Source organism: Leuresthes tenuis, unplaced genomic scaffold, assembly GCF_036924035.1.
Source record: "Leuresthes tenuis unplaced genomic scaffold, fLeuTen1.0.hap1 SCAF_6, whole genome shotgun sequence".
NCBI lineage: Eukaryota > Metazoa > Chordata > Actinopteri > Atheriniformes > Atherinopsidae > Leuresthes > Leuresthes tenuis.
This window is the reverse complement of record NW_027325360.1, coordinates 32,997,467-33,069,555: the sequence shown is the minus strand read 5'-3', so window position 1 is coordinate 33,069,555 and position 72,089 is coordinate 32,997,467. Positions and strand designations below refer to the sequence as shown.

Below are 72,089 nucleotides of genomic sequence, written 5' to 3'. Positions count from 1 at the left end.
GTCGCGTTTCTTTCAAGCAATTCTCCTGGTTAGCCCACACTCGGCTCGCTCCCATAGCCGTGTTAAAGTCTACTTCGCATTCACTCTCTTTTCTCAGCAGACTCTTGGGATTTTATCTATAAAATTAATTCCTTCACTCAAACTATGTGAAAACTGCTTTGTCCTTAATATTTACCATGTCTAGAAAGATTTAAACAAAAAAAACAACGTTGTACTTTGCAGTAAAAGAAATAGCAAATCTAAAGTTTCAGGAATCCGAGAATAAGCTTACTTTCATGAGTTCTTCACGATTTCGGATTTTGCTATAAAATGAATTCCTTCACTCAAACTAAATTAAAACTGCTAAACCGCTAATCTGTTATACGTAAGGCAGATGTCAAATTCACCGAAATAGGATCAAAGGGTATTCGGCCAATCGAGCTGTAGCAGCTTCGGTAAAAGAGTATAAGTTGAAGAGTTTGTGAATAAAGGTGTGCGCACACATAGTGTGCTGTACGAAAATAGGCAGGGAGCAATGCCGGCTGGGGTATATGTTCTTGTATGTTGTCTGACTGTTTGATTTGAATGTGTTGTGTAAGTGTCCTGTTGAATGTTACATGTTTGGGCTTTGACACGCTTCACTGTGGTTGTTAACTGTGTGGTGTGTCCTGAAATGTTATATGTTTGGGCTGTGTGACATGCTTAATGCTTGTCAGTAGCTACCCACTTATTCATATATAGCAACTGACAACATAAGAAGTCTGGATATACTTTGATAGTAGTTGTAGAAGTATCCTTATTGATAATAGATCACTAATTCATAGTGATAGAACAGTAGATGAACAGGTGCTTGCACATGTCTCACGAAAATAAAATGGGTGTATCATTGCTGATGGCAGAGCAATACTGCCAAACTTATGAGTTCTTGTGGCAAACTTGATTCAGTGTCTTGACGTGTATACGCTGTTTCGCTGACTTGATTGTCACAAGAAACAAAGTGTGTTTGATAAGATCCGACCATTTTATTACGGGAGGATCAGTATGTATGGATTCTGATGTGACTGATAAACCCATTCGTATCTTAAGCATAATCTAATACGTGAGACAACGCCCTGGCACACAATCAAAAAAAAAAAAGAGAGAGAGCGGTTTTGTGTCCCCACAGTCCATAATGTAGAAAAGAGAGAAAAAAGCCTTTCTGATTTGGTGTGTGTGCTCATAGTGCAGAGTGTAGAGAAAAGAAAGCCGTTTTGGTGTCACGGGTGTTGTGACTTACACACACACATTTCTAAATTGAGAAAGGAAATTATTTTAGAGGAAGCACTAGAGTTTAGATCCCACATTTGTTGATAGGCATTCATTTATTTCTTCACTTCTGATGAAGTTTCAACAATAAACAACAAACTTTGTATTATGAGAAAGAACCAGAATCATTCTTCAGGAATCCGAAAATAAGCTCTATTTTATGAGTTATGCACGAATTCGGATTCTCCTATAAAACGAATTCCTTAACTCAAACCAAGTTAAGACTGCTTTGTCCTTCCGATGTTCGAAGCTGGAGTGCAAAGTTGTTGCTTGAATGGTGCTTGCTGGAGCGTGCGGGAGTGCAAAGTTATACCATTTAAAAGGGCTGAAGAGTGCTCAGTGCAGCGGGTGGGCGACACTCTGGCCACCTTGAAAACCGAGGTTACATCCACTACCAGGGGCAGCCCAAGTTCTGCCGCAAGTGTGGTGAGCATGGGCACCTGGTTGAGGCTTGTACCAAGGTGTTATGTGGGAAGAGCAGAGAAATTGGGCAAACTTTTGGAGAGTATCCAAATGGCAGGAAATGTAATCTCTGTGGAAAACTATGGCCTTCTTGCAGCCAAACACCTCTGATCTCGCTTTTGATGATGTAAGGTTGGGCATTCAGACCTTGCTTCACCTGCTTTTCACCAAATATAGTCGGACATTCACACCTTCTTGCAGCCGAACACTTCCGCTTTTAGTGTTCTATGAGGCATTCACATATTTTTTTTCACCGTATTTTATAGATTATGGTTGGAAATTCTCACCCACTCTCATCCGAAGACCTCTCCTCCCGCTTTTGTTAATATATAGTCGGGCATTCGAACCTTTTCTTACCCGCTTTTTACAAATTATAGTCGAACATTCACACCTACTTGCAGCTGAATACTTCCGCTCCACCTTTTAGGTATGTATGGTTGGCATTTGCACCTCTTTTTATACTGATTGCTGAAGATTAAGTTGTTCTTTCTCAAACTACAAATTTTTTTTAATTGTTGAAACTTGATTTGAAGTGGATAAATAAGGAGGACAAACAGTTTTAAGTCAGGCTGATAGAAGGAATTAATTTTATAGCAAAATCTGTATTTCGTCATATGTCGAGAGATGCTTATTGCTGAAGAAGTTCTTTCTCATTCTACAAAGTACAACGTTGTTTATCGTTGAAACTTGATTAGACATGAATAAATATGAAGGACAAAGCAGTCTTAACTTGGTTTGAGTTAATTAATTCGTTTTATAGGAGAATCCGAATTCGTGCTTATTTTCGGATTCCTGAAGAATGAGTCTGGTTCTTTCTCATAATACAAAGTTTGTTGTTTATTGTTGAAACTTCATCAGAAGTGAAGAAATAAATGAATGCCTATCAACAAATGTGGGATCTAAACTCTACTGCTTCCTCTAAAATAATTTATTTTCTCAATTCAGAAATGTGTGTGTGTAAGTCACAACACCCGTGACACCAAAACGGCTTTCTTTTCTCTCTTTTCTCTACACTCTGCACTATGAGCACACACACACCAAATCAGAAAGGCTTTTTTCTCTCTTTTCTACATTATGGACTGTGGGGACACAAAACCGCTCTCTCTTTTTTTTTTTGATTGTGTGCCAGGGCGTTGTCTCACGTATTAGATTATGCTTAAGATACGAATGGGTTTATCAGTCACATCAGAATCCATACATACTTATCCTCCCGTAATAAAATGGTCGGATCTTATCAAACACACTTTGTTTCTTGTGACAATCAAGTCAGCGAAACAGCGTATACACGTCAAGACACTGAATCAAGTTTGCCACAAGAACTCATAAGTTTGGCAGTATTGCTCTGCCGTCAGCAATCATACACCCATTTTATTTTCGTGAGACGTGCAGGCACCTGTTCATCTACTGTTCTATCACTATGAATTAGTTTATCTATTATCAATAAGGATACTTCTACAACTACTATCAAAGTATGTCCAGACTTCTTATGTTGTCAGTTGCTATATATGAATAAGTGGGTAGCTACTGACAAGCATTAAGCATGTCACACAGCCCAAACATATAACATTTCAGGACACACCACACAGTTAACAACCACAGTGAAGTGTCAAAGCCCAAACATTCAACAGGACACTTACACAACACATTCAAATCAAACAGTCAGACAACATACAAGAACATATACCCCAGCCGGCATTGCTCCCTGCCTATTTTCCTACAGCTCACTATGTGTGCGCACACCTTTATTCACAAACTCTTCAACTTATACTCTTTTACCGAAGCTGCTACAGCTCGATTGGCCGAATACCCTTAGATCCTATTTCGGTGAATTTGACATCTGCCTTACATGTAACAGATTAGCGGTTTAGCAGTTTTAATTTAGTTTGAGTGAAGGAATTCATTTTATAGCAAAATCCGAAATCGTGAAGCACTCATGAAAGTAAGCTTATTCTCGGATTCCTGAAACTTTAGATTTGCTCTTTCTTTTACTGCAAAGTACAACGTTGTTTATTTTGTTTAAATCTTTCTAGACATGGTAAATATGAACGACAAAGCAGTTTTAACATAGTTTGAGTGAAGGAATTCATTTTATAGATAAAATCCCAAGAGTCTGCAGAGAAAAGAGAGTGAATGCGAAGTGGACTTTAACACGGCTCTGGGAGCGAGCCGAGTGCGGGCTAACTGGGAGAATTGCTTGAAAGAAACGCGACACCGAATGAGTGGTCAGAACAAAGCCTCAATACGGTGTATTACAGCTGGGGTATATGTTCTTGTATGTTGTCTGACTGTTTGATTTGAATGTGTTGTGTAAGTGTCCTGTTGAATGTTACATGTTTGGGCTTTGACACGCTTCACTGTGGTTGTTAACTATGTGGTGTGTCCTGAAATGTTATATGTTTGGGCTGTGTGACATGCTTAATGCTTGTCAGTAGCTACCCACTTATTCATATATAGCAACTGACAACATAAGAAGTCCGGACATACTTTGATAGTAGTTGTAGAAGTATCCTTATTGATAATAGATCACTAATTCATAGTGATAGAACAGTAGATGAACAGGTGCTTGCACATGTCTCACGAAAATAAAATGGGTGTATGATTGCTGACGGCGGAGCAATACTGCCAAACTTATGAGTTCTTGTGGCAAACTTGATTCAGTGTCTTGACTTGTATACGCTGTTTCGCTGACTTGATTGTCACAAGAAACAAAGTGTGTTTGATAAGATCCGACCATTTTATTACGGGAGGATCAGTATGTATGGATTCTGATGTGACTGATAAACCCATTCGTATCTTAAGCATAATCTAATACGTGAGACAACGCCCTGGCACACGATAAAAGAAAAGAAAGAGAGAGAGCGGTTTTGTGTCCCCACAGTCCATAATGTAGAAAAGAGAGAAAAAAGCCTTTCTGATTTGGTGTGTGTGCTCATAGTGCAGAGTGTAGAGAAAAGAAAGCCGTTTTGGTGTCACGGGTGTTGTGACTTACACACACACATTTCTAAATTGAGAAAGGAAATTATTTTAGAGGAAGCACTAGAGTTTAGATCCCACATTTGTTGATAGGCATTCATTTATTTCTTCACTTCTGATGAAGTTTCAACAATAAACAACAAACTTTGTATTATGAGAAAGAACCAGACTCATTCTTCAGGAATCCGAAAATAAGCTCTATTTTATGAGTTATGCACGAATTCGGATTCTCCTATAAAACGAATTCATTAACTCAAACCAAGTTAAGACTGCTTTGTCCTTCATATTTATTCATGTCTAATCAAGTTTCAACGATAAACAACGTTGTACTTTGTAGAATGAGAAAGAACTTCTTCAGCAATAAGCATCTCTCGACATATGACGAAATACAGATTTTGCTATAAAATTAATTCCTTCTATCAGCCTGACTTAAAACTGTTTGTCCTCCTTATTTATCCACTTCAAATCAAGTTTCAACAATTAAAAAAAAATTGTAGTTTGAGAAAGAACAACTTAATCTTCAGCAATCAGTATAAAAAGAGGTGCAAATGCCAACCATACATACCTAAAAGGTGGAGCGGAAGTATTCAGCTGCAAGTAGGTGTGAATGTTCGACCATAATTTGTAAAAAGCGGGTAAGAAAATGTTCGAATGCCCGACTATATATTAACAAAAGCGGGAGGAGAGGTCTTCGGATGAGAGTGGGTTAGAATTTCCAACCATAATCTATAAAATATGGTGAAAAAAAATATGTGAATGCCTCATAGAACACTAAAAGCGGAAGTGTTCGGCTGCAAGAAGGTGTGAATGTCCGACTATATTTGGTGAAAAGCAGGTGAAGCAAGGTCTGAATGCCCAACCTTACATCATCAAAAGCGAGATCAGAGGTGTTTGGCTGCAAGAAGGCCATAGTTTGCCAAAAGCGGGTAAGGTGCGAATGACCGACTAAATATCAACAAAATTTGGGGCGGAGGTCTTCGAATGCAAGTGGGTGTGAATGTCCGACTATATTTGGTGAAAAGCAGGTGAAGCAAGGTCTGAATGCCCAACCTTACATCATCAAAAGCGAGATCAGAGGTGTTTGGCTGCAAGAAGGCCATAGTTTGCCAAAAGCGGGTAAGGTGCGAATGACCGACTAAATATCAACAAAAGTGGGGGCGGAGGTCTTCGGATGCAAGTGGGTGTGAATATCCCACCATACAAGTATGGTGGAGAGGAAGCTGTGAATGGCCGACCATAGTAAAAGGCGGGTGAGAGAAGGTGCGAATGTCAAACCATACATAATCAAAACAGGGAGCGGAGGTGTTCTGCTGTAAGAAGGTGTGAATGTCCAACCATAGTTGGTAAAAAGCGGGTAAGAAAAGGTTAAAATACCCGACTGTACACAATCAATAGTGGGAGCGAAGTTGTTCGGCTACTAAAAGGTGTGAAAGTCCGACCATGGTTTGTAAAAAGCGGGTAAGAAAAGGTGCGAATGCCCGACAATGTATGATCAAAAGAGGGAGTGGAGGTTTTCGGCTGCAAGGTCTGAATGTCCAACCATAATTTGTAAAAACCGGGGAAGAAAAGGCTCGAAAGCCCGACTATACACCATCAAAAGTGGGAGCGGAGGTGTTCAGCTGCAAGACGGTCTGAATGTCCATCAATAATTGCTAGAAAACATGAAAGAAAATTTTCGAATATCAAACTGCACATGATCATAAGCGGGAGAGGAGGTGTTCAGCTGCAAGAAGGTGTGAATGTCTACCCATAATTACTGAAAAATGGGTAAGAAAAGGTGCGAATGCCTAACCATACATCATCAAAACAGGGAGCGGAGGTGTTCTGCTGTAAGACGGTGTGAATGTCCGACCATAGATGGTAAAAAGCGGGTAAGAAAAGGTTAAATTACCCGACTGTACACAATCAAAAGAGGGAGCGGAGTTGTTCAGCTAAGAGAAGGTATGAAAGTCCGACCTTGGTTTGTAAAAAGCGGGTAAGAAAAGGTTCGTATGCCCGAATATACACCATCAAAAGCGGAATCGGAGGTGTTCGGCTGCAAGATATTGTGAACGTCCGACCAAAGTTTGTAAAAAGCAGTTAAGAAAAGGTTCGAATATCTAACCAAACGTAATCAAAAGCGGGAGCAGAGCTGTTCGACTGGAAGTAGGTGTGAATGTCAGATCATAATTTGCAAAAAGCTGATGAGAAAGGGTGAGAATGCCCGACTATACACTATCAAATGCGGTAGCGGAGTTGTTCGGCTGTGAGTAGGTGTGAATCTCCAACCATAATTGCTGAAAAATGTGTTAGAAAAGGTAAAAATGCCGGTCCATACATCATCAAAATCGGGAGAGGTGGTGTTCAGCTGCAAGAAGGTCTAAATGTCCATCAATAATTGCTAGAAAACATGAAAGAAAATTTTCGAAAATCAAACCACACATGATCATAAGTGGGAGAGGAGGTGTTCAGCTGCAAGAAGGTGTGAATGTCCACCCATAATACCTGAAAAATGGGTAAAAAAAAGGTGCGAATGCCCAACCATACATCATCAAAAGCAGGAGTGCATGTGTTCGGCTACAAGAAGGTGTGAACGTCCAACCAAAGTTTGTAAAAAGCAGTTAAGAAAAGGTTCGAATATCCAACCATACATAATCAAAAGCGGGAGCAGAGCTGTTCGACTGCAAGTAGGTGTGAATGTCAGATCATAATTTGCAAAAAGCTGATGAGAAAGGGTGAGAATGCCCGACTATACACCATCAAATGCGGTAGCGGAGTTGTTCGGCTGTGAGTAGGTGTGAATCTCCAACTATGATTGCTGAAAAATGTGTTAGAAAAGGTAAAAATGCCGGTCCATACATAATCAAAATCGGGAGAGGTGGTGTTCAGCTGCAAGAAGGTCTAAATGTCCATCAATAATTGCTAGAAAACATGAAAGAAAATTTTCGAAAATCAAACCACACATGATCATAAGTGGGAGAGGAGGTGTTCAGCTGCAAGAAGGTGTGAATGTCCACCCATAATACCTGAAAATGGGTAAAAAAAAGGTGCGAACGCCCAACCATACATCATCAAAAGCAGGAGTGCATGTGTTCGGCTACAAGAAGGTGTGAACGTCCAACCAAAGTTTGTAAAAAGCAGTTAAGAAAAGGTTCGAATATCCAACCATACATAATCAAAAACGGGAGAGGTGGTGTTCGGCTGCAAGTAGGTGTGAATGTCCATTAATAATTGCATTAAAACATGAAAGAAAATTTTCGAATATCAAACCTTACATGATCATTAGCGGGAGAGGAGGTGTTCAGCTGCAAGAAGATGTGAATATCCACCCATAATTACTGAAAAATGGGTAGGAAAAGATGCGAATGTCCAACCATGGTTTGTAAAAAGCGGGTAAGAGAAGGTTCGAATACCCGAATATATACCATCAAAAGCGGAAGCGGGGGTGTTCGGCTGCAAGAAGGTGTGAACGTCCGACCATAGTTTGTAAAAAGCAGTTAAGAAAAGGTTTGAATATCCAACCGAACATAATCAAAAGCGGGAGCAGAGCTGTTCGACTGCAAGTAGGTGTGAATGTCAGATCATAATTGCTGAAAAATGTGATAGAAAAGACTAGAATGCCGGACAATACATCATCAAAAGCGGGAGAGGTGGTTTTTCGGCTGCTAGTAGGTGTGAATGTCCAGCCATAATTACTCACAAATGGGGGAAGAAAAGGTAGTATTTCCAGACCACACATTATCAAAACAGGGAATGGAGGTGGTTCAGCTGCAAGATGTGAATGTCTGACTAAAGTTTGTAAAAACCGTGTAAGACAAGGGGCGAATGCCCGACAATGTATGATCAAAAGAGGGAGCGGAGGTTTTCGGCTGCAAGGTCTGAATGTCCAACCATAATTTGTAAAAATCGGGGAAGAAAAGGCTCGAAAGCCCGACTATACACCATCAAAAGTGGGAGCGGAGGTGTTCAGCTTCAAGACGGTGTTCAGCTTCAAGACGGTCTGAAAGTCCATCAAAAATTGCTAGAAAACATGAAAGAAAATTTTCGAATATCAAACTGCACATGATCATAAGCGGGAGAGGATGTGTTCAGCTGCAAGAAGGTGTGAATGTCCGACCAATAATTACTGAAAAATGGGTAAGAAAAGGTGCGAATGCCAAATCATACATCATCAAAAGCAGGAGCGGATGTGTTCGGCTACAACAAGGTTTGAATGTCCAACCATAGTAAGTAATAGGTGGGTAAGAAAAGGCTCGAATGCCCGACTATACACCATCAAAAGCGGAAGCGGAGGTGTTCGGCTGCAAGACGGTGTGAACGTCCGACCAAAGTTTGTAAAAAGCATTAAGAAAATGTTAGAATATCCAACCAAACATAATCAAAAGCGGGAGCAGAGCTGTTCGACTGCAAGTAGGTGTGAATATCAGATCATAATTTGCAAAAAGCTGATGAGAAAGGGTGAGAATGCCCGACTATACACTGTCAAATGTGGGAGCGGAGGTGTTCGTCTGTGAGTAGGTGTGAATGTCTGACCATAATTGCTGAAAAATGTGTTAGAAAAGGTAAGAATGCCGGACCATATATCATCAAAAGCGGGAGAGGTTGTGTTCGGCTGCAAGAAGGTGTGAATGTCCAGCCATAATTACTCACAAACGGGTAAGAAAAGGTACTATTGCCAGACCATATATGATCAAAACAGGGAGCGGAGGTGGTTCAGCTGCAAGAAGGTTTGAATGTCCGACTAAAGTTTGTAAAAAGCGGGTAAGACAAGGTGTGAATGCCGGACAATGTATGATCAAAAGAAGAGCGGAGGTTTTCGGCTGCAAGAAGGTCTGAATGTCCACCCATAATTACTGAAAAATGGGTAAGAAAAGGTGCGAAAGCCCAACCGCACATGATCATAAGTGGATGAGAAGGTGTTCGACTGCAAGTAGGTGTGAATGTAAGATCATAATTTGTAAAAAGCGGGTAAGAAAAGGTAAGAATGCCCAACCATAAATTATCAAAAGCGGCAGCAGAGTTTCGGCTGGTATTTATCAATGTCTAGATAGATTTCAACAAAAAACAACGTTGTACTTTGCAGTAAAAGAAAGTGCAAATCAAAAGTTTTAGGAATCCGAGAATAAGCTTATTTTCATGAGTTCTGCACGATTTCGGATTTTATGTATAAAATTAATTTCTTCACGCAAACTAAGTTAACACTGCTTTGTCCTTCATATGTACCCATTTCTACATATATTTCAAGCATAAACTTCCTCATATTACCCCGAATGAGAAAGAGCCACACTTGTGATTAAGCCATACCTCCCTTTTGAGGAGTTCTGCATGATTTGGGATTTTATCTATAAAATTAATTCCTTCACTCAAACTATGTTAAAACGGCTTTTACCTTCATATTTATCAATGTCTCGATAGATTTAAACAAAAAAACAACGTTGTACTTTGCAATAAAAGAAAGAGCAAATCAAAAGTTTTAGGAATCCGAGAATAAGCTTATTTTCATGAGTTCTGCACGATTTCGGATTTTATGTATAAAATGAATTCATTCACTCAAACCAAGTTAAAACTGCTTTTTCCTTCATATTTATCAATGTCTAGATCGACTTCAACAAAGAACAACATTGTATTTTGCAGTAGAAGAAAGAGCAAAACTGAAGGATCAGGAATCCAAGAATAAGCTTCTTTTCATACGTTCTGCATGATTTGGGATTTTATGTATAAAATGAATTCCTTCACTCAAACTAAGTTAACACTGCTTTGTCCTTCATATGTACCCATTTCTACATATATTTCAAGCATAAACTTCCTCATACTACCCTGAATGAGAAAGAACCACACTTGTGATTAAGCCATACGCCCCTTTTGAGGAGTTCTGCATGATTTGGGATTTTATCTATAAAATCAATTCCTTCACTCAAACTATGTTAAAACGGCTTTTACCTTCATATTTATCAATGTCTCGATAGATTTAAACAAAAAAACAACGTTGTACTTTGCAATAAAAGAAAGAGCAAATCAAAAGTTTTAGGAATCCGAGAATAAGCTTATTTTCATGAGTTCTGCACGATTTCGGATTTTATGTATAAAATGAATTCATTCACTCAAACCAAGTTAAAACTGCTTTTTCCTTCATATTTATCAATGTCTAGATCGACTTCAACAAAGAACAACATTGTATTTTGCAGTAGAAGAAAGAGCAAAACTGAAGGATCAGGAATCCAAGAATAAGCTTCTTTTCATACGTTCTGCGTGATTTGGGATTTTATGTATAAAATGAATTCCTTCACTCAAACTAAGTTAACACTGCTTTGTCCTTCATATGTACCCATTTCTACATATATTTCAAGCATAAACTTCCTCATACTACCCTGAATGAGAAAGAACCACACTTGTGATTAAGCCATACGCCCCTTTTGAGGAGTTCTGCATGATTTGGGATTTTATCTATAAAATCAATTCCTTCACTCAAACTATGTTAAAACGGCTTTTACCTTCATATTTATCAATGTCTCGATAGATTTAAACAAGAAAACAACGTTGTACTTTGCAGTAAAAGAAAGAGCCAATCAAAAGTTTTAGGAATCCGAGAATAAGCTTATTTTCATGAGTTCTGCACGATTTCGGATTTTATGTATAAAATGAATTCATTCACTCAAACCAAGTTAAAACTGCTTTTACCTTCATATTTATCAATGTCTAGATCGACTTCAACAAAGAACAACATTGTATTTTGCAGTAGAAGAAAGAGCAACACTGTAGGATCAGGAATCCGAGAATAAGCTTATTTTCTGATGGGCAAGTGGGAACTGCTTTGTCCTTCATATTTATCAATGTGTAGATGGATTTCAACTTCTTCTACTGCAAAGTCCAATGTTTTTCTTTGTTGAAGTCGATCTAGACATTGATGAATATGGAAGGACAAAGCAGTTTTAACTTGGTTTGAGCAAAGCAATTAATTTTATAGCAAAATCCGAAATCGTGCAGAACTCATGAAAGCAGGCTTATACTCGGATTCCTGAAACTTTAGAATGGCTCTTTCTTTTACTGCAAAGTACAACGTTGTTTTTTTGTTTAAATATTTCTAGACATGGTAAATATGAAGGACAAATCAGTTTTAACATAGTTTGAGTGAAGTAATGCATTTTATAAGCAAAATCCCAAATCATGCAGAACTCACGAAATGCTTTTTCTCGCTTTTCACTGCTTTTTACAAACTTTGGTCGGACGTTCACACCTTCTTGCATTCGAACACCTCCGCTTCCGCTTTTGATGATGTATATTCGGGCATTCGAACCTTTTTTTACCCACTTTTTACAAACCATTGTTGGACTTTCACACCTTCTTGCAGCCGAACACCACCTCTCCCGCTTTTGAAGATGTATGGTCCAGTATTCTTACCTTTTCTAACACATTTTTCAGCAATTATGGTCGGACATTCACACCTACTCACAGCTGGACACCTCCGCTCCCGCTTTTGATCATACAATGTCGGGACATCGCTCCTTGTCTTACCAGCTTTTTACAAACTTTAGTCGAACATTCACACCTTCTTGCAGCTGAACACCTCCGCTCCCGCTTTTGATGATGTATAGTCGGGCTTTCGAGCCTTTTCTTACCCGGTTTTTACAAATTATGGTTGGACATTCAGACCTTGCAGCCAAACACCTCCGCTCTCTCTTTTGATCATACATTGTTGGGCATTCGCACCTTGTCTTACCCGCTTTTTACAAACTATAGTCAGACATTCACACCTTGCAGCTGAACCTCCGCTCCCTGTTTTGATCATGTATGGTATGGCAATACTACCTTTTCTTCCCCCGTTTGTGAGTAATTATGGCTGGACATTCACACCTACTTGCAGTCGAACTGCTCTGCTCCCGCTTTTGATTATGTTTGGTTGGATATTCGAACCTTTTCTTAACTGCTTTTTACAAACCATGGTCGGACTTTCACACCTTCTTGTAGCCGAACAACTCCGCTCCCGCTATTGATTTTGTACAGTCGGGTATTTTAACCTTTTCTTACCCGCTTTTTACCAACTATGGTCGGACATTCACACCGTCTTACAGCGGAACACCTCCGCTCCCGCTTTTTATGGTGTATATTCGGGCATTCGAACCTTTTCTTACCCGCTATTTACAAACTATGGTAGGACATTCAAACCTTCGTGTATCCGAAAACCTCCGCTCTCTCTTTTGATCATACATTGTTGGACATTCGCACCTTTTCCTACCCGCTTTTTACAAACCATGGTCGGACTGTCACACCTTCTTGTAGCCGAACACATCCGCTCCCGCTATTGATTGTGTACAGTCGGGTATTTTAACCTTTTCTTACCCGCTTTTTACCAAGTATGGTCGGACATTCACACCTTCGTACAGCAGAACACCTCCGCTCCCTCTTTTGATGGTGTATGTTCGGGCATTCAAACCTTTTCTTACCCGCTTTTTCCAAACTATGGTCGGCTATTCACACCTTCCTCTCCACCATACTTGTATGATGGGATATTCACACCCACTTGCATCCGAAAACCTCCGCCCCAAATTTTGTTGATATTTAGTCGGACATTCGCACCTTACCCGCATTTGGCAAACTATGGCCTTCTTGCAGCCAAACAACTCTGATCTTGCTTTTTATGATGTAAGGTTGGGCATTCAGACCTTGCTTCACCTGCTTTTCACCAAATATAGTCGGACATTCACACCTTCTTGCAGCCGAACACTTCCGCTCCACCTTTTAGTGTTCTATCACACCTTTTTTTTCACCGCATTTTATACATTATGGTTGGACATTTTCAACCACTTTCATCTGAAGACCTCTCCTCCCGCTTTTGTTAATATATTTGAACTTTAGTTTGACATTCAAACCTTCTTGCAGCTGAACCACCTCCGCTCCCTGTTTTGATCATATATGGTCTGGCAATACTACCTTTTCTTACCCGTTTGAGAGTAATTATGGCTGGACATTCACACCTACTTGCAGCTGAACACCACCTCTCCCACTTTTGATGATGTATGGTCCAGCATTCTTACCTTTTCTAACACATTTTTCAGCAATTATGGTCGGAGATTCACACCTACTCACAGCCGAACAACTCCGCTCCCGCATTTGATGATGTATAGTCGGGCATTCTCACCCTTTCTCATCAGCTTTTTGCAAATTATGATCTGACATTCACACCTACTTGCAGTCGAACAGCTCTGCTCCCGCTTTTGATTATGTTTGGTTGGATATTCGAACCTTTTCTTAACTTCTTTTTACATATTTTGGTTGGACGTTCACACCTTCTTGTAGCCGAACACTTCCACTCCTGCTTTTGATGATGTATGGTTGGGCATTCACACCTTTTTTTTGCCAATTTTTCAGGAATTATGGGTGGACATTCACACCTTGCAGCTGAACACCTTCTATCCCACTTATGATCATGTGCGGTTTGATTTTCGAAAAGTTTCTTTCATGTTTTCTAGCAATTATTGATGGACATGTAGATCTTCTTGCAGCTGAACACCTCCGCTCCCGCTTTTGATCATACATTGTCAGGCATTCGCACCTTGTCTTACCCACTTTTTTACAAACTTTAGTCGAACAGTCACACCTTTTTGCAGCCGAACACCACCTCTCCCACTTTTGATGATGTATGGTCCAGCATTCTTACCTTTTCTAACACATTCTTCAGCAATTATGGTCGGACATTCACACCTACTCAGAGCCGAACACCTCCGCTCCCGCATTTGATGGTGTATAGTCGGGCATTCTCACCCTTTCTCATCAGCTTTTTACAAATTATGATCTGACATTCACACCTGCTTTTGATAATGTATTGTTAGGCATTCGCACCTTCTTTTTACCCATTTTTCATGAATTATGGGTGGACATTCACACCTTCTTGCAGCCAAACACCTCCTCTCCCGCTTATGATCATGTGCGGTTTGATATTCGAAAATTTACTTTCTTGTTTTAAAGCAATTATTGATGGACATTCAAACCTTCTTTTTGATGGTGTATAGTCGGGCATTCGAACCTTTTCTTACCCGCTTTTTACAAACTATGGTGGGACATTCAAACCTTCTTGTATCCGAAAACCTCCGCTCTCTCTTTTGATCATACATTGTCGGACATTCGCACCTTTTCTTACCCGCTTTTTACAAACCATGGTCGGACTTTCACATCTTCTTGTAGCCGAACACATCCGCTCCCGCTATTGATTGTGTACAGTCGGGTATTTTAACCTTTTCTTACCCGCTTTTTACCAACTATGGTCGGACATTCACACCTTCGTACAGCGGAACACCTCCGCTCCCTCTTTTGATGGTGTATGTTCGGGCATTCAAACCTTTTCTTACCCGCTTTTTCCAAACTATGGTCGGCTATTCACAGCTTCCTCTCCACCATACTTGTATGGTGGAATATTCACACCCACTTGCATCCGAAGACCTCCGCCCCAAATTTTGTTGATATTTAGTCGGACATTCGCACCTTACCCGCTTTTGGAAAACTATGGCCTTCTTGCAGCCAAACACCTCTGATCTCGCTTTTGATTATGTAAGGTTGGGCATTCAGACCTTGCTTCACCTGCTTTTCACCAAATATAGTCGGACATTCACACCTTCTTGCAGCCAAATACTTCCGCTTTTAGTGTTCTATGAGGCATTCACATATTTTTTTTCACCGTATTTTATAGATTATGGTTGGAAATTCTCACCCACTCTCATCCGAAGACCTCTCCTCCCGCTTTTGTTAATATATAGTCGGGCATTCAAACCTTCTTACCCGCTTTTTACAAATTATAGTCGAACATTCACACCTACTTGCAGCTGAATACTTCCGCTCCACCTTTTAGGTATGTATGGTTGGCATTTGCACCTCTTTTTATACTGATTGCTGAAGATTAAGTTGTACTTTGTCAAACTACAACATTTTTTTATTTGTTGAAACTTGATTTGAAGTGGATAAATAAGGAGGACAAACAGTTTTAAGTCAGGCTGATAGAAGGAATTAATTTTATAGCAAAATCTGTACTTCGTCATATGTCGAGAGATGCTTATTGCTGAAGAAGTTCTTTCTCATTCTACAAAGTACAACGTTGTTTATCGTTGAAACTTGATTAGACATGAATAAATATGAAGGACAAAGCAGTCTTAACTTGGTTTGAGTTAAGAAATTCGTTTTATAGGAGAATCCGAATTCGTGCATAACTCATAAAATAGACCTTATTTTCGGATTCCTGAAGAATGATTCTGGTTCTTTCTCATAATACAAAGTTTGTTGTTTATTGTTGAAACTTCATCAGAAGTGAAGAAATAAATGAATGCCTATCAACAAATTGACCTTCTGTTGACCTTCGGGGAGGTGAGTATCTTCACTAGACTCACCTGTCTGCTCTTCCTCCTCATTTAGCGTAGATCCACCCTCTGCCTGTGAATTCTCACAGACTTCAACACTGAGTGGTGAGGCGTCTACAGGCCCCTCCCCTTTTTGCTCCTCACTTCCAATCCAAGCTTTTGGCGGGAAGTTTGAATTTATTGGGTCAACCTCTTCACTTTGTTCACCAACTGCCACCTTTGGTCCTTCTCTTTGTTGGCTTGACTGTGGCTTTACCGTCTTTAATTTGTTGGCAAAAGATTTAGGGCAATCTCTGAAGAGGTGATTTAATTCTCCACAGAGATTACATTTCTTGCCATTTGGACACTCTCCAAAAGTTTGCCCAATTTCTCTGCTCTTCCCACATAACACCTTGGTACAAGCCTCAACCAGGTGCCCATGCTCACCACACTTGCGGCAGAACTTGGGCTGCCCCTGGTAGTGGATGTAACCTCGGTTTTCAAGGTGGCCAGAGTGTCGCCCACCCGCTGCACTGAGCACTCTTCAGCCCTTTTAAATGGTATAACTTTGCACTCCCGCACGCTCCAGCAAGCACCATTCAAGCAACAACTTTGCACTCCAGCTTCGAACATCGGCACAGTCGCAACAAGTAAGGCGACTCTACTCAGAGAAGTCACTCTGCACAGTAACAAGATTTCTTTTGCACAGACAGAAAGGGCTTCACCCGCAAAGGTAAAGCCTGCCAATAATAGAAACAACTCATTAGTGCTGCTCTCCACAGAAATCTTTAGTAAAAGGCGAAAGACTTGTACGTTATGAAGAGAAACCAGAGTACGATTATCCGTCACTGTGGGAGCAGGGCATCAGGCTTGTTGGCATAGCCACCTTCCCCATGGTGAGCTTTGCTTGGTTGAGACGCTTGCTCCCCCCCCCCTTGCTCCTCGGCTGACCAAGTAGGAACAATCGGGCCCTATTCGATGGCTGCCTTGTCTTTTACTCTGTGCAAAAGACAAGGCAGCAACAAAAACACCACGAGAATCCCGTATTGAGGCTTTGTTCTGACCGCTCATTCGGGGTCGCGTTTCTTTCAAGCAATTCTCCTGGTTAGCCCACACTCGGCTCGCTCCCATAGCCGTGTTAAAGTCTACTTCGCATTCACTCTCTTTTCTCAGCAGACTCTTGGGATTTTATCTATAAAATGAATTCCTTCACTCAAACTATGTGAAAACTGCTTTGTCGTTCATATTTACCATGTCTAGAAAGATTTAAACAAAAAAAACAACGTTGTACTTTGCAGTAAAAGAAAGAGCAAATCTAAAGTTTCAGGAATCCGAGAATAAGCTTACTTTCATGAGTTCTTCACGATTTCGGATTTTGCTATAAAATGAATTCCTTCACTCAAACTAAATTAAAACTGCTAAACCGCTAATCTGTTATATGTAAGGCAGATGTCAAATTCACCGAAATAGGATCAAAGGGTATTCGGCCAATCGAGCTGTAGCAGCTTCGGTAAAAGAGTATAAGTTGAAGAGTTTGTGAATAAAGGTGTGCGCACACATAGTGTGCTGTACGAAAATAGGCAGGGAGCAATGCCGGCTGGGGTATATGTTCTTGTATGTTGTCTGACTGTTTGATTTGAATGTGTTGTGTAAGTGTCCTGTTGAATGTTACATGTTTGGGCTTTGACACGCTTCACTGTGGTTGTTAACTGTGTGGTGTGTCCTGAAATGTTATATGTTTGGGCTGTGTGACATGCTTAATGCTTGTCAGTAGCTACCCACTTATTCATATATAGCAACTGACAACATAAGAAGTCCGGACATACTTTGATAGTAGTTGTAGAAGTATCCTTATTGATAATAGATCACTAATTCATAGTGAGAGAACAGTAGATGAACAGGTGCTTGCACATGTCTCACGAAAATAAAATGGGTGTATCATTGCTGATGGCAGAGCAATACTGCCAAACTTATGAGTTCTTGTGGCAAACTTGATTCAGTGTCTTGACGTGTATACGCTGTTTCGCTGACTTGATTGTCACAAGAAACAAAGTGTGTTTGATAAGATCCGACCATTTTATTACGGGAGGATCAGTATGTATGGATTCTGATGTGACTGATAAACCCATTCGTATCTTAAGCATAATCTAATACATGAGACAACGCCCTGGCACACGATAAAAAAAAAAAAGAGAGAGAGCGGTTTTGTGTCCCCATAGTCCATAATGTAGAAAAGAGAGAAAAAAGCCTTTCTGATTTGGTGTGTGTGCTCATAGTGCAGAGTGTAGAGAAAAGAAAGCCGTTTTGGTGTCACGGGTGTTGTGACTTACACACACACATTTCTAAATTGAGAAAGGAAATTATTTTAGAGGAAGCACTAGAGTTTAGATCCCACATTTGTTGATAGGCATTCATTTATTTCTTCACTTCTGATGAAGTTTCAACAATAAACAACAAACTTTGTATTATGAGAAAGAACCAGACTCATTCTTCAGGAATCCGAAAATAAGCTCTATTTTATGAGTTATGCACGAATTCGGATTCTCCTATAAAACGAATTCCTTAACTCAAACCAAGTTAAGACTGCTTTGTCCTTCATATTTATTCATGTCTAATCAAGTTTCAACGATAAACAACGTTGTACTTTGTAGAATGAGAAAGAACTTCTTCAGCAATAAGCATCTCTCGACATATGACGAAGTACAGATTTTGCTATAAAATTAATTCCTTCTATCAGCCTGAATTAAAACTGTTTGTCCTCCTTATTTATCCACTTCAAATGAAGTTTCAACAAATAAAAAAATGTTGTAGTTTGAGAAAGTACAACTTAATCTTCAGCAATCAGTATAAAAAGAGGTGCAAATGCCAACCATACATACCTAAAAGGTGGAGCGGAAGTATTCAGCTGCAAGTAGGTGTGAATGTTCGACTATAATTTGTAAAAAGCGGGTAAGAAAAGGTTCGAATGCCCGACTATATATTAACAAAAGCGGGAGGAGAGGTCTTCGGATGAGAGTGGGTGAGAATTTCCAACCATAATCTATAAAATACGGTGAAAAAAAATATGTGAATGCCTCATAGAACACTAAAAGCTACCACTAAAACCTTACATCATCAAAAGCGAGATCAGAGGTGTTTGGCTGCAAGAAGGCCATAGTTTTCCAAAAGCGGGTAAGGTGCGAATGTCCGACTAAATATCAACAAAATTTGGGGCGGAGGTCTTCGGATGCAAGTGGGTGTGAATATTCCACCATACAAGTATGGTGGAGAAGAAGCTGTGAATAGCCGACCATAGTTTGGAAAAAGCGGGTAAGAAAAGGTTTGAATGCCCGAACATACACCATCAAAAGAGGGAGCAGATGTGTTCCGCTGTACGAAGGTGTGAATGTCCGACCATAGTTGGTAAAAAGCGGGTAAGAAAAGGTTAAAATACCCGACTGTACACAATCAATAGTGGGAGCGTATGTGTTCGGCTACAAGAAGATGTGAAAGTCCGACCATGGTTTGTAAAAAGCGGGTAAGAAAAGGTGCGAATGTCCGACAATGTATGATCAAAAGAGAGAGCGGAGGTCTTCCGATACAAGAAGGTTTGAATGTCCCACCATAGTTTGTAAAAAGCGGGTAAGAAAAGGTTCGAATGCCCGACTATACACCATCAAAAGCGGGAGCAGAGGTGTTCCGCTGTTAGACGGTGTGAATGTCTGACCATAGTTGGTAAAAAGCGGGTAAGAAAAGGTTAAAATACCCGACTGTACACAATCAATAGCGAGAGCGGAGTTGTTCGGCTACAAGGTGTGAAAGTCCGACCATGGTTTGTAAAAACCGGGAAGAAAAGGCTCGAAAGCCCGACTATACACCATCAAAAAGAAGGTTTGAATGTCCATCAATAATTGCTTTAAAACAAGAAAGTAAATTTTCGAATATCAAACCGCACATGATCATAAGCGGGAGAGGAGGTGTTCGGCTGCAAGAAGGTGTGAATGTCCACCCATAATTCATGAAAAATGGGTAAAAAAAAGGTGCGAATGCCTAACAATACATTATCAAAAGCAGGTGTGAATGTCAGATCATAATTTGTAAAAAGCTGATGAGAAAGGGTGAGAATGCCCGACTATACACCATCAAATGCGGGAGCGGAGGTGTTCGGCTCTGAGTAGGTGTGAATGTCCGACCATAATTGCTGAAGAATGTGTTAGAAAAGGTAAGAATGCTGGACCATACATCATCAAAAGCGGGAGAGGTGGTGTTCGGCTGCAAAAAGGTGTGACTGTTCGACTAAAGTTTGTAAAAAGTGGGTAAGACAAGGTGCGAATGCCTGACAATGTATGATCTAAAGCGGGAGCGGAGGTGTTCAGCTGCAAGAAGGTCTACATGTCCATCAATAATTGCTAGAAAACATGAAAGAAACTTTTCGAAAATCAAACCGCACATGATCATAAGTGGGATAGGAGGTGTTCAGCTGCAAGGTGTGAATGTCCACCCATAATTCCTGAAAAATGGGCAAAAAAAAGGTGTGAATGCCCAACCATACATCATCAAAAGCAGGAGTGGAAGTGTTCGGCTACAAGAAGGTGTGAACGTCCAACCAAAATATGTAAAAAGAAGTTAAGAAAAGGTTCGAATATCCAACCAAACATAATCAAAAGCGGGAGCAGAGCTGTTCGACTGCAAGTAGGTGTGAATGTCAGATCATAATTTGCAAAAAGCTGATGAGAAAGGGTGAGAATGCCCGACTATACACCATCAAATGCGGGAGCGGAGTTGTTCGGCTGTGAGTAGGTGTGAATCTCCAACCATAATTGCTGAAAAATGTGTTAGAAAAGGTAAGAATGCCGGTCCATAGATAATCAAAAGCGAGAGAGGTTGTGTTCGGCTGCAAATAGGTGTGAATGTCCAGCCATAATTACTCACAAACGGGTAAGAAAAGGTAGTATTGCCAGACCATATATGATCAAAACAGGGAGCGGAGGTGGTTCAGCTGCAAGAAGGTTTGAATGTCTGACTAAAGTTCAAATATATTAACAAAAGCGGGAGGAGAGGTCTTCGGATGAGAGTGGTTGAAAATTTCCGACCATAATGTGTAAAATGCGGTGAAAAAAAGGTGTGATAGAACACTAAAAGGTGGAGCGGAAGTGTTCGGCTGCAAGAAGGTGTGAATGTCCGACTATATTTGGTGAAAAGCAGGTGAAGCAAGGTCTGAATGCCCAACCTTACATCATCAAAAGCAAGATCAGAGGTGTTTGGCTGCAAGAAGGCCATAGTTTTCCAAAAGCGGGTAAGGTGCGAATGTCCGACTAAGTATTAACAAAATTTGGGGCGGAGGTCTTCGGATGGAAGTGGGTGTGAATATCCCACCATACAAGTATGGTGGAGAGGAAGCTGTGAATAGCCGAGCAAAGTTTGGAAAAAGCGGGTAAGAAAAGGTTTGAATGCCCGAACATACACCATCAAAAGAGGGAGCGGAGGTGTTCCGCTGTACGAAGGTGTGAATGTCCGACCATACTTGGTAAAAAGCGGGTAAGAAAAGGTTAAAATACCCGACTGTACACAATCAATAGCGGGAGCGGATGTGTTCGGCTACAAGAAGATGTGAAAGTCCGACCATGGTTTGTAAAAAGCGGGTAAGAAAAGGTGCGAATGCCCGACAATGTATGATCAAAAGAGAGAGCGGAGGTTTTCGGATACAAGAAGGTTTGAATGTCCCGCCATAGTTTGTAAAAAGCGGGTAAGAAAAGGTTCGAATGCCCGACTATACACCATCAAAAGCAGGAGCAGAGGTGTTCCGCTGTAAGACGGTGTGAATGTGCGACCATAGTTGGTAAAAAGCGGGTAAGAAAAGGTTAAAATACCCGACTGTACACAATTAATAGCGGGAGCGGAGTTGTTCGGCTACAAGAAGGTGTGAAAGTCCGACCAAGGTTTGTAAAAACCGGGAAGAAAAGGCTGGAAAGCCCGACTATACACCATCAAAAAGAAGGTTTGAATGTCCATCAATAATTGCTTTAAAACAAGAAAGTAAATTTTCGAATATCAAACCGCACATGATCATAAGCGGGAGAGGAGGTGTTCGGCTGCAAGAAGGTGTGAATGTCCACCCATAATTCATGAAAAATGGGTAAAAAAAAAGGTGCGAATGCCTAACAATACATTATCAAAAGCAGGTGTGAATGTCAGATCATAATTTGTAAAAAGCTGATGAGAAAGGGTGAGAATGCCCGACTATACACCATCAAATGCGGGAGCGGAGGTGTTCGGCTCTGAGTAGGTGTGAATGTCCGACCATAATTGCTGAAGAATGTGTTAGAAAAGGTAAGAATGCTGGACCATACATCATCAAAAGCGGGAGAGGTGGTGTTCGGCTGCAAAAAGGTGTGAATGTCCAGCCATAATTACTCACAAACGGGTAAGAAAAGGTAGTAGCCAGACCATATATGATCAAAACAGGGAGCGGAGGTGGTTCAGCTGCAAGAAGGTTTGAATGTGAAACTAAAGTTCAAATATATTAACAAAAGCGGGAGGAGAGGTCTTCGGATGAGAGTGGTTGAAAATTTCCAACCATAATGTATAAAACGCGGTGAAAAAAAAGGTGTGATAGAACACTAAAAGGTGGAGCGGAAGTGTTCGGCTGCAAGAAGGTGTGAATGTCCGACTATATTTGGTGAAAAGCAGGTGAAGCAAGGTCTGAATGCCCAACCTTACATCATCAAAAGCAAGATCAGAGGTGTTTGGCTGCAAGAAGGCCATAGTTTGCCAAAAGCGGGTAAGGTGCGAATGTCCGACTAAATATCAACAAAATTTGGGGCGGAGGTCTTCGGATGCAAGTGGGTGTGAATATCCCACCATACAAGTATGGTGGAGAGGAAGCTGTGAATAGCCGAGCAAAGTTTGGAAAAAGCGGGTAAGAAAAGGTTTGAATGCCCGAACATACACCATCAAAAGAGGGAGCGGAGGTGTTCCGCTGTACGAAGGTGTGAATGTACGACCATACTTGGTAAAAAGCGGGTAAGAAAAGGTTAAAATACCCGACTGTACACAATCAATAGCGGGAGCGGATGTGTTCGGCTACAAGAAGATGTGAAAGTCCGACCATGGTTTGTAAAAAGCGGGTAAGAAAAGGTTCGAATGTCCGACAATGTATGATCAAAAGAGAGAGCGGAGGTTTTCGGATACAAGAAGGTTTGAATGTCCCGCCATAGTTTGTAAAAAGCGGGTAAGAAAAGGTTCGAATGCCCGACTATACACCATCAAAAGCAGGAGCAGAGGTGTTCCGCTGTAAGACGGTGTGAATGTCCGACCATAGTTGGTAAAAAGCGGGTAAGAAAAGGTTAAAATACCCGACTGTACACAATTACTAGCGGGAGTGGAGTTGTTCGGCTACAAGAAGGTGTGAAAGTCCGACCAAGGTTTGTAAAAACCGGGAAGAAAAGGCTCGAAAGCCCGACTATACACCATCAAAAAGAAGGTTGGAATGTCCATCAATAATTGCTTTAAAACAAGAAAGTAAATTTTCAAATATCAAACCGCACATGATCATAAGCGGGAGAGGAGGTGTTCGGCTGCAAGAAGGTGTGAATGTCCACCCATAATTCATGAAAAATGGGTAAAAAAAAAGGTGCGAATGCCTAACAATACATTATCAAAAGCAGGTGTGAATGTCAGATCATAATTTGTAAAAAGCTGATGAGAAAGGGTGAGAATGCCCGACTATACACCATCAAATGCGGGAGCGGAGGTGTTCGGCTCTGAGTAGGTGTGAATGTCCGACCATAATTGCTGAAGAATGTGTTAGAAAAGGTAAGAATGCTGGACCATACATCATCAAAAGCGGGAGAGGTGGTGTTCGGCTGCAAAAAGGTGTGACTGTTCGACTAAAGTTTGTAAAAAGTGGGTAAGACAAGGTGCGAATGCCTGACAATGTATGATCAAAAGCGGGAGCGGAGGTGTTCAGCTGCAAGAAGGTCTACATGTCCATCAATAATTGCTAGAAAACATGAAAGAAACTTTTCGAAAATCAAACCGCACATGATCATAAGTGGGATAGGAGGTGTTCAGCTGCAAGGTGTGAATGTCCACCCATAGTTGGTAAAAAGCGGGTAAGAAAAGGTTAAAATACCCGACTGTACAAAATCAATAGCGGGAGCGGAGTTGTTCGGCTACAAGAAGGTGTGAAAGTCCGACCATGGTTTGTAAAAAGCAGTTAAGAAAAGGTTCGAATATCCAACCAATCATAATCAAAAGCGGGAGCAGAGCTGTTCGACTGCAAGTAGGTGTGAATGTCCAGCCATAATTACTCACAAACGGGGGAAGAAAAGGTAGTATTGCCAGACCATACATGATCAAAACAGGGAGCGGAGGTTCAGCTGCAAGGTGTGAATGTCTGACTATAGTTTGTAAAAAGCGGGTAAGACAACGTGCGAATGCCCGACAATGTATGATCAAAAGAGAGAGCGGAGGTGTTCGGCTGCAAGGTCTGAATGTCCAACCATAATTTGTAAAAACCGGGTAAGAAAAGGCTCGAAAGCCCGACTATACATCATCAAAAGCGGGAGCGGAGGTGTTCAGCTGCAAGAAGGTGTGAATGTTCGACTAAAGTTTGTAAAAAGCTGGTAAGACAAGGAGCGATGTCCCGACATTGTATGATCAAAAGCGGGAGCGGAGGTGTCCAGCTGTGAGAAGGTGTGAATGTCCGACCATAATTGCTGAAAAATGTGTTAGAAAAGGTAAGAATACTGGACCATACATCATCAAAAGCGGGAGAGGTGGTGTTCGGCTGCAAGAAGGTGTGAAAGTCCGACAATGGTTTGTAAAAAGCATTGAAAAGCGAGAAAAAGCTTTTCGTGAGTTCTGCATGATTTAGGATTTTGCTTATAAAATGCATTACTTCACTCAAACTATGTTAAAACTGATTTGTCCTTCATATTCACCATGTCTAGAAAGATTTAAACAAAAAAACAACGTTGTACTTTGCAGTAAAAGAAAGAGCAAATCTAAAGTTTCAGGAATCCGAGTATAAGCCTGCTTTCATGAGTTCTGCACGATTTCGGATTTTGTTATAAAATGAATTGCTTTGCTCAAACCAAGTTAAAACTGCTTTGTCCTTCCATATTCATCAATGATCGACTTCAACAAAGAAAAACATTGGACTTTGCAGTAGAAGAAGTTGAAATCCATCTACACATTGATAAATATGAAGGACAATGCAGTTCCCACTTGCCCATAAGAAAATAAGCTTATTCTCGGATTCCTGATCCTTCAGTGTTGCTCTTTCTTCTACTGCAAAATACAATGTTGTTCTTTGTTGAAGTAGATCTAGACATTGATAAATATGAAGGAAAAAGCAGTTTTAACTTGGTTTGAGTGAATGAATTAATTTTATACATAAAATCCGAAATCGTGCAGAACTCATGAAAATAAGCTTATTCTCGGATTCCTAAAACTTTTGATTGGCTCTTTCTTTTACTGCAAAAGTACAACGTTGTTTTTTTGTTTAAATCTATCGAGACATTGATAAATATGAAGGTAAAAGCCGTTTTAACATAGTTTGAGTGAAGGAATTGATTTTATAGATAAAATCCCAAATCATGCAGAACTCCTCAAAAGGGGCGTATGGCTTAATCACAAGTGTGGTTCTTTCTCATTCAGGGTAGTATGAGGAAGTTTATGCTTGAAATATATGTAGAAATGGGTACATATGAAGGACAAAGCAGTGTTAACTTAGTTTGAGTGAAGGAATTCATTTTATACATAAAATCCCAAATCATGCAGAACGTATGAAAAGAAGCTTATTCTCGGATTCCTGATCCTTCAGTTTTGCTCTTTCTTCTACTGCAAAATACAATGTTGTTCTTTGTTGAAGTCGATCTAGACATTGATAAATATGAAGGAAAAAGCAGTTTTAACTTGGTTTGAGTGAATGAATTCATTTTATACATAAAATCCGAAATCGTGCAGAACTCATGAAAATAAACTTATTCTCGGATTCCTAAAACTTTTGATTTGCTCTTTCTTTTATTGCAAAGTACAACGTTGTTTTTTGTTTAAATCTATCGAGACATTGATAAATATGAAGGTAAAAGCCGTTTTAACTTAGTTTGAGTGAAGGAATTAATTTTATAGATAAAATCCCAAACCATGCAGAACTCCTCAAAAGGGGCGTATGGCTTAATCACAAGTGTGGCTCTTTCTCATTCAGGGTAGTATGAGGAAGTTTATGCTTGAAATATATGTAGAAATGGGTACATATGAAGGACAAAGCAGTGTTAACTTAGTTTGCGTGAAGGAATTCATTTTATACATAAAATCCGAAATCGTGCAGAACTCATGAAAATAAGCTTATTCTCGGATTCCTAAAACTTTTGATTTGCACTTTCTTTTACTGCAAAGTACAACGTTGTTCTTTGTTGAAATCTATCTAGACATTGATAAATACCAGCCGAAACTCTGCTGCCGCTTTTGATAATTTATGGTTGGGCATTTTTACCTTTTCTTACCCGCTTTTTACAAATTATGATCTTACATTCACACCTACTTGCAGTCGAACACCTTCTCATCCACTTATGATCATGTGCGGTTGGGCTTTCGCACCTTTTCTTACCCATTTTTCAGTAATTATGGGTGGACATTCACACCTTCTTGCAGCCGAAAACCTCCGCTCCTCTTTTGATCATACATTGTCGGGCATTCACACCTTGTCTTACCCGCTTTTTACAAACTTTAGTCGGATATTCAAACCTTCTTGCAGCTGAACCACCTCCGCTCCCTGTTTTAATCATATATGGTCTGGCAATAGTACCTTTTCTTACCCGTTTGTGAGTAATTATGGCTGGACATTCACACCTACTTGCAGCCGAACACAACCTCTCCCGCTTTTGATGATATATGGTCCGGCATTCTTACCTTTTCTAACACATTTTTCAGCAATTATGGTCGGACATTCACACCTACTCACAGACGAACACCTCCGCTCCCACATTTGATAGTGTATAGTAGGCATTCTCACCCTTTCTCAACAGCTTTTTGCAAATTATGATCTGATATTCACACCTACTTGCAGTCGAACAGCTCTTCTCCCGCTTTTGATTATGTTTGGTTGGATATTCGAACATTTTCTTAACTGCTTTTTACAAACCATGGTCGGACTTTCACACCTTCTTGTAGCCGAACAACTCCGCTCCCGCTATTGATTTTGTACAGTCGGGTATTTTAACCTTTTCTTACCCGCTTTTTACCAACTATGGGTGGACATTCACACCTTGCAGCTGAACACCTCCTATCCCACTTATGATCATGTGCGGTTTGATTTTCGAAAAGTTTCATGTTTTCTAGCAATTATTGATGGACATGTAGACCTTCTTGCAGCTGAACACCTCCGCTCCCGCTTTTGATCATACATTGTCAGGCATTCGCACCTTGTCTTACCCACTTTTTACAAACTTTAGTCGAACAGTCACACCTTGCAGCTGAACCACCTCCATTCCCTGTTTTGATCATGTGTGGTCTGGAAATACTACCCTTTCTTCCCCCGTTTGTGAGTAATTATGGCTGGACATTCACACCTACTTGCAGCCGAAAAACCACCTCTCCCGCTTTTGATGATGTATTGTCCGGCATTCTAGTCTTTTCTATCACATTTTTCAGCAATTATGATCTGACATTCACACCTACTTGAAGTCGAACAGCTCTGCTCCCGCTTTTGATTATGTTCGGTTGGATATTCAAACCTTTTCTTAACTGCTTTTTACAAACTTTGGTCGGACGTTCACACCTTCTTGCAGCCGAACACCTCCGCTTCCACTTTTGATGGTATATATTCGGGTATTCGAACCTTCTCTTACCCGCTTTTTACAAACCATGGTTGGACTTTCATACCTTCTTGTAGCTGAACAACTCCACTCCTGCTTTTGATGATTTATGGTTGGACATTCGCATCTTTTCCTACCCATTTTTCAGTAATTATGGGTGGATATTCACACCTTCTTGCAGCTGAACACCTCCTCTCCCGCTAATGATCATGTAAGGTTTGATATTCGAAAATTTTCTTTCATGTTTTAAAGCAATTATTAATGGACATTCACACCTACTTGCAGCCGAACACCACCTCTCCCGCTTTTGATGATGTATGGACCGGCATTCTTACCTTTTCTAACACATTTTTCAGCAATTATGGTTGGAGAATCACACCTACTCACAGCCGAACAACTCCGCTACCGCATTTGATGGTGTATAGTCGGGATTTCTCACCCTTTCTCATCAGCTTTTTGCAAATTATTCTCTGACATTCACACCTACTTGCAGTCGAACAGCTCTGCTCCCGCTTTTGATTATGTTTGGTTAGATATTCTAACCTTTTCTTAACTGCTTTTTCACAAACTTTGGTCGGACGTTCACACCTTCTTGCAGCCGAACACCTACGCTTCCGGTTTTGATAGTGTATATTCGGGCATACGAACCTTTTCTTACCCGCTTTTTACAAACCATGGTCGGACTTTCACACCTTCTCTTAGCTGAACAACTCCGCTCCCTCTTTTGATTGTGTACAGTCGGGTATTTTAACCTTTTCTTACCCGCTTTTTACCAACTATGATCGGACATTCACACCGTCTTACAGCGGAACACCTCTGCTACCTCTTTTGATGGTGTATGTTCGGGCATTCGAACCTTTTCTTACCCGCTTTTTAAAACCATGGTCGGACTTTCACACCTTTTAGTAGCCGAACAACTTCGCTCCCACTATTGATTGTGTACAGTCGGGTATTTTAACCTTTTCTTACCCGCTTTTTACCAACTATGGTCGGACATTCACACCTTCTTACAGCGGAACACCTCCGCTCCCTCTTTTGATGGTGTATGTTTGGGCATTCGAACCTTTTCTTACCCGCTTTTTACAAACTATGGTCGGACATTCAAACCTTCTTGTAGCCGAACACATCCACTCGTGCATTTGATGATGTATGGTTGGGAATTCGCACCTTTTCTTACCCATTTTTCAGTAATTATGGGTGGACATTCACACCTTCTTGCAGCTGAACACCTCCTCCCCCGCTTATTATCATGTGCGGTTTGATATTCGAAAATTCTCTTTCATGTTTTCTAGCAATTATTGATGGACATTCAGACCTTCTTGCAGCTGAACACCTCCGCTCCAGCTTTTGATGGTGTATAGTCGGGCTTTCGAGCCTTTTCTTCCCCGGTTTTTACAAATTATGGTTGGACATTCAGACCTTCTTTCAGCCGAAAACCTCCGCTCCCTCTTTTGATCATGCATTGTCGGGCATTCGCACCTTTTCTTACCCGCTTTTTACAAACTTTAGTCGGACATTAACACCTTCTTGCAGCTTAACCACCTCCGCTCCCTGTTTTGATCATGTATGGTCTGGCAATACTACCTTTTCTTACCCATTTGTGAGTAATTATGGCTGGACATTCACACCTACTTGCAGCCGAACACCACCTCTCCCGCTTTTGATGATGTATGGACCGGCATTCTTACCTTTTCTAACACATTTTTCAGCAATTATGGTTGGAGATTCACACCTACTCACAGCCGAACACCTCCGCTCCCGCATTTGATGGTGTATATTCGGGCATACGAACCTGTTCTTACCCGCTTTTTACAAACCATGGTCGGACTTTCACACCTTCTTGTAGCTGAACAACTCCGCTCCCTCTTTTGATTGTGTACAGTCTGGCATACAAACCTGTTCTTACCCGCTTTTTACAAACTATGGTCGGACATTCAAAACTTCTTGTAGCCGAACACATCCACTCCTACTTTTGATGATGTATGGTTGGGCATTCGCACCTTTTCTTACCCATTTTTCAGTAATTATGGGTGGATATTCACACCTTCTTGCAGCGGAACACCTCCTCTCCCGCTTATGATTATGTGCGGTTTGATATTCGAAAATTTTCTTTCATGTTTTATAGCAATTATTGATGGACATTCATACCTTCTTGAAGCCGAACACATCCACTCCTGCTTTTGATGATGTATGGTTGGGCATTCGAACCTACTTGTTGCCCGTTTTTCATTAATTATGGGTGGACATTCACACCTTGTCGCAGCCAAACACCTCCGCTCCCTGTTTTGATCATGTATGTTTTGACATTCGCACCTTTTCTCACCTGCTTTTTACTATTGTCGGCCAATCACAGCTTCCTCTCCACCATACTTGTATGGTAGGAAATTCTCACCCACTCTCATCCGAAGACCTCTCCTCCCGCTTTTGTTAATATTTAGTCGGGCATTCGAACCTTTTCTTACCCACTTTTTACAAATTATGGTCGAACATTCACACCTACTTGCAGCTGAATACTTCCGCTCCACCTTTTAGTGATGTATGGTTGGCATTTGCACCTTTTGTTACCCTCTTTTTATACTGATTGCTGAAGATTAAGTTGTTCTTTCTCAAACTACAATTTTTTTTTAATTGTTGAAACTTGATTTGAAGTGGATAAATAAGGAGGACAAACAGTTTTAAGTCACGCTGATAGAAGAAATTAATTTTATAGCAAAATCTGTATTTCGTCATATGTCGAGAGATGCTTATTGCTGAAGAAGTTCTTTCTCATTCTACAAAGTACAACGTTGTTTATCGTTGAAACTTGATTAGACATGAATAAATATGAAGGACAAAGCAGTCTTAACTTGGTTTGAGTTAATTAATTCGTTTTATAGGAGAATCCGAATTCGTGCTTATTTTCGGATTCCTGAAGAATGAGTCTGGTTCTTTCTCATAATACAAAGTTTGTTGTTTATTGTTGAAACTTCATCAGAAGTGAAGAAATAAATGAATGCCTATCAACAAATGTGGGATCTAAACTCTACTGCTTCCTCTAAAATAATTTATTTTCTCAATTCAGAAATGTGTGTGTGTAAGTCACAACACCCGTGACACCAAAACGGCTTTCTTTTCTCTACACTCTGCACTATGAGCACACACACCAAATCAGAAAGGCTTTTTTCTCTCTTTTCTACATTATGGACTGTGGGGACACAAAACCGCTCTCTCTTTTTTTTTTTGATTGTGTGCCAGGGCGTTGTCTCACGTATTAGATTATGCTTAAGATACGAATGGGTTTATCAGTCACATCAGAATCCATACATACTGATCCTCCCGTAATAAAATGGTCGGATCTTATCAAACACACTTTGTTTCTTGTGACAATCAAGTCAGCGAAACAGCGTATACACGTCAAGACACTGAATCAAGTTTGCCACAAGAACTCATAAGTTTGGCAGTATTGCTCTGCCGTCAGCAATCATACACCCATTTTATTTTCGTGAGACGTGCAGGCACCTGTTCATCTACTGTTCTATCACTATGAATTAGTTTATCTATTATCAATAAGGATACTTCTACAACTACTATCAAAGTATGTCCAGACTTCTTATGTTGTCAGTTGCTATATATGAATAAGTGGGTAGCTACTGACAAGCATTAAGCATGTCACACAGCCCAAACATATAACATTTCAGGACACACCACACAGTTAACAACCACAGTGAAGTGTCAAAGCCCAAACATTCAACAGGACACTTACACAACACATTCAAATCAAACAGTCAGACAACATACAAGAACATATACCCCAGCCGGCATTGCTCCCTGCCTATTTTCCTACAGCTCACTATGTGTGCGCACACCTTTATTCACAAACTCTTCAACTTATACTCTTTTACCGAAGCTGCTACAGCTCGATTGGCCGAATACCCTTAGATCCTATTTCGGTGAATTTGACATCTGCCTTACATGTAACAGATTAGCGGTTTAGCAGTTTTAATTTAGTTTGAGTGAAGGAATTCATTTTATAGCAAAATCCGAAATCGTGAAGCACTCATGAAAGTAAGCTTATTCTCGGATTCCTGAAACTTTAGATTTGCTCTTTCTTTTACTGCAAAGTACAACGTTGTTTTTTTTGTTTAAATCTTTCTAGACATGGTAAATATGAACGACAAAGCAGTTTTAACATAGTTTGAGTGAAGGAATTCATTTTATAGGTAAAATCCCAAGAGTCTGCAGAGAAAAGAGAGTGAATGCGAAGTAGACTTTAACACGGCTATGGGAGCGAGCCGAGTGTCGGCTAACTGGGAGAATTGCTTGAAAGAAACGCGACACCGAACAAAGCCTCAATACGGGATTCTCGTGGTGTTTTTGTTGCTGCCTTGTCTTTTGCATAGAGTAAAAGACAAGGCAGCCATCGAATAGGGCCCGATTGTTCCTACTTGGTCAGCCGAGGAGCAAGGGGGGGGGGGCAAGCGTCTCAACCAAGCAAAGCTCACCATGGGGAAGATGGCTATACCAACTAGCCTGATGCCCTGCTCCCGCAGTGACGGATAATCGTACTCTGGTTTCTCTTCATAACATACAAGTCTTTCGCCTTTTACTAAAGACTTCCGTGGAGAGCAGCACTAATGAGTTGTTTCTATTATTGGCAGGCTTTACCTTTGCGGGTGAAGCCCTTTCTGTCTGTGCAAAAGAAATCTTGCTACTTTGCAGAGTGACTTCTCTGAGTAGAGTCGCCTTACTTGTTGCAACTGTGCCGATGTTCGAAGCTGGAGTGCAAAGTTGTTGCTTGAATGGTGCTTGCTGGAGCATGCGGGAGTGCAAAGTTATACCATTTAAAAGGGCTGAAGAGTGCTCAGTGCAGCGGGTGGGCGGAGGTGCAACGTGACACTCTGGCCACCTATGGCCATAAAAAGAACACTGCTACAAGTGCGCATTGTGCCAGCAAGGGCCCTCGGACCTGAAACAGTGGACAGTTATCGCTTCTCGGCCTTTTGGCTAAGATCAAGTGTAGTATCTGTTCTTATCAGTTTAATATGTCCTCTATACGAGGACAACATATTAAATGGATTTTTAAGAATAGGAGTTGAAAAAGAAGCTTGCTCCGTTCACTCCAAGCCTCGACCCGGTACTGCAGTGCCGCTGGGAACGGTGCGCTCTCCTCTGCTCTTGTGAAAAAGCAAACAGCGGTGCAGGATGGAAGTTTCAGGGAGCCCAAGATGAAACTTTCTTTTAATCTGCTGAGAAAAGAGAGTGAATGTGAAGTGGACTTTAACACGGCTCTGGGAGCGAGCCGAGTGCGGGCTAACCGGGAGAATTGCTTGAAAGAAACGCGACACCGAATGAGTGGTCAGAACAAAGCCTCAATACGGTGTTCCCGTGGTGTTTGTGGCTGCCTTGTCTTTTGCACAGAGTAAAAGACAAGGCAGCCATCGAATAGATTGTTTCTACTTGGTCAGCCGAGGAGCAGGGGGGGGGGGGCAAGCGTCTCAACCAAGCAAAGCTCACCAAGTAGGAACAATCGGGCCCTTTTCGATGGCTGCAACACCTGAAAGAGATATTGATGCGAGACCCGATCAAATGCTTTTTCAAAGTCTAAATTTAAGATGACAAGCCGGGTGTTTCTGTCTCTAGCGTAATCAATGATGTCTCGAATCAGTACGAGGCTGTCGGTGAGTTGTCTCCCTGAGATGGCACAAGCTTGGTCTGGGTGAATTACCTCCTCTAAAACAGAGGACATCCGTGTCGCTAAAACCTTGCTAAAAAGTTTACAGTCAAAGTTTAAAAGTGTGATGGGCCTCCAATTCTTTAGGTCAGTCTTATCATTTTTTTTATAAAGTAGAGTCACTATTCCCACTCTAAAACTGTCAGGCAGTCGGTCGAGTTTTTCAAAATCTTTAAAAACATCTAAAATGTCTGATGATAAAAGGTCCCAATAGGTCAGATAGAATTCTGCAGGAAGCCCGTCTAAACCCGGAGCTCGCCTTCTCTTAAAACCTGTTAGGCATTTTTTTAACTCTAAAGCAGTAAAATTCTGTGTCAAGTGTGCATTCTCTTTTACGGTTTTGTCAACGAATTTTAAGATTTCTGCCGATGTTTCCAAGTGCACTTGTTTCTCTTTGTACATGTTACTATAAAAGGTATGTACAGTTTCAATCATCTCTTGTGTGGATTTTGTTAAAAACCCATCTTCTCTTTTTAGATTTTGAATACACTCCTTTTTATTTATAACTTTCTTTCTTTTTCACCTTCCTCAATTTCCTGCTCCCTGCTTCTTACAAAAATTCCTTTACTCTTTATTTCTGCTAAAACTGACATTTCCTTTTTGACATCTTTGATTTCTTCTTTAAAGTCTATGCCACACTGATTTAGTTTAAAGTAGCGCTGTAAGCGTTTATGTAGTCCCATCATACATCTATTCTCTTTCCTTTTTTTAAGTTTACCTTGCTGTTTAAAAAAAGTCTGGGTCGTTTCCTTCACCATTTCCCACCATTGTGCATGTGTTTCGTAGAGGTCTTGAAGGGTCTGCCACTCTTTATAACATTCCCTGTACTGACAGACTATGATTTCATCCTCCAACAGGGAACAGTTGAGTTTCCACAGACCACTTCCTACCGTCACACCAGAAGGGGGTGAAAGGGTGCAGGAGAGCATAAGGTGGTCTGAAAAGAAAACAGGAGTTAATCTAACATCAGTGGGTGGGCAATCTCTAGTAAAGAAATAATCAATGCGAGAGGCTCTGGTGCCATCATGACTAAACCAGGTGAAGCCCTCCTCTCTGGGATGCATGGTTTTAAAACAGTCAGTAAGCTTAAAATCCCTGCATATGCCCTGAAGTAAAATCAAAGTCTTATCCACTTTAAAATCTACCCCTGCTCTTTTTCTATCTTTCCTGCTCAAGATACAGTTAAAATCCCCTCCTACAACTAAAGGTACTTGCCCTAGCATGTAAAGCTGTATATCTTCTAAAAGGTCATACCTTTCATTTTTTCCATTGAAACCATAAATATTTAAGAGGTTAAAGTCTTGCCCCATAAAATTCAAGTGTGCTAAAAGTGCCCGTCCGTCTCTCACCACTGTGCTACCTTTCACCAGAACATGCGGATTTTTAATTAGAATGGCCACACCATCATTTTTATTTTGATTTGAGCCACTCCATATCGATAAATGGGTCCACATTTCCTCCCATTGTCTATGGTTTTTTAAAAAAGGTAGTCCACATTCTTGTATTAAAAACACATCTGATTTTATTGAGTCTAAGAAGGATAAAATACTCTGGGCTCTTGTCTTTGATTTCACACTTCTCACATTTAGTGTTGAGAAGGTGAGAACCATTAAAAGCATAAAGGAAAGTAGGTATGTCATTTTCGTTTTTCTAAGTTATCAAAACAAATTACACACAGGTTATTTCTTGGGAAACTAGCTCTTCCTTCATTTCTTTAGGTGAAAAGTGAGTAGGGTGATCTATATTTCCTTTTCGGACTCTCGGTGTTGGCCTCTGACGCAATGTTGCATTTAACTTTGAGTCCCTGGGGGTTGATTGCAGAGCTGAAGTTAAAAAGGAGACCTCATTTGGTGAGTCGGAGGGGAAGACTCTAGGTTCTTCCACTGAAGAACTGTCTGAAAGGGACCTAACCCTTCCCCTCTTCTCTGATACCACTGGGGAATCAGAGGCTCAGATGCCGTCCTCTTCGGCTGTTGACCTTCGGGGAGGTGAGTATCTTCACTAGACTCACCTGTCTGCTCTTCCTCCTCATTTAGCGTAGCTCCACCCTCTGCCTGTGAATTCTCACAGACTTCAACACTGAGTGGTGAGGCCTCTACAGGCCCCTCCCCTTTTTGCTCCTCACTTCCAATCCAAGCTTTTGGCGGGAAGTTTGAATTTATTGGGTCAACCTCTTCACTTTGTTCACCAACTGCCACCTTTGGTCCTTCTCTTTGTTGGCTTGACTGTGGCTTTACCGTCTTTAATTTGTTGGCAAAAGATTTAGGGCAATCTCTGAAGAGGTGATTTAATTCTCCACAGAGATTACATTTCCTGCCATTTGGACACTCTCCAAAAGTTTGCCCAATTTCTCTGCTCTTCCCACATAACACCTTGGTACAAGCCTCAACCAGGTGCCCATGCTCACCACACTTGCGGCAGAACTTGGGCTACCCCTGGTAGTGGATGTAACCTCGGTTTTCAAGGTGGCCAGAGTGTCGCCCACCCGTTGCACTGAGCACTCTTCAGCCCTTTTAAATGGTATAACTTTGCACTCCCGCACGCTCCAGCAAGCACCATTCAAGCAACAACTTTGCACTCCAGCTTCGAACATCGGCACAGTCGCAACAAGTAAGGCGACTCTACTCAGAGAAGTCACTCTGCACAGTAAGAAGATTTCTTTTGCACAGACAGAAAGGGCTTCACCCGCAAAGGTAAAGCCTGCCAAAAATAGAAACAACTCATTAGTGCTGCTCTCCACAGAAATCTTTAGTAAAAGGCGAAAGACATGTACGTTATGAAGAGAAACCAGAGTACGATTATCCGTCACTGCGGGAGCAGGGCATCAGGCTAGTTGGCATAGCCACCTTCCCCATGGTGAGCTTTGCTTGGTTGAGACGCTTGCTCCCCCCCCCCCTTGCTCCTCGGCTGACCAACTAGGAACAATTGGGCCCTATTCGATGGCTGCCTTGTCTTTTACTCTATGCAAAAGACAAGGCAGCAACAAAAACACCACGAGAATCCCGTATTGAGGCTTTGTTCTGATCGCTCATTCGGTGTCGCGTTTCTTTCAAGCAATTCTCCCGGTTAGCCCACACTCGGCTCGCTCCCATAGCCGTGTTAAAGTCTACTTCGCATTCACTCTCTTTTCTCAGCAGACTCTTGGGATTTTATCTATAAAATGAATTCCTTCACTCAAACTATGTGAAAACTGCTTTGTCCTTAATATTTACCATGTCTAGAAAGATTTAAACAAAAAAAAACAACGTTGTACTTTGCAGTAAAAGAAAGAGCAAATCTAAAGTTTCAGGAATCCGAGAATAAGCTTACTTTCATGAGTTCTTCACGATTTCGGATTTTGCTATAAAATGAATTCCTTCACTCATACTAAATTAAAACTGCTAAACCGCTAATCTGTTATATGTAAGGCAGCTGTCAAATTCACCGAAATAGGATCAAAGGGTATTCGGCCAATCGAGCTGTAGCAGCTTCGGTAAAAGAGTATAAGTTGAAGAGTTTGTGAATAAAGGTGTGCGCACACATAGTGTGCTGTACAAAAATAGGCAGGGAGCAATGCCGGCTGGGGTATATGTTCTTGTATGTTGTCTGACTGTTTGATTTGAATGTGTTGTGTAAGTGTCCTGTTGAATGTTACATGTTTGGGCTTTGACACTTCACTGTGGTTGTTAACTGTGTGGTGTGTCCTGAAATGTTATATGTTTGGGCTGTGTGACATGCTTAATGCTTGTCAGTAGCTACCCACTTATTCATATATAGCAACTGACAACATAAGAAGTCCGGACATACTTTGATAGTAGTTGTAGAAGTATCCTTATTGATAATAGATCACTAATTCATAGTGATAGAACAGTAGATGAACAGGTGCTTGCACATGTCTCACGAAAATAAAATGGGTGTATGATTGCTGACGGCAGAGCAATACTGCCAAACTTATGAGTTCTTGTGGCAAACTTGATTCAGTGTCTTGACGTGTATACGCTGTTTCGCTGACTTGATTGTCACAAGAAACAAAGTGTGTTTGATAAGATCCGACCATTTTATTACGGGAGGATCAGTATGTATGGAAAATCCGACTGATAAACCCATTCGTATCTTAAGCATAATCTAATACGTGAGACAACGCCCTGGCATACAATAAAAAAAAAAAAAAGAGAGAGAGCAGTTTTGTGTCCCCACAGTCCATAATGTAGAAAAGAGAGAAAAAAGCCTTTCTGATTTGGTGTGTGTGCTCATAGTGCAGAGTGTAGAGAAAAGAAAGCCGTTTTGGTGTCACGGGTGTTGTGACTTACACACACACATTTCTAAATCGAGAAAGGAAATTATTTTAGAGGAAGCACTAGAGTTTAGATCCCACATTTGTTGATAGGCATTCATTTATTTCTTCACTTCTGATTAAGTTTCAACAATAAACAACAAACTTTGTATTATGAGAAAGAACCAGAATCATTCTTCAGGAATCCGAAAATAAGCTCTATTTTATGAGTTATGCACGAATTCGGATTCTCCTATAAAACGAATTCATTAACTCAAACCAAGTTAAGACTGCTTTGTCCTTCATATTTATTCATGTCTAATCAAGTTTCAACGATAAACAACGTTGTACTTTGTAGAATGAGAAAGAACTTCTTCAGCAATAAGCATCTCTCGACATATGACGAAATACAGATTTTGCTATAAAATTAATTCCTTCTATCAGCCTGACTTAAAACTGTTTGTCCTCCTTATTTATCCACTTCAAATCAAGTTTCAACAATTAAAAAAAATTTGTAGTTTGAGAAAGAACAACTTAATCTTCAGCAATCAGTATAAAAAGAGGTGCAAATGCCAACCATACATACCTAAAAGGTGGAGTGGAAGTATTCAGCTGCAAGTAGGTGTGAATGTTCGACCATAATTTGTAAAAAGTGGGTAAGAAAAGGTTCAAATGCCTGACTATATATTAACAAAAGCGGGAGGAGAGGTCTTCGGATGAGAGTGGGTGAGAATTTCCAACCATAATCTATAAAATACGGTGAAAAAAAATATGTGAATGCCTCATAGAACACTAAAAGCGAAAGTGTTCGGCTGCAAGAAGGTGTGAATGTCCGACTATATTTGGTGAAAAGCAGGTGAAGCAAGGTCTGAATGCCCAACCTTACATCATCAAAAGCGAGATCAGAGGTGTTTGGCTGCAAGAAGGCCATAGTTTGCCAAAAGCGGGAAAGGTGCGAATGACCGACTAAATATCAACAAAAGTGGGGGCAGAGGTCTTCGGATGCAAGTGGGTGTGAACATCCCACCATACAAGTATGGTGGAGAGGAAGCTGTGAATGGCCGACCATAGTAAAAGGCGGGTGAGAGAAGGTGCGAATGTCAAACCATACATAATCAAAACAGGGAGCGGAGGTGTTCTGCTGTAAGAAGGTGTGAATGTCCAACCATAGTTGGTAAAAAGCGGGTAAGAAAAGGTTAAAATACCCGACTATACACAATCAATAGCGGGAGCGGAGTTGTTCGGCTACTAAAAGGTGTGAAAGTCCGACCATGGTTTGTAAAAAGCGGGTAAGAAAAGGTGCGAATGCCCGACAATGTATGATCAAAAGAGGGAGTGGAGGTTTTCGGCTGCAAGAAGGTCTGAATGTCCAACCATAATTTGTAAAAACCGGGGAAGAAAAGGCTCGAAAGCCCGACTATACACCATCAAAAGTGGGAGCGGAGGTGTTCAGCTGCAAGACGGTCTGAATTTCCATCAATAATTGCTAGAAAACATGAAAGAAAATTTTCGAAAATCAAACCACACATGATCATAAGCGGGAGAGGAGGTGTTCAGCTGCAAGAAGGTGTGAATGTCCGACTATATTTGGTGAAAAGCAGGTGAAGCAAGGTCTGAATGCCCAACCTTACATCATCAAAAGCGAGATCAGAGGTGTTTGGCTGCAAGAAGGCCATAGTTTGCCAAAAGCGGGAAAGGTGCGAATGACCGACTAAATATCAACAAAAGTGGGGGCAGAGGTCTTCGGATGCAAGTGGGTGTGAACATCCCACCATACAAGTATGGTGGAGAGGAAGCTGTGAATGGCCGACCATAGTAAAAGGCGGGTGAGAGAAGGTGCGAATGTCAAACCATACATAATCAAAACAGGGAGCGGAGGTGTTCTGCTGTAAGAAGGTGTGAATGTCCAACCATAGTTGGTAAAAAGCGGGTAAGAAAAGGTTAAAATACCCGACTATACACAATCAATAGCGGGAGCGGAGTTGTTCGGCTACTAAAAGGTGTGAAAGTCCGACCATGGTTTGTAAAAAGCGGGTAAGAAAAGGTGCGAATGCCCGACAATGTATGATCAAAAGAGGGAGTGGAGGTTTTCGGCTGCAAGAAGGTCTGAATGTCCAACCATAATTTGTAAAAACCGGGGAAGAAAAGGCTCGAAAGCCCGACTATACACCATCAAAAGTGGGAGCGGAGGTGTTCAGCTGCAAGACGGTCTGAATTTCCATCAATAATTGCTAGAAAACATGAAAGAAAATTTTCGAAAATCAAACCACACATGATCATAAGCGGGAGAGGAGGTGTTCAGCTGCAAGAAGGTGTGAATGTCCGACTATATTTGGTGAAAAGCAGGTGAAGCAAGGTCTGAATGCCCAACCTTACATCATCAAAAGCGAGATCAGAGGTGTTTGGCTGCAAGAAGGCCATAGTTTGCCAAAAGCGGGAAAGGTGCGAATGACCGACTAAATATCAACAAAAGTGGGGGCAGAGGTCTTCGGATGCAAGTGGGTGTGAACATCCCACCATACAAGTATGGTGGAGAGGAAGCTGTGAATGGCCGACCATAGTAAAAGGCGGGTGAGAGAAGGTGCGAATGTCAAACCATACATAATCAAAACAGGGAGCGGAGGTGTTCTGCTGTAAGAAGGTGTGAATGTCCAACCATAGTTGGTAAAAAGCGGGTAAGAAAAGGTTAAAATACCCGACTATACACAATCAATAGCGGGAGCGGAGTTGTTCGGCTACTAAAAGGTGTGAAAGTCCGACCATGGTTTGTAAAAAGCGGGTAAGAAAAGGTGCGAATGCCCGACAATGTATGATCAAAAGAGGGAGTGGAGGTTTTCGGCTGCAAGAAGGTCTGAATGTCCAACCATAATTTGTAAAAACCGGGGAAGAAAAGGCTCGAAAGCCCGACTATACACCATCAAAAGTGGGAGCGGAGGTGTTCAGCTGCAAGACGGTCTGAATTTCCATCAATAATTGCTAGAAAACATGAAAGAAAATTTTCGAAAATCAAACCACACATGATCATAAGCGGGAGAGGAGGTGTTCAGCTGCAAGAAGGTGTGAATGTCCGACTATATTTGGTGAAAAGCAGGTGAAGCAAGGTCTGAATGCCCAACCTTACATCATCAAAAGCGAGATCAGAGGTGTTTGGCTGCAAGAAGGCCATAGTTTGCCAAAAGCGGGAAAGGTGCGAATGACCGACTAAATATCAACAAAAGTGGGGGCAGAGGTCTTCGGATGCAAGTGGGTGTGAACATCCCACCATACAAGTATGGTGGAGAGGAAGCTGTGAATGGCCGACCATAGTAAAAGGCGGGTGAGAGAAGGTGCGAATGTCAAACCATACATAATCAAAACAGGGAGCGGAGGTGTTCTGCTGTAAGAAGGTGTGAATGTCCAACCATAGTTGGTAAAAAGCGGGTAAGAAAAGGTTAAAATACCCGACTATACACAATCAATAGCGGGAGCGGAGTTGTTCGGCTACTAAAAGGTGTGAAAGTCCGACCATGGTTTGTAAAAAGCGGGTAAGAAAAGGTGCGAATGCCCGACAATGTATGATCAAAAGAGGGAGTGGAGGTTTTCGGCTGCAAGAAGGTCTGAATGTCCAACCATAATTTGTAAAAACCGGGGAAGAAAAGGCTCGAAAGCCCGACTATACACCATCAAAAGTGGGAGCGGAGGTGTTCAGCTGCAAGACGGTCTGAATTTCCATCAATAATTGCTAGAAAACATGAAAGAAAATTTTCGAAAATCAAACCACACATGATCATAAGCGGGAGAGGAGGTGTTCAGCTGCAAGAAGGTGTGAATGTCTACCCATAATTACTGAAAAATGGGTAAGAAAAGGTGCGAATGCCTAACCATACATCATCAAAAGAGGGAGCGGAGGTGTTCCGCTGTAAGACGGTGTGAATGTCCGACCATAGATGGTAAAAAGCGGGTAAGAAAAGGTTAAATTACCCAACTGTACACAATCAAAAGAGGGAGCGGAGTTTTTCAGCTAAGAGAAGGTGTGAAAGTCCGACCTTGGTTTGTAAAAAGCGGGTAAGAAAAGGTTCGTATGCCCGAATATACACCATCAAAAGCGGAAGCGGAGGTGTTCGGCTACAAGATATTGTGAACGTCCAACCAAAGTTTGTAAAAAGCAGTTAAGAAAAGGTTAGAATATACAACCATACATAATCAAAAGCGGGAGCAGAGCTGTTCGACTGCAAGTAGGTGTGAATTTCAGATCATAATTTGCAAAAAGCTGATGAGAAAGTGTGAGAATGCTCGACTATACACCATCAAATGCGGTAGCGGAGTTGTTCGGCTGTGAGTAGGTGTGATTCTCCAACCATAATTGCTGAAAAATGTGTTAGAAAAGGTAAGAATGCCGGTCCATACATCATCAAAAGCGGGAGAGGTGGTGTTCGGCTGCAAGTAGGTGTGAATGTCCATTAATAATTGCTTTAAAACATGAAAGAAAATTTTCGAATATCAAACCTTACATGATCATTAGCGGGAGAGGAGGTGTTCAGCTGCAAGAAGATGTTAATATCCACCCATAATTACTGAAAAATAGGTAGGAAAAGATGCGAATGTCCAACCATAAGTCATCAAAAGCAGGAGTGGAGTTGTTCAGCTACAAGAAGGTATGAAAGTCTAACCATGGTTTGTAAAAAGCGGGTAAGAGAAGGTTCGAATACCCGAATATATACCATCAAAAGCGGAAGCGGGGGTGTTCGGCTGCAAGAAGGTGTGAACGTCCGACCAAAGTTTGTAAAAAGCAGTTAAGAAAAGGTTTGAATATCCAACCGAACATAATCAAAAGCGGGAGCAGAGCTGTTCGAATGTCAGATCATAATTGCTGAAAAATGTGATAGAAAAGACTAGAATGCCGGACAATACATCATCAAAAGCGGGAGAGGTGGTTTTTCGGCTGCAAGTAGGTGTGAATGTCCAGCCAAAATTACTCACAAACGGGGGAAGAAAAGGTAGTATTTCCAGACCACACGTGATCAAAACAGGGAATGGAGGTGGTTCAGCTGCAAGGTGTGAATGTCTGACTAAAGTTTGTAAAAACCGTGTAAGACAAGGGGCGAATGCCCGACAATGTATGATCAAAAGAGGGAGCGGAGGTTTTCGGCTGCAAGGTCTGAATGTCCAACCATAATTTGATAATTTGTAAAAATCGGGGAAGAAAAGGCTCGAAAGCCCGACTATACACCATCAAAAGCGGGAGCAGAGGTGTTCAGGTGCAAGAAGGTCTGAATGTCCGACCAATAATTACTGAAAAATGGGTAAGAAAAGGTGCGAATGCCAAATCATACATCATCAAAAGCAGGAGCGGATGTGTTCGGCTACAAGAAGGTTTGAATGTCCAACCATAGTAAGTAATAGGTGGGTAAGAAAAGGCTCGAATGCCCGACTATACACCATCAAAAGCGGAAGCGGAGGTGTTCGGCTGCAAGACGGTCTGAATGTCCAACCATAGTAAGTAATAGGTGGGTAAGAAAAGGCTCGAATGCCAGACCATACATGATCAAAACAGGGAGCGGAGGTTCAGCTGCAAGGTGTGAATGTCTGACTATAGTTTGTAAAAAGCGGGTAAGACAAGGTGTGAATGCCCGACAATGTATGATCAAAAGAGGAGCGGAGGTTTTCGGCTGCAAGAAGGTCTGAATGTCCACCCATAATTACTGAAAAATGGGTAAGAAAAGGTGCGAAAGCCCAACCGCACATGATCATAAGTGGATGAGAAGGTGTTCGACTGCAAGTAGGTGTGAATGTAAGATCATAATTTGTAAAAAGCGGGTAAGAAAAGGTAAGAATGCCCAACCATAAATTATCAAAAGCGGCAGCAGAGTTTCGGCTGGTATTTATCAATGTCTAGATAGATTTCAACAAAAAACAACGTTGTACTTTGCAGTAAAAGAAAGTGCAAATCAAAAGCTTTAGGAATCCGAGAATAAGCTTATTTTCATGAGTTCTGCACGATTTCGGATTTTATGTATAAAATGAATTTGTTCACGCAAACTAAGTTAACACTGCTTTGTCCTTCATATGTACCCATTTCTACATATATTTCAAGCATAAACTTCCTCATATTACCCTGAATGAGAAAGAGCCACACTTGTGATTAAGCCATACCTCCCTTTTGAGGAGTTCTGCATGATTTGGGATTTTATCTATAAAATTAATTCCTTCACTCAAACTATGTTAAAACGGCTTTTACCTTCATATATATCAATGTCTCGATAGATTTAAACAAAAAAAACAACGTTGTACTTTGCAATAAAAGAAAGAGCAAATCAAAAGTTTTAGGAATCCGAGAATAAGCTTATTTTCATGAGTTCTGCACGATTTCGGATTTTATGTATAAAATGAATTAATTCACTCAAACCAAGTTAAAACTGCTTTTTCCTTCATATTTATCAATGTCTAGATCGACTTCAACAAAGAACAACATTGTATTTTGCAGTAGAAGAAAGAGCAAAACTGAAGGATCAGGAATCCGAGAATAAGCTTCTTTTCATACGTTCTGCATGATTTGGGATTTTATGTATAAAATGAATTCCTTCACTCAAACTAAGTTAACACTGCTTTGTCCTTCATATGTACCCATTTCTACATATATTTCAAGCATAAACTTCCTCATACTACCCTGAATGAGAAAGAACCACACTTGTGATTAAGCCATACGCTCCTTTTGAGGAGTTCTGCATGATTTGGGATTTTATCTATAAAATCAATTCCTTCACTCAAACTATGTTAAAACGGCTTTTACCTTCATATTTATCAATGTCTCGATGGATTTAAACAAAAAAACAACGTTGTACTTTGCAGTAAAAGAAAGAGCCAATCAAAAGTTTTAGGAATCCGAGAACAAGCTTATTTTCATGAGTTCTGCACGATTTCGGTTATGTATAAAATGAATTCATTCACTCAAACCAAGTTAAAACTGCTTTTTCCTTCAGATTTATCAATGTCTAGATCGACTTCAACAAAGAACAACATTGTATTTTGCAGTAGAAGAAAGAGCAACACTGAAGGATCAGGAATCCGAGAATAAGCTTATTTTCTTATGGGCAAGTGGGAACTGCTTTGTCCTTCATATTTATCAATGTGTAGATGGATTTCAACTTCTTCTACTGCAAAGTCCAATGTTTTTCTTTGTTGAAGTCGATCTAGACATTGATGAATATGGAAGGACAAAGCAGTTTTAACTTGGTTTGAGCAAAGCAATTCATTTTATAGCAAAATCCGAAATCGTGCAGAACTCATGAAAGCAGGCTTATACTCGGATTCCTGAAACTTTAGATTTGCTCTTTCTTTTACTGCAAAGTACAACGTTGTTTTTTTGTTTAAATATTTCTAGACATGGTAAATATGAAGGACAAATCAGTTTTAACATAGTTTGAGTGAAGTAATGCATTTTATAAGCAAAATCCCAAATCATGCAGAACTCACGAAATGCTTTTTCTCGCTTTTCAATGCTTTTTACAAACTTTGGTCGGACGTTCACACCTTCTTGCATCCGAACACCTCCGCTTCCGCTTTTGATGATGTATATTCGGGCATTCGAACCTTTTTTTACCCGCTTTTTACAAACCATTGTCGGACTTTCACACCTTCTTGCAGCCGAACACCACCTCTCCCGCTTTTGATGATGTATGGTCCAGTATTCTTACCTTTTCTAACACATTTTTCAGCAATTATGGTCGGACATTCACACCTACTCACAGCTGGACACCTCCGCTCCCGCTTTTGATCATACAATGTCGGGACATCGCTCCTTGTCTTACCAGCTTTTTACAAACTTTAGTCGAACATTCACACCTTCTTGCAGCTGAACACCTCCGCTCCCGCTTTTGATGATGTATAGTCGGGCTTTCGAGCCTTTTCTTACCCGGTTTTTACAAATTATAGTTGGACATTCAGACCTTGCAGCCGAACACCTCCGCTCTCTCTTTTGATCATACATTGTTGGGCATTCGCACCTTGTCTTACCCGCTTTTTACAAACTATAGTCAGACATTCACACCTTGCAGCTGAACCTCCGCTCCCTGTTTTGATCATGTATGGTCTGGCAATACTACCTTTTCTTCCCCCGTTTGTGAGTAATTATGGCTGGACATTCACACCTACTTGCAGTCGAACAGCTCTGCTCCCGCTTTTGATTATGTTTGGTTGGATATTCGAACCTTTTCTTAACTGCATTTTACAAACCATGGTCGGACTTTCACACCTTCTTGTAGCCGAACAACTCCGCTCCCGCTATTGATTGTGTACAGTCGGGTATTTTAACCTTTTCTTACCCGCTTTTTACCAACTATTGTTGGACATTCAAACCTTCTTACAGCGGAACACCTCCGCTCCCTCTTTTGATGGTGTATGTTCGGGCACTCGAACCTTTTCTTACCCGCTTTTTACAAACTAAGGTCAGACATTCAAACCTTCTTGTAGCCGAACACATCCACTCCTGCTTTTGATGATGGGTATTCAAACCTACTTGTTGCCCGCTTTTCATTAATTATGGGTGGACATACACACCTTGTCGCAGCCAAACACCTCCGCTCCCTGTTTTGATCATGTATGATTGGACATTCGCACCTTTTCTCACCCGCTTTTTACTATGGTCGGCCATTCACAGCTTCCTCTCCACCATACTTGTATGGTGGGATATTCACACCCACTTGCATCCGAAGACCTCCGCCCCCACTTTTGTTGATAATTAGTCGGTCATTCGCAGCTTACCCGCTTTTGGCAAACTATGGCCTTCTTGCAGCCAAACACCTCTGATCTCGTTTTTGATGATGTAAGGTTGGGCATTAAGACCTTGCTTCACCTGCTTTTCACCAAATATAGTCGAACAGTCACACCTTCTTGCAGCCGAACACTTCTGCTCCACCTTTTAGTGTTCTATGGGGTATTCACACCTTTTTTTTCACCGCATTTTATTGATTATGGTTGGAAATTCTCACCCACTCTTATCCGAAGACCTCTCCTCCTGCTTTTGTTAATATAAAGTCGGGCATTCAAACCTTTTCTTACCCGCTTTTTACAAATTATGGTCGAACATTCACACCTACTTGCAGCCGAACACCTCCGCTCCCGCTTTTGATGGTGTATAGTCGGGCTTTCGAGCCTTTTCTTCCCCGGTTTTTACAAATTATGGTTGTACATTCAGACCTTGCAGCCGAAAACCTCCGCTCCCTCATTTGATCATACATTGTCAGGCATTCGCACCTTGTCTTACCCGCTTTTTATAAACTTTAGTCAGACATTCACACCTTGCAGCTGAACCACCTCCGCTCCCTGTTTTGATAATGTATGGTCTGGCAATACTACCTTTTCTTACCGGTTTGTGAGTAATTATGGCTGGACATTCACACCTACTTGCAGCCGAACACCACTTTTCCCGCTTTTGGTGATGTATGGTCCGGCATTCTAGTCTTTTCTAACACATTTTTCAGCAATTACGGTTTGACATTCACACCTACTCACAGCCGAACACTTCCGCTCCCGCATTTGATGGTGTATAGTCGGGCATTCTCACCCTTTCTCATCAGCTTTTTGCAAATTATGATCTGACATTCACACCTACTTGCAGTCGAACAGCTCTGCTCCCGCTTTTGATTATGTTTGGTTGGATATTCGAAACTTTTCTTCACTGCTTTTTACAAACTTTGGTTGGACGTTCACACCTTCTTGCAGCCGAACACCTCCGCTTCCGCTTTTGATGGTATATAATCGGGCATTCGAATCTTTTCTTACCCGCTTTTTACAAACCATGGTCGGAATTTCACACCTTCTTGTAGCCGAACAACTCCGCTCCCTCTTTTGATGGTGTATGTTCGGGCATTCGAACCTTTTCTTACCCGCATTTTACGAACTATGGTCGGACATTCAAACCTTCTTTTAGCCGAACACATCCACTCCTGCTTTTGATGATGTATGGTTGAGCATTCGCACCTTTTCTTACCCATTCTTTACAAACTATGGTCGGACATTCACACCTTCTTGCAGCTGAACACCTCCTCTCCCGCTTATGATGATGTGTGGTTTGATATTCGAAAATTTTCTTTCATGTTTTATAGCAATTATTGATGGACATTCAGACCTTCTTGCAGCTGAACACCTCCGCTCCCGCTTTTGATGATGTATAGTCGGGCTTTCGAGCCTTTTCTTCCCCGGTTTTTACAAAATTATTGTTGGACATTCAGACCTTCTTGCAGCCGAAAACCTCCGCTCCCTCTTTTGATCATACATTGTCGGGCATTCGCACCTTCTCTTACCCGCTTTTTACAAACCAGGGTCGGACTTTCACACCTTTTAGTAGCCGAACAACTCCGCTCCCGCTATTGATTGTGTACAGTCGGGTATTTTCACCTTTTCTTACCCGCTTTTTACCAACTATGGTCAGACATTCACACCTTCTTACAGTGGAACACCTCTGCTCCCTCTTTTGATGGTGTATGTTCGGGCATTCAAACCTTTTCTTACCCGCTTTTTACAAACTATGGTCGGACATTAAAACCTTCTTGTAGCCGAACACATCCACTCCTGCTTTTGATGATGTATGGTTGGGCATTCCTACCTTTTCTTACCCATTTTGCAGTAATTATGGGTGGACATTCACACCTTTTTGTATTTTAACACCTCCTCTCCCGCTTATGATCATGTGCGGTTTGATATTCGAAAATTCTCTTCCATGTTTTCTAGCAATTATTGATGGACATTCAGACCGTCTTGCAGCTGAACACCTCCGCTCCAGCTGTTGATGGTGTATAGTCGGGCTTTCGAGCCTTTTCTTCCCCGATTTTTACAAATTATGGTTGGACATTCAGACCTTTTTTCAGCCGAAAACCTCCGCTCCCTCTTTTGATCATACATTGTCGGGCATTCGCACCTTTTCTTACCCGCTTTTTACAATTCATGGTCGGACTTTCACACCTTTTAGTAGCGGAACAACTCTGCTCCCGCTATTGATTGTGTACAATAGGGTATTTTAACCTTTTCTTACCTGCTTTTTGCCAATTATGGTTGGACATTCACACCGTCTTACAGCGGAACACCTCCGCTCCCTCCTTTGATGGTGTATGTTCGGGCATTCGAATCTTTTCTTACCCGCTTTTTAAAAACTATGGTCAGACATTCAAACCTTCTTGTAGCCGAACACATCCACTCCTGCTTTTGATGATGGGTATTCAAACCTACTTGTTGCCCGCTTTTCATTAATTATGGGTGGACATACACACCTTGTCGCAGCCAAACACCTCCGCTCCCTCTTAGGATCATGTATGGTTGGGCATTCGTACCTTTTCTTACCCATTTTGCAGTAATTATGGGTGGACATTCACACCTTCTTGCATTTGAACACCTCCTCTCCCGCTTATGATCATGTGCGGTTTGATATTCGAAAATTCTCTTCCATGTTTTCTAGCAATTATTGATGGACATTCAGACCTTCTTGCAGCTGAACACCTCCGCTCCAGCTGTTGATGGTGTATAGTCGGGCTTTCAAGCCTTTTCTTCCCAGATTTTTACAAAATATGGATGGACATTCAGACCTTGTTTCAGCCGAAAACCTCCGCTCCCTCTTTTGATCATACATTGTCGGGCATTCGCACCTTTTCTTACCCGCTTTTTACAAACCATGGTCGGACTTTCACACCTTTTAGTAGCGGAACAACTCTGCTCCCGCTATTGATTGTGTACAATCGGGTATTTTCACCTTTTCTTACCTGCTTTTTGCCAACTATGGTCGGACATTCACACCTTCTTACAGCGGAACACCTCCGCTCCCTCCTTTGATGGTGTATGTTCGGGCATTCGAACCTTTTCTTACCCGCTTTTTACAAACTATGGTCGGACATTCACACCTTCTTGCAGCCGAACACTTCCGCTCTACCTTTTAGTGTTCTATGGGGTATTCACACCTTTTTTTTCACCGCATTTTATAGATTATGGTTGTAAATTCTCACCCACTCTTATCCGAAGACCTCTCCTCCTGCTTTGGTTAATATATAGTCGGGCATTCAAACCTTTTCTTACCCGCTTTTTACAAATTATGGTCGAACATTCACACCTACTTGCAGCCGAACACCACCTCTCCCGCTTTTGATGATGTATGGACCGGCATTCTTACCTTTTCTAACACATTTTTCAGCAATTATGGTTGGAGATTCACACCTACTCACAGCCGAACACCTCCGCTCCCGCATTTGATGGTGTATATTCGGGCATACGAACCTGTTCTTACCCGCTTTTTACAAACCATGGTCGGACTTTCACACCTTCTTGTAGCTGAACAACTCCGCTCCCTCTTTTGATTGTGTACAGTCGGGCATACAAACCTGTTCTTACCCGCTTTTTACAAACTATGGTCGGACATTCAAACCTTCTTGTAGCCGAACACATCCACTCCTGCTTTTGATGATGTATGGTTGGGCATTCGCACCTTTTCTTACCCATTTTTCAGTAATTATGGGTGGATATTCACACCTTCTTGCAGCGGAACACCTCCTCTCCCGCTTATGATTATGTGCGGTTTGATATTCGAAAATTTTCTTTCATGTTTTATAGCAATTATTGATGGACATTCATACCTTCTTGAAGCCGAACACATCCACTCCTGCTTTTGATGATGTATGGTTGGGCATTCGAACCTACTTGTTGCCCGTTTTTCATTAATTATGGGTGGACATTCACACCTTGTCGCAGCCAAACACCTCCGCTCCCTGTTTTGATCATGTATGTTTTGACATTCGCACCTTTTCTCACCTGCTTTTTACTATTGTCGGCCAATCACAGCTTCCTCTCCACCATACTTGTATGGTAGGAAATTCTCACCCACTCTCATCCGAAGACCTCTCCTCCCGCTTTTGTTAATATTTAGTCGGGCATTCGAACCTTTTCTTACCCACTTTTTACAAATTATGGTCGAACATTCACACCTACTTGCAGCTGAATACTTCCGCTCCACCTTTTAGTGATGTATGGTTGGCATTTGCACCTTTTGTTACCCTCTTTTTATACTGATTGCTGAAGATTAAGTTGTTCTTTCTCAAACTACAATTTTTTATTAATTGTTGAAACTTGATTTGAAGTGGATAAATAAGGAGGACAAACAGTTTTAAGTCACGCTGATAGAAGAAATTAATTTTATAGCAAAATCTGTATTTCGTCATATGTCGAGAGATGCTTATTGCTGAAGAAGTTCTTTCTCATTCTACAAAGTACAACGTTGTTTATCGTTGAAACTTGATTAGACATGAATAAATATGAAGGACAAAGCAGTCTTAACTTGGTTTGAGTTAATTAATTCGTTTTATAGGAGAATCCGAATTCGTGCTTATTTTCGGATTCCTGAAGAATGAGTCTGGTTCTTTCTCATAATACAAAGTTTGTTGTTTATTGTTGAAACTTCATCAGAAGTGAAGAAATAAATTAATGCCTATCAACAAATGTGGGATCTAAACTCTACTGCTTCCTCTAAAATAATTTCTTTTCTCAATTCAGAAATGTGTGTGTGTAAGTCACAACACCCGTGACACCAAATCGGCTTTCTTTTCTCTCTTTTCTCTACACTCTGCACTATGAGCACACACACCAAATCAGAAAGGCTTTTTTTCTCTCTTTTCTACATTATGGACTGTGGGGACACAAAACCGCTCTCTCTTTTTTTTTTTGATTGTGTGCCAGGGCGTTGTCTCACGTATTAGATTATGCTTAAGATACGAATGGGTTTATCAGTCACATCAGAATCCATACATACTGATCCTCCCGTAATAAAATGGTCGGATCTTATCAAACACACTTTGTTTCTTGTGACAATCAAGTCAGCGAAACAGCGAATACACGTCAAGACACTGAATCAAGTTTGCCACAAGAACTCATAAGTTTGGCAGTATTGCTCTGCCGTCAGCAATCATACACCCATTTTATTTTCGTGAGATGTGTGCAAGCACCTGTTCATCTACTGTTCTATCACTATGAATTAGTTTATCTATTATCAATAAGGATACTTCCCGCAGTGACGGATAATCGTACTCTGGTTTCTCTTCATAACGTACAAGTCTTTCGCCTTTTACTAAAGACTTCTGTGGAGAGCAGCACTAATGAGTTGTTTCTATTTTTGGCAGGCTTTACCTTTGCGGGTGAAGCCCTTTCTGTCTGTGCAAAAGAAATCTTGTTACTGTGCAGAGTGACTTCTCTGAGTAGAGTCGCCTTACTTGTTGCGACTGTGCCGATGTTCGAAGCTGGAGTGCAAAGTTGTTGCTTGAATGGTGCTTGCTGGAGCGTGCGGGAGTGCAAAGTTATACCATTTAAAAGGGCTGAAGAGTGCTCAGTGCAGCAGGTGGGCGGAGGTGCAAAGTGACACTCTGGCCACCTATGGCCATAAAAAGAACAGGGGTGTTAGCGGACAAGTGCGCATTGTGCCAGGAAGGGCCCTCGGACGTGAACCAGTGGACAGTTGTCGCTTCTCGGCCTTTTGGCTAAGATCAAGTGTAGTATCTGTTCTTATCAGTTTAATATCTGATATTTCCTCTATACGAGGACTACATATTAAATGGATTTTTAGCAATAGGAGTTGAAAAAGTAGCTTGCTCCGTTCACTCCAAGCATTGACCCCGTACTGCAGTGCCGCTGGGAACGGTGCGCTCTTCTCTACTCTTGTGAAAAAGCAAACAGCGGTGCAGGATGCAAGTTTCAGGGAGCCCAAGATGAAACTTTCTTTTAGTCTGCTGAGAAAAGAGAGTGAATGCGAAGTAGACTTTAACACGGCTCTGGGAGCGAGCCGAGTGCGGGCTAACCGGGAGAATTGCTTGAAAGAAACGCCATACCAAATGAGCGGTCAGAACAAAGCCTCAATACGGTGTTCCCGTTGTGTTTTTGTTGCTGCCGCTGTTTGCTTTTTCACTAGAGCGCACCTGTTGAGGGGGGGCCTGGGGGGGCCTGGGTGATGGTGGGTCTCAGGCCCGGGCTGCTGCGACTGGTGTGACCGGGTGGTTTGTTTGTTTGTTTTTTGTTGTTGTTTGTTTGTTTTTTGTAGAGGTCCTCCGGAGTGGGGTTGGGTTGAGTGGGGTGGGGCGGGATGGGTACCTTCTGGAGGTACAGTAGCTCCCAGAATATGGTCGCTGCAGGCCCCGAGCCTGGTGGACATCAGGCCCTCCTGTCCTGTGTTGGCTCCCTGGTAGCGGGGATGCCTATTGCAGCCAGTCCCTGGCTGCCCCCAGTGTATATCCCCATACCCCTCTCCCTTCTGGCTCCTGTACACAGCTCCTGTACACAGCACACACTCACACATGAAGGGTTTTGGGGCCCCTTGCTCCTCGGCTGACCAAGTAGGAACAATCGGGCCCTATTCGATGGCTGCCTTGTCTTTTACTCTGTGCAAAAGACAAGGCAGCAACAAAAACACCACGGGAAAACCGTATTGAGGCTTTGTTGTGACCGCTCATTCGGTGTCGCGTTTCTTTCAAGCAATTCTCCCGGTTAGCCCACACTCGGCTCGCTCCCATAGCCGTGTTAAAGTCTACTTCGCATTCACTCTCTTTTCTCAGCAGACTCTTGGGATTTTATCAATAAAATTAATTCCTTCACTCAAACTATGTTAAAACTGCTTTGTCCTTCATATTTACCATGTCTAGAAAGATTTAAACAAAAAAACCAACGTTGTACTTTGCAGTAAAAGAAATAGCAAATCTAAAGTTTCAGGAATCCGAGAATAAGCTTACTTTCATGAGTTCTTCATGATTTCGGATTTTGCTATAAAATTAATTCCTTCACTCAAACTAAATTAAAACTGCTAAACCTCTAATCTGTTACATGTCGGCCAATCGAGCTGTAGCAGCTTTGGTAAAAGAGTATAAGTTGAAGAGTTTGTGAATAAAGGTGTGCGCACACATAGTGAGCTGTAGGAAAATAGGCAGGGAGCAATGCCGGCTGGGGTATATGTTCTTGTATGTTGTCTGACTGTTTGATTTGAATGTGTTGTGTAAGTGTCCTGTTGAATGTTACATGTTTGGGCTTTGACACTTCACTGTGGTTGTTAACTGTGTGGTGTGTCCTGAAATGTTATATGTTTGGGCTGTGTGACATGCTTAATGCTTGTCAGTAGCTACCCACTTATTCATATATAACAACTGACAACATAAGAAGTCTGGACATACTTTGATAGTAGTTGTAGAAGTATCCTTATTGATAATAGATAAACTAATTCATAGTGATAGAACAGTAGATGAACAGGTGCCTGCACATGTCTCACGAAAATAAAATGGGTGTATGATTGCTGACGGCAGAGCAATACTGCCAAACTTATGAGTTCTTGTGGCAAACTTGATTCAGTGTCTTGACGTGTATACGCTGTTTCGCTGACTTGATTGTCACAAGAAACAAAGTGTGTTTGATAAGATCCGACCATTTTATTACGGGAGGATCAGTATGTATGGATTCTGATGTGACTGATAAACCCATTCGTATCTTAAGCATAATCTAATACGTGAGACAACGCCCTGGCACACAATCAAAAAAAAAAAGAGAGAGCGGTTTTGTGTCCCCACAGTCCATAATGTAGAAAAGAGAGAAAAAAGCCTTTCTGATTTGGTGTGTGTGCTCACAGTGCAGAGTGTAGAGAAAAGAGAGAAAAGAAAGCCGTTTTGGTGTCACGGGTGTTGTGACATACACACACACATTTCTGAATTGAGAAAGGAAATTATTTTAGAGGAAGCACTAGAGTTTAGATCCCACATTTGTTGATAGGCATTCATTTATTTCTTCACTTCTGATGAAGTTTCAACAATAAACAACAAACTTTGTATTATGAGAAAGAACCAGACTCATTCTTCAGGAATCCGAAAATAAGCTCTATTTTAGGAGTTATGCACGAATTCGGATTCTCCTATAAAACGAATTCCTTAACTCTAACCAAGTTAAGACTGCTTTGTCCTTCATATTTATTCATGTCTAATCAAGTTTCAACGATAAACAACGTTGTACTTTGTAGAATGAGAAAGAACTTTTTCAGCAATAAGCATCTCTCGACATATGACGAAATACAGATTTAGCTATAAAATTAATTCCTTCTATCAGCCTGACTTAAAACTGTTTGTCCTCCTTATTTATCCACTTCAAATCAAGTTTCCACAATTAAAAAAATGTTGTAGTTTGAGAAAAAACAACTTAATCTTAAGCAATCAGTAGGGTAAGAAAGGGTAAGAAAAGGTGCAAATGCCAACCATACATTAATAAAAGGTGGAGCGGAAGTATTCGGCTGCAAGTAGGTGCGAATGCCTGACAATGTATGATCAAAAGAGGGAGCGGAGGTTTTCGGCTGCAAGGTCTGAATGTCCAACCATAATTTGTAAAAACCGGGGAAGAAAAGGCTCGAAAGCCCGACTATACACCATCAAAAGCGGGAGCGGAGGTGTTCGGCTGCAAGTAGGTGTGAATGTTCGACCATAATTTGTAAAAAGCGGGTAAGAAAAGGTTCGAATGCCCGACTATATATTAACCAAAGCAGGAGGAGAGGTCTTTGGATAAGAGTGGGTGAGAATTTACAACCATAATCTATAAAATGCGGTGAAAAAAAAGGTGTGAATACCCCATAGAACACTAAAAGGTAGAGCGGAAGTGTTCGGCTGCAAGAAGGTGTGAATGTCTGACCATAGTTTGTAAAAAGCGGGTAAGAAAAGGTTCGAATGCCCGAACATACACCATCAAAGGAGGGAGCGGAGGTGTTCCGCTGTAAGAAGGTGTGAATGTCCGACCATAGTTGGCAAAAAGCAGGTAAGAAAAGGTTAAAATACCCGATTGTACACAATCAATAGCGGGAGCAGAGTTGTTCCGCTACTAAAAGGTGTGAAAGTCCGACCATGGTTTGTAAAAAGCGGGTAAGAAAAGGTGCGAATGCCCGACAATGTATGATCAAAAGAGGGAGCGGAGGTTTTCGGCTGAAACAAGGTCTGAATGTCCATCCATATTTTGTAAAAATCTGTGAAGAAAAGGCTCGAAAGCCCGACTATACACCATCAACAGCTGGAGCGGAGGTGTTCAGCTGCAAGAAGGTCTGAATGTCCATCAATAATTGCTAGAAAACATGGAAGAGAATTTTCGAATATCAAACCGCACATGATCACAAGCGGGAGAGGAGGTGTTCAAATGCAAGAAGGTGTGAATGTCCACCCATAATTACTGCAAAATGGGTAAGAAAAGGTACGAATGCCCAACCATACATGATCCTAACAGGGAGCGGAGGTGTTTGGCTGCGACAAGGTGTGTATGTCCACCCATAATTAATGAAAAGCGGGCAACAAGTAGGTTTGAATACCCATCATCAAAAGCAGGAGTGGATGTGTTCGGCTACAAGAAGGTTTGAATGTCTGACCATAGTTTGTAAAAAGCGGGTAAGAAAAGGTTCGAATGCCCGAACATACACCATCAAAGGAGGGAGCGGAGGTGTTCCGCTGTAAGAAGGTGTGAATGTCCGACCATAATTGGCAAAAAGCAGGTAAGAAAAGGTTAAAATACCCTATTGTACACAATCAATAGCGGGAGCAGAGTTGTTCCGCTACTAAAAGGTGTGAAAGTCCGACCATGAATTGTAAAAAGCGGGTAAGAAAAGGTGCGAACGCCCGACAATGTATGATCAAAAGAGGGAGCGGAGGTTTTCGGCTGAAAGAAGTTCTGAATGTCCATCCATAATTTGTAAAAATTGGGGAAGAAAAGGCTCGAAAGACCGACTATACACCATCAACAGCTGGAGCGGAGGTGTTCAGCTGCAAGAAGGTCTGAACGTCCATCAATAATTGCTAGAAAACATGGAAGAGAATTTTCGAATATCAAACCGCACATGATCATAAGTGGGAGAGGAGGTGTTCAGCTGCAAGAAGGTGTGAATGTCCACCCATAATTACTGCAAAATGGGTAAGAAAAGGTACGAATGCCCAACCATACATCATCAAAAGCAGGAGTGGATGTGTTCGGCTACAAGAAGGTTTTAATGTCCGACCATAGTTTGTAAAAAGCGGGTAAGAAAAGGTTCGAATGCCCGAACATACACCATCAAAAGAGGGAGCGGAGGTGTTCCACTGTAAGAAGGTGTGAATGTCTGACCATAGTTGGTAAAAAGCGGGTAAGAAAAGGTTCGAATGCCCGAATATATACCATCAAAAGCGGAAGCGGAGGTGTTCGGCTGCAAGAAGGTGTGAACGTCCGACCAAAGTTTGTAAAAAGCAGTGAAGAAAAGTTTCGAATATCCAACCAAACATAATCAAAAGCGGGAGCAGAGCTGTTCGACTGCAAGTAGGTGTGAATGTCAGATCATAATTTGCAAAAAGCTGATGAGAAAGGTGAGAATGCCCGACTATACACCATCAAATGCGGGAGCGGAAGTGTTCGGCTGTGAGTAGGTGTGAATGTCAAACCATAATTGCTGAAAAATGTGTTAGAAAAGACTAGAATGCCGGACCATACATCATCAAAAGCGGGAAAAGTGGTGTTCGGTTGCAAGTAGGTGTGAATGTCCAGCCATAATTACTCACAAACCGGTAAGAAAACGTAGTAATGCCAGACCATACATTATCAAAACAGGGAGCGGAGGTGGTTCAGCTGCAAGGTGTGAATGTCTGACTAAAGTTTATAAAAAGCGGGTAAGACAAGGTGCGAATGCCTGACAATGTATGATCAAATGAGGGAGCGGAGGTTTTCGGCTGCAAGGTCTGAATGTACAACCATAATTTGTAAAAACCGGGGAAGAAAAGGCTCGAAAGCCCGACTATACACCATCAAAAGCGGGAGCGGAGGTGTTCGGCTGCAAGTAGGTGTGAATGTTCGACCATAATTTGTAAAAAGCGGGTAAGAAAAGGTTTGAATGCCCGACTATATATTAACAAAAGCAGGAGGAGAGGTCTTCGGATAAGAGTGGGTGAGAATTTCCAACCATAATCAATAAAATGCGGTGAAAAAAAAGGTGTGAATACCCCATAGAACACTAAAAGGTGGAGCAGAAGTGTTTGGCTGCAAGAAGGTGTGACTGTTCGACTATATTTGGTGAAAAGCAGGTGAAGCAAGGTCTGAATGCCAAACCTTACATCATCAAAAACGAGATCAGAGGTGTTTGGCTGCAAGAAGGCCATAGTTTGCCAAAAGCGGGTAAGCTGCGAATGACCGACTAAATATCAACAAAAGTGGGGGCGGAGGTCTTCGGATGCAAGTGGGTGTGAATATCCCACCATACAAGTATGGTGGAGAGGAAGCTGTGAATGGCCGACCATAGTAAAAAGCGGGTGAGAAAAGGTGCGAATGTCCAATCATAAATGATCAAAACAGGGAGCGGAGGTGTTTGGCTGCGACAAGGTGTGTATGTCCACCCATAATTAATGAAAAGCGGGCAACAAGTAGGTTTGAATACCCATCATCAAAAGCAGGGGTGGATGTGTTCGGCTACAAGAAGGTTTGAATGTCTGACCATAGTTTGTAAAAAGCGGGTAAGAAAAGGTTCGAGTGCCCGAACATACACCATCAAAAGAGGGAGCGGAGGTGTTCCGCTGTAAGACGGTGTGAATGTCCAACAAGAGTTGGTAAAAAGCGGGTAAGAAAAGGTTAAAATACCCGACTGTACACAATCAATAGCGGGAGCAGAGTTGTTCGGCTACAAGAAGGTGTGAAAGTCCGACCATGGTTTGTAAAAAGCGGGTAAGAAAAGGTGCGAATGCTCGACAATGTATGATCAAAAGAGGGAGTGGAGGTTTTGGGCTGCAAGAAGGTCTGAATGTCCAACCATAATTTGTAAAAACCGGGGAAGAAAAGGCTCAAAAGCTCGACTATACACCATCAAAAGCGGGAGCGGAGGTGTCCAGCTGTGAGTAGGTTTGAATGTCCAACCATAATTGCTGAAAAATGTGTTAGAAAAGGTAAGAATACTGGAACATACATCATCAAAAGCGGGAGAGGTGGTGTTCGGCTGCAAGAAGGTGTGAAAGTCCGACAATGGTTTGTAAAAAGCGGGTAAAAAAAGGTTCGAATGCCCGAATATACATCATCAAAAGCGGAAGCGGAGGTGTTCGGATGCAAGAAGGTGTGAACGTCCGACCAAAGTTTGTAAAAAGCAGTGAAAAGCGAGAAAAAGCATTTCGTGAGTTCTGCATGATTTGGGATTTTGCTTATAAAATGCATTACTTCACTCAAACTATGTTAAAACTGATTTGTCCTTCATATTTACCATGTCTAGAAATATTTAAACAAAAAAACGTTGTACTTTGCAGTAAAAGAAAGAGCAAATCTAAAGTTTCAGGAATCCGAGTATAAGCCTGCTTTCATGAGTTCTGCACGATTTCGGATTTTGCTATAAAATGAATTGCTTTGCTCAAACCAAGTTAAAACTGCTTTGTCCTTCCATATTCATCAATGTCTAGATCGACTTCAACAAAGAAAAACATTGGACTTTGCAGTAGAAGACGTTGAAATCCATCTACACATTGATAAATATGAAGGACAAAGCAGTTCCCACTTGCCCATAAGAAAATAAGCTTATTCTCGGATTCCTGATCCTTCAGTGTTGCTCTTTCTTCTACTGCAAAATACAATGTTGTTCTTTGTTGAAGTTGATCTAGACATTGATAAATATGAAGGAAAAAGCAGTTTTAACTTGGTTTGAGTGAATTAATTCATTTTATACATAAAATCCGAAATCGTGCAGAACTCATGAAAATAAGCTTATTCTCGGATTCCTAAAACTTTTGATTGGCTCTTTCTTTTACTGCAAAGTACAACGTTGTTTTTTGTTTAAATCTATCGAGACATTGATAAATATGAAGGTAAAAGCCGTTTTAACATAGTTTGAGTGAAGGATTTGATTTTATAGATAAAATCCCAAATCATGCAGAACTCCTCAAAAGGGGCGTATGGCTTAATCACAAGTGTGGCTCTTTCTCATTCAGGGTAGTATGAGGAAGTTTATGCTTGAAATATATGTAGAAATGGGTACATATGAAGGACAAAGCAGTGTTAACTTAGTTTGAGTGAAGGAATTCATTTTATACATAAAATCCCGAATCATGCAGAACGTATGAAAAGAAGCTTATTCTCGGATTCCTGATCCTTCAGTTTTGCTCTTTCTTCTACTGCAAAATACAATGTTGTTCTTTGTTGAAGTCGATCTAGACATTGATAAATATGAAGGAAAAAGCAGTTTTAACTTGGTTTGAGTGAATGAATTCATTTTATACATAAAATCCGAAATCGTGCAGAACTCATGAAAATAAGCTTATTCTCGGATTCCTAAAACTTTTGATTTGCTTTTTCTTTTATTGCAAAGTACAACGTTGTTTTTTTGTTTAAATCTATCGAGACATTGATATATATGAAGGTAAAAGCCGTTTTAACATAGTTTGAGTGAAGGAATTGATTTTATAGATAAAATCCCAAATCATGCAGAACTCCTCAAAAGGGGCGTATGGCTTAATCACAAGTGTGGCTCTTTCTCATTCAGGGTAGTATGAGGAAGTTTATGCTTGAAATATATGTAGAAATGGGTACATATGAAGGACAAAGCAGTGTTAACTTAGTTTGAGTGAAGGAATTCATTTTATACATAAAATCCCAAATCATGCAGAACGTATGAAAAGAAGCTTATTCTCGGATTCCTGATCCTTCAGTTTTGCTCTTTCTTCTACTGCAAAATACAATGTTGTTCTTTGTTGAAGTCGATCTAGACATTGATAAATATGAAGGAAAAAGCAGTTTTAACTTGGTTTGAGTGAATGAATTCATTTTATACATAAAATCCGAAATCGTGCAGAACTCATGAAAATAAGCTTATTCTCGGATTCCTAAAACTTTTGATTTGCTTTTTCTTTTATTGCAAAGTACAACGTTGTTTTTTTGTTTAAATCTATCGAGACATTGATATATATGAAGGTAAAAGCCGTTTTAACATAGTTTGAGTGAAGGAATTGATTTTATAGATAAAATCCCAAATCATGCAGAACTCCTCAAAAGGGAGGTATGGCTTAATCACAAGTGTGGCTCTTTCTCATTCAGGGTAATATGAGGAAGTTTATGCTTGAAATATATGTAGAAATGGGTACATATGAAGGACAAAGCAGTGTTAACTTAGTTTGCGTGAAGAAATTCATTTTATACATAAAATCCGAAATCATGCAGAACTCATGAAAATAAGCTTATTCTCGGATTCCTAAAACTTTTGATTTGCACTTTCTTTTACTGCAAAGTACAACGTTGTTTTTTGTTGAAATCTATCTAGACATTGATAAATACCAGCCGAAACTCTGCTGCCGCTTTTGATAATTTATGGTTGGGCATTCTTACCTTTTCTTACCCGCTTTTTACAAATTATGATCTTACATTCACACCTACTTGCAGTCGAACACCTTCTCATCCACTTATGATCATGTGCGGTTGGGCTTTCGCACCTTTTCTTACCCATTTTTCAGTAATTATGTGTGGACATTCAGACCTTCTTGCAGCCGAAAACCTCCGCTCCTCTTTTGATCATACATTGTCGGGCATTCACACCTTGTCTTACCCGCTTTTTACAAACTATAGTCGGACATTCAAACCTTCTTGCAGCTGAACCACCTCCGCTCCCTGTTTTGATCATATATGGTCTGGCAATAGTACCTTTTCTTACCCGTTTGTGAGTAATTATGGCTGGACATTCACACCTTCTTGCAGCCGAACACAACCTCTCCCGCTTTTGATGATATATGGTCCGGCATTCTTACCTTTTCTAACACATTTTTCAGCAATTATGGTCGGACATTCACACCTACTCAAAGACGAACACCTCCGCTCCCACATTTGATAGTGTATAGTCGGGCATTCTCACCCTTTCTCATCAGCTTTTTGCAAATTATGATCTGATATTCACACCTACTTGAAGTCGAACAGCTCTGCTCCCGCTTTTGATTATGTTTGGTTGGATATTCGAACATTTTCTTAATGCTTTTTACAAACTTTGGTTGGACGTTCACACCGTCTTGCAGCCGAACACCTCCGCTTCCGCTTTTGATGGTGTATAGTCGGGCATTCGAGCCTTTTCTTACCCACCTATTACTTACTATGGTTGGACATTCAAACCTTCTTGTAGCCGAACACATCCGCTCCTGCTTTTGATGATGTATGATTTGGCATTCGCACCTTTTCTTACCCATTTTTCAGTAATTATTGGTCGGACATTCAGACCTTCTTGCACCTGAACACCTCTGCTCCCACTTTTGATGGTGTATAGTCGGGCTTTCGAGCCTTTTCTTCCCCGATTTTTACAAATTATTGTTGGACATTCAGACCTTGCAGCCGAAAACCTCCGCTCCCTCTTTTGATCATACATTGTCGGGCATTCGCCCCTTGTCTTACACGGTTTTTACAAACTTTAGTCAGACATTCACACCTTGCAGCTGAACCACCTCCATTCCCTGTTTTGATCATGTGTGGTCTGGAAATACTACCTTTTCTTCCCCCGTTTGTGAGTAATTATGGCTGGACATTAACACCTACTGGCAGCCGAAAAACCACCTCTCCCGCTTTTGATGATGTATTGTCCGGCATTCTAGTCTTTTCTATCACATTTTTCAGCAATTATGATCTGACATTCACACCTACTTGCAGTCGAACAGCTCTGCTCCCGCTTTTGATTATGTTCGGTTGGATATTCAAACCTTTTCTTAACTGCTTTTTACAAACTTTGGTCGGACGTTCACACCTTCTTGCAGCCGAACACCCCCGCTTCCGCTTTTGATGGTATATATTCGGGTATTCGAACCTTCTCTTACCCACTTTTTACAAACCATGGTTGGACTTTCATACCTTCTTGTAGCTGAACAACTCCACTCCTGCTTTTGATGATTTATGGTTGGACATTCGCATCTTTTCCTACCCATTTTTCAGTAATTATGGGTGGATATTCACATCTTCTTGCAGCTGAACACCTCCTCTACCGCTAATGATCATGTAAGGTTTGATATTCGAAAATTTTCTTTCATGTTTTAAAGCAATTATTAATGGACATTCACACCTACTTGCAGCCGAACACCACCTCTCCCGCTTTTGATGATGTATGGACCGGCATTCTTACCTTTTCTAACACATTTTTCAGCAATTATGGTTGGAGAATCACATCTACTCACAGCCGAACAACTCCGCTACCGCATTTGATGGTGTATAGTCGGGATTTCTCACCCTTTCTCATCAGCTTTTTGCAAATTATTCTCTGACATTCACACCTACTTGCAGTCGAACAGCTCTGCTCCCGCTTTTGATTATGTTTGGTTAGATATTCGAACCTTTTCTTAACTGCTTTTTTACAAACTTTGGTCGGACGTTCACACCTTCTTGCAGCCGAACACCTACACTTCCGGTTTTGATAGTGTATATTCGGGCATACGAACCTTTTCTTACCCGCTTTTTACAAACCATGGTCGGACTTTCACACCTTCTCTTAGCTGAACAACTCCGCTCCCTCTTTTGATTGTGTACAGACGGGTATTTTAACCTTTTCTTACCCACTTTTTACCAACTATGATCGGACATTCACACCGTCTTACAGCGGAACACCTCCGCTCCCTCTTTTGATGGTGTATGGTTAGGCATTCGAACCTTTTCTTACCCGCTTTTTACAAACCAGGGTCGGACTTTCACACCTTTTAGTAGCCGAACAACTCCGCTCCCGCTATTGATTGTGTACAGTCGGGTATTTTAACCTTTTCTTACCCGTTTTTTACCAACTATGGTCGGACATTCACACCGTCTTACAGCGGAACACCTCCTCTCCCGCTTATGATCATGTACGGTTTGATATTCGAAAATTTACTTTCTTGTTTTAAAGCAATTATTGATGGACATTCAAACCTTCTTTTTGATGGTGTATAGTCGGGCTTTCGAGCCTTTTCTTCCCGCTTTTTACAAACCATGGTCGGACTTTCACACCTTCTTGTAGCCGAACAACTCCGCTCCCGCTATTGATTGTGTACAGTCGGGTATTTTAACCTTTTCTTACCCGCTTTTTACCAACTATGGTCGGACATTCACACCGTCTTACAGCGGAACACCTCTGCTCCCGCTTTTGATGGTGTATAGTCGGGCATTCGAACCTTTTCTTACCCGCTTTTTACAAACTATGGTGGGACATTCAAACCTTCTTGTATCCGAAAACCTCCGCTCTCTCTTTTGATCATACATTGTCGGACATTCGCACCTTTTCTTACCCGCTTTTTACAAACCATGGTCGGACTTTCACACCTTCTTGTAGCCGAACACATCCGCTCCCGCTATTGATTGTGTACAGTCGGGTATTTTAACCTTTTCTTACCCGCTTTTTACCAACTATGGTCGGACATTCACACCTTCGTACATTGGAACATCTCCGCTCCCTCTTTTGATGGTGTATGTTCGGGTATTCAAACCTTTTCTTATCCGCTTTTTCCAAACTATGGTCGGCTATTCACAGCTTCCTCTCCAACATACTTGTATGGTTGGATATTCACACCCACTTGCATCCGAAGACCTCTGCCCCAAATTTTGTTGATATTTAGTCGGACATTCGCACCTTACCCGCTTTTGCCAAACTATGGCCTTCTTGCAGCCAAACACCTCTGATCTCGCTTTTGATGATGTAAGGTTTGGCATTCAGACCTTGCTTCACCTGCTTTTCACCAAATATAGTCGGACATTCACACCTTCTTGCAGCCGAACACTTCCGCTCCACCTTTTAGTGTTCTATCACACCTTTTTTTCACTGCATTTTATACATTATGGTCGGAAATTTTCAACCACTCTCATCCGAAGACCTCTCCTCCCGCTTTCTTTAATATATTTGAACTTTAGTCGGACATTCAAACCTTCTTGCAGCTGAACCACCTCCGCTCCCTGTTTTGATCATATATGGTCTGGCAATACTACCTTTTCTTACCCGTTTGTGAGTAATTATGGCTGGACATTCACACCTACTTGCAGCCGAACACAACCTCTCTCGCTTTTGATGATGTATGGACCGGCATTTTTACCTTTTCTAACACATTTTTCAGCAATTATGGTCGGAGATTCACACCTACTCACAGCCGAACAACTCCGCTCCCGCATTTGATGGTGTATAGTCGGGCATTCTCACCCTTTCTCATCAGCTTTTTGCAAATTATGATCTGACATTCACACCTACTTGCAGTCGAAAAGCTCTGCTCCCGCTTTTTATTATGTTTGGTTGGATATTCGAACCTTTTCTTAACTGCTTTTTACATATTTTGGTTGGACGTTCACACCTTCTTGTAGCCGAACACTTCCACTCCTGCTTTTGATGATGTATGGTTGGGGATTCACACCTTTTTTTTGCCCATTTTTCAGGAATTATGGGTGGACATTCACACCTTGCAGCTGAACACCTCCTATCCCACTTATGATCATGTGTGGTTTGATTTTCGGAAAGTTTCATGTTTTCTAGCAATTATTGATGGACATATAGACCTTCTTGCAGCTGAACACCTCCGCTCCCGCTTTTGATCATACATTGTCAGGCATTCGCACCTTTTCTTACCCACTTTTTACAAACTTTAGTCGAAAAGTCACACCTACTTGCAGCCGAACACAACCTCTCTCGCTTTTGATAATGTATGGACCGGCATTCTTACCTTTTCTAACACATTTTTCAGCAATTATGGTCGGAGATTCACACCTACTCACAGCCAGACAACTCCGCTCCCGCATTTGATGGTGTATAGTCGGGCATTCTCACCCTTTCTCATCAGCTTTTTGCAAATTATGATCTGACATTCACACCTACTTGCAGTCGAAAAGCTCTGCTCCCGCTTTTTATTATGTTTGGTTGGATATTCGAACCTTTTCTTAACTGCTTTTTACATATTTTGGTTGGACGTTCACACCTTCTTGTAGCCGAACACTTCCACTCCTGCTTTTGATGATGTATGGTTGGGGATTCACACCTTTTTTTTGCCCATTTTTCAGGAATTATGGGTGGACATTCACACCTTGCAGCTGAACACCTCCTATCCCACTTATGATCATGTGTGGTTTGATTTTCGGAAAGTTTCTTTCATGTTTTCTAGCAATTATTGATGGACATATAGACCTTCTTGCAGCTGAACACCTCCGCTCCCGCTTTTGATCATACATTGTCAGGCATTCGCACCTTTTCTTACCCACTTTTTACAAACTTTAGTCGAACAGTCACACCTACTTGCAGCCGAACACAACCTCTCTCGCTTTTGATAATGTATGGACCGGCATTCTTACCTTTTCTAACACATTTTTCAGCAATTATGGTCGGAGATTCACACCTACTCACAGCCAAACAACTCCGCTCCTGCATTTGATGGTATATAGTCGGGAATTCTCACCCTTTCTCATCAGCTTTTTGCAAATTATGATCTGACATTCACTCCTACTTGCAGTCGAACAGCTCTGCTCCCGCTTTTGATTATGTATGGTTGGATATTCGAACCTTTTCTTAACTGCTTTTTACAAACTTTGGTTGGACGTTCAGTCCTTCTTGTAGCCGAACACATGCACTCCTGCTTTTGATGATGTATGGTTGGGCATTCGCACCTTTTTTTTACCCATTTTTCAGGTATTTTGGGTGGACATTCACACCTTCTTGCAGCTGAACACCTCCTCTCCCACTTATGATCATGTGTGGTTTGATTTTCGAAAATTTTCTTTCATGTTTTCTAGCAATTATTGATGGACATTTAGACCTTCTTGCAGCTGAACACCACCTCTCCCGATTTTGATGATGTATGAACCGGCATTTTTACCTTTTCTAACACATTTTTCAGCAATTATGGTTGGAGATTCACACCTACTCACAGCCGAATAACTCCGCTACCGCATTTGATGGTGTATAGTCGGGCATTCTCACCCTTTCTCATCAGCTTTTTGCAAATTATGATCTGACATTCACACCTACTTCCAGTCGAACAGCTCTGCTCCCGCTTTTGATTATGTTTGGTTAGATATTCGAACCTTTTCTTAACTGCTTTTTACAAACTTTGGTCGGACGTTCACAATATCTTGCAGCCGAACACCTCCGCTTCCGCTTTTGATGGTGTATATTCGGGCATACGAACCTTTTCTTACCCGCTTTTTACAAACCAAGGTCGGACTTTCACACCTTCTCTTAGCTGAACAACTCCGCTCCCTCTTTTGATTGTGTACAGTCGGGTAATTTAACCTTTTCTTACCCGCTTTTTACCATCTATGGTCGGACATTCACACCGTCTTACAGCAGAACACCTCCGCTCCCTGTTTTGATTATGCATGGTTTGACATTCGCACCTTCTCTCACCTGCCTTTTACTATGGTCGGCCATTCACAGCTTCCTCTCCACCATACTTGTATGGTGGGATATTCACACCCACCTGCATCCGAAGACCTCCGCCCCCACTTTTGTCGGTCATTCGCACCTTACCCGCTTTTGGCAAACTATGGCCTTCTTGCAGCCAAACACCTCTGATCTCGCTTTTGATGATGTAAGGTTGGGCATTCAGGCCTTGCTTCACCTGCTTTTCACCAAATATAGTCGGACATTCACACCCACTTGCATCCGAAGACCTCCGCCCCAAATTTTGTTGATATTTAGTCGGTCATTCGCACCTTACCCGCTTTTGGCAAACTATGGCCTTCTTGCAGCCAAACACCTCTGATCTCGCTTTTGATGATGTAAGGTTGGGCATTCAGACCTTGCTTCACCTGCTTTTCACCAAATATAGTCGGACATTCACACCTTCTTGCAGCCGAACACTTCCGCTTTTAGTGTTCTATGAGGCATTCACATATTTTTTTTCACCGTATTTTATAGATTATGGTTGGAAATTCTCACCCACTCTCATCCGAAGACCTCTCCTCCCGCTTTTGTTAATATATAGTCGGGCATTTGAACCTTTTCTTACCCGCTTTTTACAAATTATGGTCGAACATTCACACCTACTTGCAGCTGAATACTTCCACTCCACCTTTTAGGTATGTATGGTTGGCATTTGCACCTCTTTTTATACTGATTGCTGAAGATTAAGTTGTACTTTCTCAAACTACAACATTTTTTTATTTGTTGAAACTTGATTTGAAGTTGATAAATAAGGAGGACAAACAGTTTTAAGTCAGGCTGATAGAAGGAATTAATTTTATAGCAAAATCTGTACTTCGTCATATGTCGAGAGATGCTTATTGCTGAAGAAGTTCTTTCTCATTCTACAAAGTACAACGTTGTTTATCGTTGAAACTTGATTAGACATGAATAAATATGAAGGACAAAGCAGTCTTAACTTGGTTTGAGTTAAGGAATTCGTTTTATAGGAGAATCCGAATTCGTGCATAACTCATAAAATAGAGCTTATTTTCGGATTCCTGAAGAATGATTCTGGTTCTTTCTAATAATACAAAGTTTGTTGTTTATTGTTGAAACTTCATCAGAAGTGAAGAAATAAATGAATGCCTATCAACAAATTGACCTTCTGTTGACCTTCGGGGAGGTGAGTATCTTCACTAGACTCACCTGTCTGCTCTTCCTCCTCATTTAGCGTAGCTCCACCCTCTGCCTGTGAATTCTCACAGACTTCAACACTGAGTGGTGAGGCCTCTACAGGCCCCTCCCCTTTTTGCTCCTCACTTCCAATCCAAGCTTTTGGCGGGAAGTTTGAATTTATTGGGTCAACCTCTTCACTTTGTTCACCAACTGCCACCTTTGGTCCTTCTCTTTGTTGGCTTGACTGTGGCTTTACCGTCTTTAATTTGTTGGCAAAAGATTTAGGGCAATCTCTGAAGAGGTGATTTAATTCTCCACAGAGATTACATTTCCTGCCATTTGGATACTCTCCAAAAGTTTGCCCAATTTCTCTGCTCTTCCCACATAACACCTTGGTACAAGCCTCAACCAGGTGCCCATGCTCACCACACTTGCGGCAGAACTTGGGCTGCCCCTGGTAGTGGATGTAACCTCGGTTTTCAAGGTGGCCAGAGTGTCGCCCACCCGCTGCACTGAGCACTCTTCAGCCCTTTTAAATGGTATAACTTTGCACTCCCGCACGCTCCAGCAAGCACCATTCAAGCAACAACTTTGCACTCCAGCTTCGAACATCGGCACAGTCGCAACAAGTAAGGCGACTCTACTCAGAGAAGTCACTCTGCACAGTAAGAAGATTTCTTTTGCACAGACTGAAAGGGCTTCACCCGCAAAGGTAAAGCCTGCCAAAAATAGAAACAACTCATTAGTGCTGCTCTCCACAGAAATCTTTAGTAAAAGGCGAAAGACTTGTACGTTATGAAGAGAAACCAGAGTACGATTATCCGTCACTGCGGGAGCAGGGCATCAGGCTTGTTGGCATAGCCACCTTCCCCATGGTGAGCTTTGCTTGGTTGAGACGCTTGCTCCCCCCCCCTTGCTCCTCGGCTGACCAAGTAGGAACAATCGGGCCCTATTCGATGGCTGCCTTGTCTTTTACTCTGTGCAAAAGACGAGGCAGCAACAAAAACACCACGAGAATCCCGTATTGAGGCTTTGTTCTGACCGCTCATTCGGGGTCGCGTTTCTTTCAAGCAATTCTCCTGGTTAGCCCATACTCGGCTCGCTCCCATAGCCGTGTTAAAGTCTACTTCGCATTCACTCTCTTTTCTCAGCAGACTCTTGGGATTTTATCTATAAAATGAATTCCTTCACTCAAACTATGTGAAAACTGCTTTGTCCTTAATATTTACCATGTCTAGAAAGATTTAAACAAAAAAAACAACGTTGTACTTTGCAGTAAAAGAAATAGCAAATCTAAAGTTTCAGGAATCCGAGAATAAGCTTACTTTCATGAGTTCTTCACGATTTCGGATTTTGCTATAAAATGAATTCCTTCACTCAAACTAAATTAAAACTGCTAAACTGCTAATCTGTTATACGTAAGGCAGATGTCAAATTCACCGAAATAGGATCAAAGGGTATTCGGCCAATCGAGCTGTAGCAGCTTCGGTAAAAGAGTATAAGTTGAAGACTTTGTGAATAAAGGTGTGCGCACACATAGTGTGCTGTACGAAAATAGGCAGGGAGCAATGCCGGCTGGGGTATATGTTCTTGTATGTTGTCTGACTGTTTGATTTGAATGTGTTGTGTAAGTGTCCTGTTGAATGTTACATGTTTGGGCTTTGACACGCTTCACTGTGGTTGTTAACTGTGTGGTGTGTCCTGAAATGTTATATGTTTGGGCTGTGTGACATGCTTAATGCTTGTCAGTAGCTACCCACTTATTCATATATAGCAACTGACAACATAAGAAGTCCGGATATACTTTGATAGTAGTTGTAGAAGTATCCTTATTGATAATAGATCACTAATTCATAGTGATAGAACAGTAGATGAACAGGTGCTTGCACATGTCCCACGAAAATAAAATGGGTGTATCATTGCTGATGGCAGAGCAATACTGCCAAACTTATGAGTTCTTGTGGCAAACTTGATTCAGTGTCTTGACGTGTATACGCTGTTTCGCTGACTTGATTGTCACAAGAAACAAAGTGTGTTTGATAAGATCCGACCATTTTATTACGGGAGGATCAGTATGTATGGATTCTGATGTGACTGATAAACCCATTCGTATCTTAAGCATAATCTAATACGTGAGACAACGCCCTGGCACACAATCAAAAAAAAAAAGAGAGAGAGCGGTTTTGTGTCCCCACAGTCCATAATGTAGAAAAGAGAGAAAAAAGCCTTTCTGATTTGGTGTGTGTGCTCATAGTGCAGAGTGTAGAGAAAAGAAAGCCGTTTTGGTGTCACGGGTGTTGTGACTTACACACACACATTTCTAAATTGAGAAAGGAAATTATTTTAGAGGAAGCACTAGAGTTTAGATCCCACATTTGTTGATAGGCATTCATTTATTTCTTCACTTCTGATGAAGTTTCAACAATAAACAACAAACTTTGTATTACGAGAAAGAACCAGAATCATTCTTCAGGAATCCGAAAATAAGCTCTATTTTATGAGTTATGCACGAATTCGGATTCTCCTATAAAACGAATTCCTTAACTCAAACCAAGTTAAGACTGCTTTGTCCTTCCGATGTTCGAAGCTGGAGTGCAAAGTTGTTGCTTGAATGGTGCTTGCTGGAGCGTGCGGGAGTGCAAAGTTATACCATTTAAAAGGGCTGAAGAGTGCTCAGTGCAGCGGGTGGGCGACACTCTGGCCACCTTGAAAACCGAGGTTACATCCACTACCAGGGGTAGCCCAAGTTCTGCCGCAAGTGTGGTGAGCATGGGCACCTGGTTGAGGCTTGTACCAAGGTGTTATGTGGGAAGAGCAGAGAAATTGGGCAAACTTTTGGAGAGTGTCCAAATGGCAGGAAATGTAATCTCCGTGGAGAATTAAATCACCTCTTCAGAGATTGCCCTAAATCTTTTGCCAACAAATTAAAGACGGTAAAGCCACAGTCAAGCCAACAAAGAGAAGGACCAAAGGTGGCAGTTGGTGAACAAAGTGAAGAGGTTGACCCAATAAATTCAAACTTCCCGCCAAAAGCTTGGATTGGAAGTGAGGAGCAAAAAGGGGAGGGGCCTGTAGAGGCCTCACCACTCAGTGTTGAAGTCTGTGAGAATTCACAGGCAGAGGGTGGAGCTACGCTAAATGAGGAGGAAGAGCAGACAGGTGAGTCTAGTGAAGATACTCACCTCCCCGAAGGTCAACAGAAGGTCAATTTGTTGATAGGCATTCATTTATTTCTTCACTTCTGATGAAGTTTCAACAATAAACAACAAACTTTGTATTATTAGAAAGAACCAGAATCATTCTTTAGGAATCCGAAAATAAGCTCTATTTTATGAGTTATGCACGAATTCGGATTCTCCTATAAAACGAATTCCTTAACTCAAACCAAGTTAAGACTGCTTTGTCCTTCATATTTATTCATGTCTAATCAAGTTTCAACGATAAACAACGTTGTACTTTGTAGAATGAGAAAGAACTTCTTCAGCAATAAGCATCTCTCGACATATGACGAAGTACAGATTTTGCTATAAAATGAATTCCTTCTATCAGCCTGACTTAAAACTATTTGTCCTCCTTATTTATCCACTTCAAATCAAGTTTCAACAAATAAAAATGTTGTAGTTTGAGAAAGTACAACTTAATCTTCAGCAATCAGTATAAAAAGAGGTGCAAATGCCAACCATACATACCTAAAAGGTGGAGCGGAAGTATTCAGCTGCAAGTAGGTGTGAATGTTCGACTATAATTTGTAAAAAGCGGGTAAGAAAAGGTTCGAATGCCCGACTATATATTAACAAAAGCGGGAGGAGAGGTCTTCGGATGAGAGTGGGTG

General features: G+C 41.3%; 7 non-coding genes across 7 annotated transcripts; 4 read left to right on the top strand and 3 right to left on the bottom strand.

Annotated features, from left to right (window-relative positions):
- Positions 1-16,741: 16,741 nt before the first annotated feature.
- Positions 16,742-16,855, bottom strand: LOC140310767 (U5 spliceosomal RNA). The gene has a single exon (XR_011916807.1). It is a non-coding gene; the product is annotated as a U5 spliceosomal RNA (small nuclear RNA).
- A 15,506-nt stretch (positions 16,856-32,361) lies between these two features.
- Positions 32,362-32,475, top strand: LOC140310601 (U5 spliceosomal RNA). The gene has a single exon (XR_011916655.1). It is a non-coding gene; the product is annotated as a U5 spliceosomal RNA (small nuclear RNA).
- A 308-nt stretch (positions 32,476-32,783) lies between these two features.
- Positions 32,784-32,967, top strand: LOC140310461 (U2 spliceosomal RNA). Its single transcript, XR_011916530.1, has one exon. It is a non-coding gene; the product is annotated as a U2 spliceosomal RNA (small nuclear RNA).
- Positions 32,968-36,212: 3,245 nt separating this feature from the next.
- Positions 36,213-36,326, bottom strand: LOC140310777 (U5 spliceosomal RNA). The gene has a single exon (XR_011916816.1). It is a non-coding gene; the product is annotated as a U5 spliceosomal RNA (small nuclear RNA).
- Positions 36,327-51,815: 15,489 nt separating this feature from the next.
- LOC140310511 (U5 spliceosomal RNA) lies at positions 51,816-51,929 on the top strand. Its single transcript, XR_011916572.1, has one exon. It is a non-coding gene; the product is annotated as a U5 spliceosomal RNA (small nuclear RNA).
- A 316-nt stretch (positions 51,930-52,245) lies between these two features.
- On the top strand, positions 52,246-52,436 carry LOC140310628 (U2 spliceosomal RNA). The gene has a single exon (XR_011916680.1). It is a non-coding gene; the product is annotated as a U2 spliceosomal RNA (small nuclear RNA).
- A 16,522-nt stretch (positions 52,437-68,958) lies between these two features.
- Positions 68,959-69,072, bottom strand: LOC140310691 (U5 spliceosomal RNA). Its single transcript, XR_011916738.1, has one exon. It is a non-coding gene; the product is annotated as a U5 spliceosomal RNA (small nuclear RNA).
- Positions 69,073-72,089: the final 3,017 nt, after the last annotated feature.